The sequence below is a fragment of the Nicotiana attenuata genome, unplaced genomic scaffold (genome assembly GCF_001879085.1).
Source record: "Nicotiana attenuata strain UT unplaced genomic scaffold, NIATTr2, whole genome shotgun sequence".
Lineage (NCBI taxonomy): Eukaryota > Viridiplantae > Streptophyta > Magnoliopsida > Solanales > Solanaceae > Nicotiana > Nicotiana attenuata.
In genome coordinates this window covers 127441-199529 of record NW_017672087.1, presented here as the reverse complement: position 1 = coordinate 199529, position 72089 = coordinate 127441, and the positions used below count along the sequence as shown (strand labels likewise).

At 41.3% G+C, this 72089-nt stretch overlaps 1 protein-coding gene and 1 pseudogene across 2 annotated transcripts; one reads left to right on the top strand and one right to left on the bottom strand.

Annotated features, from left to right (window-relative positions):
• Window positions 1-42451: 42451 nt before the first annotated feature.
• LOC109211731 (UDP-glucose 4-epimerase GEPI48-like) lies at window positions 42452-47196 on the top strand. Of its 2 annotated transcripts, none has more exons than XM_019375302.1 (9): window positions 42452-43013; window positions 43525-43574; window positions 43871-44006; window positions 44100-44201; window positions 44471-44698; window positions 44868-44946; window positions 45473-45555; window positions 46102-46193; window positions 46594-47196. In XM_019375302.1, the coding sequence occupies exons 1-9, from the start codon at window positions 42831-42833 to the stop codon at window positions 46685-46687; spliced, it is 1047 nt and encodes a 348-aa protein (XP_019230847.1). In that variant the 5' UTR covers window positions 42452-42830; the 3' UTR covers window positions 46688-47196. The 2 variants fall into 2 exon arrangements, with proteins under 2 accessions (XP_019230847.1, XP_019230846.1); XM_019375301.1 differs by having other exon boundaries at window positions 45467-45555.
• An 11558-nt stretch (window positions 47197-58754) lies between these two features.
• On the bottom strand, window positions 58755-61832 carry LOC109211728 (annotated as a pseudogene).
• Between the last annotated feature and the right edge of the window lie 10257 nt (window positions 61833-72089).

Below are 72089 nucleotides of genomic sequence, written 5' to 3'. Positions count from 1 at the left end.
GAACTAATAGGTTAGATAGAATGCAGGCCATTGAAACATGAAGCAAAGATCACAGTAGAAACTTGTTGAGGACATATAAACAACACAACTAGAGTCACTCTAGGGAAATTAGATAACTCAGCAGGAGTAAGGCAGAACAGGCAAGAACTTAAATGAACATGTTAGGAAAGTATTAACAAGTGTAGGCATGCTAATTACACAAAAGCAAAGTTTAGGCATGCTAGATGAACAATAGTCAGTCAAACATACTAGTTACACATGTAAGGCATGTTAAACAAGATAGCGAACATACATGTAAAGTGGAGACATGCTAATTACATATTTGAATAAGGCAGATTTTGGCATGCTAGGTAAGAAGTAAACAGAAGCGGGAATGAACTCAGGATTGATGAACTAAGGCAGTAAGTAAACACATAGGTTTTGGATTCCAAAATTTAATCAGAAGCATACCAGTTAGAGAAAGAAAACACAAGATATAAGACATATATTGCACAATTTCCAGCCTTGGCTTGCAGCTGGCTAGAATAACAAAGATCACAAGTAGCAGAGAGAGCAGAAAGAGCTTTTTAGAGTATAAAAGTAGTGATTTTTGAACTGATGTCCGTGTCAGAAGTTAAAATAAAGAGAGTGACATTAACTAATTAAGGCAAAAGGTTCAATCAGACTGGTAAAGAGATAAGAATCAGAGGCCTTATTAAGTAAAGGAGTTCAAATCAAACTAAAAATAAAGAACTTCAGAATAAAATAGGCAAGGGTTTAGTGTAAAGAATCAGCAAGTATCGCAGACAATTCAAATAAGGCAAGAAAGGAATAGTTAGGGCTCAACAATAGGTCTTAACGAAACAAACTGACGAATCAAGAATCCAAATCAATCACTGATTTAAGGAGAAAAATATAGGTTTACCATGAATAGCCAGAATGAATATAGACATATAGAATCAGTAGGGGATTGAACCAAGAACCTTAATAGAGGCACATTAGAATAAAAAATCACAAGACATCGAATTAAGCTAAAGAAAAATCACAGGGCCAAAGCATAGAACGAAATCGGTGCACAAGTAACCTGGACAAACTCAGAATCCAAACAAAATGTCGAAAAATTAGGGTCTTTAGCATAAATGAGTTAGGGTAAAAGAAGACTTTACGAAATCGGTTAAAACACACAAGAAATAGAAGATTAAACACTCAAAATTATCAAACGTTTTGGAGAAAGAAATTTTCAGGAAACCCTACTTTAGAAAAATGGAAAACCATTCGAGAATCAGAAGGCTTTCATAAACACCGGTGAAATAAGTCCAAACCGTCTCAGATCTGTACAGATCTGAGAAGTTCAAAGGAAGAAATTAGGGTTTCGAGAAGAGAAACACAGAGATGAAGAAGTAGGCTTAGAAATTCATAGGTTTAAAGCGAAATAGGAAGGTCTTACTCGAATCGAATCGGAATAGCTTGAGACAGGCAAGAACGGGCCATAGGTGTAAGTGGATTGACCCTGGTCCCTCGAGGACATTAGAGATGGCAATACCAGCATAGGAGAGGCCATTAGAGGTCGGATGGTGGTGAGAAACCACCATGAACGGCAGCAGATGAGTGACGATGAGGGTGAGTTAGGGTAAGTTTTTTGAGGGCATTTGAGAGAAGACAGGAATAGATGACGCCGGTGAGAGGAGAGGAAATGAGGGGTCCGGGGGGAGGTCATTAGGGTTAATTAGGTAAGGGGGATCTGGACCGTTGATCAAAATGATCAACGACTAGGATTTAGCAAGAAGTGGGTCGGGTAGATAAGGGGTTTGGGCTGGGTAGATTTTGGGCCTAGTTTAATTTTAAATTGGGGTTAAAATTGGGCTAGGTATTTAGGCTTAATGTTAAAATAAGGGGGCCATTTGTTAAAACCCTATTTCATTGATAAAACAATTTTTTATAATAACTAATAGGCTGTAAAAAATAAATTTTATGCCTGGAAATACTTTAAAATAATTACTTAATATTTTAAAAATATGTAAAAGGCTATTTTTTTGGTGAAATAATGTAATAATGCATGCATAGGCTATGATTGCAAAGTAATTACAATTGCATCCAAAAAATACAAAAGTGGCTATTTGTGCAACAATTGAAACTTAGTACAAATGCAGATGATAAATTAAACCACAAAAATTATTACAAAACTATTTGTGATATAATTAGTGATATTTTTACAAATAAAATGTTGGGAGAAATTAGTTAAAAATATTTTAAAATGCAGAAGTTGTATAAAACAAATGCTAATTGATGCCAAAGCATAGTTTTTAAAATGTTATGGGAAAAATTGGATATCAACAAAGGTAGCCTGATATTTTCGACAGAAATCGAGCACAACCCTATCGAGGGGGCCCAACGTAAAGGGGTACGTGTATACGTTCAGAAACCCCTCGGCACGGTCCATAATGCTCTCTTCTGTGGAAGGAAAATTCCCCCTCGAAGGGAAATGTCCTAAGGACGGCTCGCCTGACTCCGGCGATGCGCCACCAACCAGGCAGGGATAAGAGGAGGAACTTCCTTCTCCTTGCCGAACGAATTATAGCGCAACAACCATAACTATGGCAAAATCAGAGAACTGGAGCAGAATCTGAACAAGGATTCCTAAGTTAAAGTAGTGAAGAATCTAACGCAGAGAGAAGAACTCTATGAAGAAGAATAAGATACTCAGGATAGCGGAATCCTCAAAGGAGAGAAGACAAACCTATATATAGAAGCAAGTGGTGACTGTCCGCCCACCTCAAAGGCCAGTTAAAAATACTGGCTAAACCATTGTCACTTTGGGAAGATGTACCGGCGCGATCGCCTAGGTCGTTTTATGACCATGTCATACAATTTATGCGGTCACTCAGTCCTCATAGTAACTCACTCCTCACAATCACTCAGCACTCGCACTCGCATTCGCACTCAGTAGGTACCTATGATAACCGCTGGTATATCAGACTCCAGAGGGGAGGATCCTGTCCAAGCGCTAATATAAGCCAATCATGGCATGAATTAATAAAACCTGCTGCGGCGCGCAGCCTAATCCCATAAATAACACACAAAATCAGGCCCTCGGCCTCACTCAGTCATCATCCTCTCCAGTCCCTCGGCCTCACCAAACTCATGTCAATTAGCCCAAACAAAGATAATATGATGTGAGACAAATGATAACAAAGTTTGAGATATGATATACAATGAATGAGTGTGTCTTAGTATGTAATTGCAATTTAAGCCAATAACTCAACAATAGAAATGACCTCAGTGGGTCCCAACCGGATAAGCATATAGCCTAAATATGGTTCGTAACATGGATCACAGCTCAATTACTCTAGCACGTAGAAATTTCATGGACAGAAACAAGATTAGGTCACTACACAGTACCATAGAATCAATCGAGTCATAATTCACACGCCCATCACCTATCATGTGTGTCACCTCAACAGTAAACACATAACACATATATTCAGGGGTTCATACCCTCATCACCAAGTTTAGAAGTGTTACTTACAATGAACAAGCTAAATGAAGACCGAGCAAGCCAAATGATACTAAAAAATGGAATCCCGCATGTATCGACCTCCGAACGGCTCAAAACTAGGCAAAAGCAACTCAAGAACATCAAATAATGCCAAAGGGAGCAAAACCAATCGATAAAGGTGGAATCTTTAATGAAAAGCCCAAAGTCAACCAAAAAGTCAAACTCGGACCCGCACCTCAAAACCCGAGAAAACTCACAAAATCCGATGACCCATTCAATTACGAGTCCAACCATACTAGTTTCACTCAAATCCAACTCCGAATCGATGCTCAAAACTCGAAAATTCACTTTATAAATTTTTAGACAAAAAACCCCAATTTCTCTTTTGAATCATTAACCAAACGCCAAAAATGAGGATAGATTCATGCAATATAATTAAATCAAGTAGAGTAAACATACCCCAATCCATATGGTGAAAATCATCTCAAATATCTTCTCAATCCGAGCTACATAGCTCCAAATATGCTAAAATGGCCGAAACATCCTAAATAGAGTTCTTGTAATTCACTGAACCGACATACCCTTCGTGATCGCGAGACATCCTTCGCGATCGTGAAGAACAAACTCCACCACCTCCAAAAATACTCTACGCGTTCGTGGCATAGGCCTCTCGAACGCGATGCCAGCAGCTCCCACCTTACGCGAGCATAAGGACGCGAATGCGATGCCCAACCCTCACAAGGTACGCGAACGCTATAAAATAGTCGCAAACGTGATGAAGGAAAAGGCCGGCTCCCATAATACATTACGCGATCACGACCCAATCTTCGCCATTGCAAAGAAGGTCTGAAACACAAGAAATCAACAGTGCCAAAGAACATGGAAATGATCTGTAACGCATCTGAAACTCACCCGAGCCTCTCGGGACCACGTTCGTATATACCAACCAGTCCCATAACATAACTCTGGCCTACTCGAGGCCTTAAATCACACATAACAACATCGAAATGACAAATCGCACCTTAAATCAAGCATAATGAACTTTTGAACTTTCAACTTCCGAAACTCGTGTCGAACAATAACATATCAACCCGGAATGAACTCACATTTTTCACACAAGTCCCAAATAATATAACAAAGATATTCCAATTCACGGAGCCACAATCCGAGCCCGATATTATCAAAGTCAGCTCCCGGTCAAACCTATGAACATTCCAAACCTTCAAATTTCTAACTTTTCGCCAATTAGTGCTGAAACCTTCTAGAAATATCCAAATGCAAATCCAGGCATACGCCCAAGTCCAAAATCATCATCCGGGCCTAACGGAACCTTCAAAAATCTAATCTAGGTCAAATACTCAAAAGTCAAACTTGTTCCACTCTTCTAACTTAAAGCTTCCTAGTCGAGAATCATTTTCTAAATCTATTCCGAATCACATGAAAACCAAAACCGATTATACAAACAAGTCATATTACATCATACAGAGCTACTCATGCCCTCGAACCACCGAGCGAAGTTCATATGCTCAAAGCGATCGGCCAGGGCATTACATTCTCCCCCACTTAAACATACGTTCATCTTAAAGCGTGCCTAAAGTCATTCCGAAGCCATCAATTTTTTGTGTAACCTTACCATGCACATACCCGACGGTGATCCCACATCACCCCAAACCATGTAATCCTAATAACACAATATAACTGGAGATCATTACTTCAACCTTAGTACGTAAACCTTAGAACCCAAATTTCCAACATCCGCATCCTTACAAGACCTGAATCTCGTATCTACACACTGTAAAAGTCTGATCAAACTGTATCAAGCCATAACCATAGCTAAGATGAAATCAAATGATATACCACAGAACTCGCATACTCATAGCAATAACTTTCCGACCACAATAACTACTAAAAGCAAACCTAGTATCGGTAATAAACCTCATATCAAACAAAACATCTTTGAAAACCTTTGTACACTACTGATGATGAAAGAAACACACAGAAACTCATAACCACTCATCAGATCGACAAGTCATGGAGCTCTCTCTCATTCGACAAGAACTATAGCCAATTTCTCAGCCGGTCAATGACATTATCCTTCCAAATATACCGCCATCCAATCCAATAGCATCATTCTAGGTCCAACGACCCCATGTCATCAAATACAGCCACTCTACTGACCTACCACACCAACACAACCTTAAGCCACAAACCATGCAATCCGTGCACCAACAGGCAACAATTCAAATGCACCCAAAAATGGAAAATGACTCAAATAAAAGAATCGTCCGGCAAGTGATCGTGTCCAATCTACACCACTACATAGTGGCAAGAGTGGTCGATGCAGCTTTTACCCGAGAAGGTCGGGATCGAATCCACAACGAGCTAGAATAAGTTTTGAATTGGGTTCCTATCTACACTAGCAATATGCAAAGTAATTGTTTACACCTCTAAACATGCTTTGATAGTTCACTATTCTAGATTAACACTAATGATGTAGGAAATTAGACTAAGTATGATATCTTTTTGTAGGGTTTTCTTAATTGATGGAAAGGCATTAGGGAAGTGACTTTCCCCTTGGTGAATATTTAATGTGTTCTAATACCTAAGGCAAAATTGTTATGTTTGGGTTCGTGATATAGCCAATGCACAAAACTACTCACTCTATACCTCTCGGTAGTTTGAGTGACTTTGCCCTAATTGACTTTTTCAAGACCATTTATGTGTCAAAATTGTGCAAGCAATATAGGCTCAAGTCGAGTATTACTATCTCTAGGTTTAACCCTTTAATTGGGGCTATCAATCTCTTGAATACGCCCCAATTCCTTGTTGGCCAGATTTTCCTAGACTCAAGCTCTCTTTCTCAAGAAGAGCCTAAGTCAAGTAGGCACAAATTAGTGTTTTCAACCACTAATTCAACATGGAAACCACAAATCAGGCCAAATACCAACCACCCATAAACAACTAAGCGCTAAAATATGAGACCCATCAAATATGCACACTAGGTTTGAGCCACAACCCTAGCTAATGGGTCTAGATACTCATAATAATAGAAGAAATCAAAGATTTAGATGAAGGTTGATCCATAAAATGTAATTACCAGATAACGTACTGAGATTAATTGCTAAACTAGCTATGAAATTACTCAAAAAGGTAAAAAGATGCGGTTCACGTGCTCAGCTAAAGAACAGATGACCTAAAAATATGAAAAAGAAGTATTTATACAAGGCTGAATTTTTTGGAAAAAAATGCCCCTCACGGAGTTAGCGCTGATAGCGGAAAATGGACCGCTGCAGCGGTAAGGCCACCGCGGCCGCGTAAAATCAACTGCGGACTGTGATAACTTGAAATCCCAGGAAACTCCACCTCTCTGAATCATGCCACAGCGGACCGCAGTAAAAGGACCGCAACCGCGGTAAGGGCACCGCTGCCGCATAAGAGCACCGCGGTCAGTGGTGATTGGTAACCCCAAAATCAAGCTCTCTGAACCATGCCACCGCGGACCGCGATAAAAGGACTGCGATCGCGGTGGTTCTTCTGCGTTCACGGTGGATTTTTCGTTGTAGCGGTGCTTTGACTTGGCTATACACTTGTGCAGGTTTCACTCCTTTTTGAGCTGGTTTTGACTTCCTTGTCACTTTATGACCAAACACTGCAAACAAGCACAATATGTAAGCTTTCGGGATTACTTGTATACATTTTTAATCCAAAACTCAAGCAAAAAGGAGCATAAAATAGACTAGAATCCCTAGTTATCAACTCCCCCAAACTTAAGCTTTGCTTGTCCTCAAGCAAACAATGTAAGTCCCACCTCCTTAAGATAAAAGAAAAGAAAATTCAGCTGACCTAAAGTGACCTCATCCAGCATCAATTGGGACCAACAATTTCCCTCAACTCAAATGAGTCATTAACAACATTCAACCTTTTTAAACACCATGGTTATAGTGCAACACAAAAGCATGAAGAGTTGACTCAACTCATCAAGGAAACTCTTTCTACTACTTTGGTCATTGTGGAACCCAAACTCATACTCCTCAACTCTCCACAAGCAAACCTCACTTTTAGATTGTAACACTCTGAACGAGGATTGTGGAGAACACAGTCATCTCTCTCAAAGAAGGTCTCAAGTCCGGCTTTAAGTACCATAAGCTTGCCCCTTATGTGAGTCACCACTAATGTAAGCTCACCCAACTCAAGATCATATAGGGATTTTGTGGTAATGTAATGAAGTTTTTTGGTTCAGGGTAGGATAGATTGGTCTAAGAAGGTTTCATCTTCCCTTAAGCACTTCATTTGCTTCATTTTGGCACACATTTTCTTGAATCTTTGAGTCATTTACTTCTTTAGGGGTTAGAGAGACACACTGTCACTCTTTCTTGATCAGTTGAATTCATTTTCTCCTTTCCAACCTTTCCATGCCTTTCATCCTTTTGTTTTTATTGAATCCCTTCATTTCCCTACATTGTTCACCTTCTTTTTGACTTTTTGTATTTTCTTTCTTTTTCTCTTTTTGCTTTTCCTTTTCTTCATTTTGTACATTTTTATCAATTTTGTATTCCTCATCTCTCCCCCAAACTTATGCTTTTGCCTTGTGCTAACAAAAGATAGGGTGCCAAGAGAGGGCCATTTCGGAACGGATAAAGGCTTTTATCATGGTTATTGAAAGAATAGGGGCTATGGCTCAATAGGGTTGACTAGGGATATTATCATTGGTAGGCTATGGATGTTTTCAAATCTCAATTAGGATCAAGGAGAGCCCATAATCACTTCTTAAGTCGAGCTTCACGTAGGATTTTGCTTCAACAAACATTCAGGGCAAGTTCTAGACTTATTGGCACGGGACTTGGACGTGCAAATCAATACCTCACCACACAAGCTATAGGATGGCTAAAGATCAGAGTCGGGGGCCCACAACAACCTTAGCTAAGATTTGAGCAACGCAAATGGATCCGAAAAACCACTTGATGATTGTTTAGTCAACACAAGAGTCTTAAGGTCACAACTATCACCATCCTACACACCAATTTGTTTCTAACCAATTTTCTTGAGGCACTATTACTCACTAGCTACTATTTACATGAAAACAAAAAGAAAACAGACTTAAACCCATAAGAATATTTTCATGCCATCCATCATAGGGAAGACCCACCCGGTTCACACAAACTCCACCTTTGGAAAGAACCATGGCATTAAGAAAACCAAAGACTTATTGAACAAAAACTCATAAAATAAGAAGCTACGAACAGAAAAAGAAGCTACTAAAATGAAATAAGAAGCTATGCTATTAAGGAAAATTGCGAAAGAAGTTATGAAAGAAAATACATAAAGTAAACTAAATATGTACAATAGGGGGTTTAGACGAATATACAAGAGAGGGAATGAATATATACAAGAGAGAGTAACTTTATATACAAACCAAGATTGCAAAATACGAAAAGTGAAATAACAGGTAAAATTATATACATACCAAAAGTGAGAAAAAAAGCATAAAAAAAGGAAAATAGTATCATAATTACATTCCAACTACCAATGTCATCAAAGTAGGGCTACCCCCTCAAATGAAAGATATCATTGTCCTCAATGCTAACTAACCAAAAATAAACTCAAAAAGAAGGATAGAGAGTAAAGAAAACTCCCTATGGGTCCTCCGTCTGCATGGGGTCCTGTGACTGGATGGGGTCCTGAGGCTGGGCACCTGGATCATCTGTCGCAGGGGCCTGTGGCTGGCCAGAAGTATCACCCTCCTCCTCCGCAAGCTCAATCTCTACGTCATCCACCTGGGGCATCACTCTCCTCTACTTTGGAGCCCTCTCAATCCCCTACTCTGGAACCTGCTCTGTCTGAGCTGCTGGAGGCTGATCATGCAATAGTAGATCCAAAGGAGGGTCTCCAGCTGACTTCATCTTCTCTACCTCTCCCCTCAACTGCTTCACCGACTCCTTCGAGGCCCGAGTCTTTCTCAGCTTCTTTGTCTGTTCACTCAGCTTCTGAAGTGATTTTCCTTGAACTGCTAGAGCCTACATTATAATCTTCTGGTTGTCCAGGAGCTTCTTCTAGTTATCCAGAAGCTCCTTGAGAGACTCCTCTACAGAAGCTGGCACCTGTGGCTGTGGGCGCACTGACTGGGCTCCCACTGAACTAGATAGCACAGACAGCTTAGAAGTTGCTGCCTGCATCAAGCTGTTGATATTGGAGAGTGTCTTGCTCAATCTGTGGGAAATCAATGGGTATGCTGAGGAGGATGAGATATTTGGAGGGGTAGAAGTAGATGGTCCAGAGGCAGGCTCTGGTATGGCAGTGGGAGGTTGAGAAGAAGGGACTACAACTACGGGCTCTTCAGACTGGCCAGTAGAAGTAGTGGCTTTGCCCTTGGATTCTTTGGCTTTGGGGTTGTCCTCAGCCTTGAGGCTATACCATGAAAAGGGCATCTTGGGTTTCACCTTCACGACAAATTTTCTTTTCTCCACCTCTTGATCCTCCAAATACATTGTAAGGAAGTTCGGGAAGGGGTGTGATCTATCACCCTCATTTACCACCCTGGTGATCACCCTAGACATAAAATTCCCGACATTGATCGGGAACCCTGCAATAATAGCCGCCACCAATATCGCCCTGGCGACCGGCATGGTGTTTTCATGGGAAGTGGGGTCCAACCTGCTGCATACAAAGGTCTCCCACCCCTTCGCCTCAAAGTTTAGGGTTTTCCTCAAGATAGGAACCCCTGCAGTAAACTATGCTGGGGTGGTGCCCGGGATAGCCAGGTATGATGCTAACCACGGGCGTGATTCCTCATCCATCGCCACCTTCTCCAAGTACAATGTCTCATCTTCCTCAAGGAAGCCCAAGTAGTCATTTATTGTCTTCCCATCAAACCTAACTTTCAAATTCCGCACCCTAGTCACTTTTGTGTCCCTTTTTATGTGGGAGACATTGGCGTAGAACTCCTTGACTAAGTGCTCATTTGCATCCACCACTTGGCTGGTGAAATAGTCCCATCCCAATCGCTCCCTGAATTGCCTCTTCACGTTGGGGTTATGAGGTAGAAGATCCCTCTCTATGAATTGGCGCTCAAGAATAAGTGACCTTAGAGGACACAACTCCCGAAACTTGTGGTATGCCATCTCACTGACAAACCTCCTTCGCCACACTTCAGGGTTTCTAGTTCTTTCCACACCTCCGGTTTGAGGCACACCCCCTCCCTCTTAATCTGGTACCTCATCATCGACAGGATCCTCTCCAGGTGACGAAGTTGTAGGTGAGGTGGAGGCTGCACTATCACTGCTCTCTGCTAAGCCCTCAGACGACTCAGAAGAAACATAAACTAAAGCACGAGCAGTAGGAAAGTCTGGAGGTATAGGTTCATCTCTCAAGCGGAATCTTCCCGGGAAGTCAGCAACATGAGTAGGCACAGAATCAGACTTCGAGGCCTCCCGGGAGGGCACATACTCACTTCCCGTGGATTGGGAAGCAGCTCTATCTGCAGCTTTGATATTCTTCCTTAGTTTCCCAATGGACTTCCAAAATGCTGGGGTCAGTTTGATCTGTCCTTGTCCCCTCCCCTGGGAGGACTCCCCTCTTCCTTTTTGTTTGTCACCACCTCCTCTGGATTTTACCATTGTCTGCAAGTATAATCAGTTGAACGTTGTTAGTATCAATACCACAAGAATCAGTGCAGAATATCATTTGAAATAGCTGACTGCGGACTGCGAAAAATGCATCATGGCAACGAAGACAGTACCGTGGACCGCAAAAAATGCACCGTGGCCGCGGTGGTGTGGGATTCAGACTACCCACTTCTCCAATTCAGTAGCACCATGGACCTCGGAAAAAGGAGCGCGGCCGCAGTAAGGCACCACGGACCGCGAAAAATCAACCGCGGGCGCGGACACTCAAAATGACCTCTCTAAAGTTCATTATCGCGGGCCGCGGAAAATGCACAGTGGTCGGGGAGAGGCACCGCGGGCCGCGGAAAATGCACCACAGTCGCGGTAGTTAAATTAAAGCACAGCCGACCTAGGGTTTCTAGTTTTCATGCATATTAGCATTCACATCAAAGTTATCAATCCCCCTAGGTAGTCAATTACCATTTCTAACTAATTTAAACCTAATCTAATTAACAATACGGATGTCTAAGTCTGAATTAAAAGAAAAAGGAAGAAAAAGAAGTAAAAACTAGCAATTTAAAAGAAAATAAAGAACAAATTAAAGACTAAGGATTGATTGGAATTACCAGATGTGAAGTAAGAGACAAGTGAAGATCAATTCTTGTGTTTGTGCAAATTAGGGCGTGGTGAACAGTGTTCTATAGTGTTTGAGAGTGTAAGGAGGGAAAAGTGTAATAGGGGGTCTGAGGGTCTATTTACAGAAAAACCCTAGGAGCCACACAACTTACCTACCGCGGCCACAGAAAATCAACCGTGGACCGCGGTTGTGAAGCTCAAAAGGGCTATCGTTTGGAGACCACTGCAGACCGCGAAAAATGCACCGCTGCCACCGCTGACCGTGAAAAATGCACTGTGGCTGCGATTGAAACTTCCGAGAACCTCCATTTTGGACCTTTTAGCACCGCTGACCACGGTCAATTTCCGCCTCCGCGGTAAGCCCATCGCGATCGCGAAAAATGCACCGTGGCAGCGATCCAAACTTCAAAGAGTTCCAAATTCTTCCAACTTAGTCCTGGACTGCATCAAAACATCCCTACACACATCTCACAACCAGTTAGTCCAAAAACAAATCCTACACTAAAAAGAAAATAAAAAAGAAAGGAGTAAAACACATGGTTTGCCTCCCAAGAAGCGCCTGATTTAACGTCGCGGCACGACGCAGGTTACCATCAAATCACTTTAGATGGATCATTGCCACCACGTGGCTGTCATCAATCTTTCCAAGATAGTGCTTTACTTTGTGCCCATTAACTCTGAAGATCTCTCCATTTTTGTTTGTCAAGTCAAGTACACCAAACGGAGTCACAAGCACCACCTCAAAAGGTCCACTCCATTTTGACTTAGGCTTTCCCGGAAACAGTCGTAACCGGGAATTGAACAGGAGAACCAAATCACCCACTTTGAACTCCTTGCCATGAGCATACTTGTCATGAAGGTACTTCATCTTGTCCTTATACAAAGACGCACTGGAGTAAGCATGAAATCGAAACTCATCAAGCTCATTGAGTTGCTCCATACAGAGGTTTGGTGCAACATGCCATTCAAGATTTAGCTTCCTCAAAGCCCACATTGCCTTGTGCTCTAACTCAACCGGGATATGGCAAGCTTTCCCAAACACCAACAAGTACGGAGACATACCAATCGGAGTCTTGTAAGCAGTCCTGTAAGCCCACAACGCATCATCCAGTTTCTTTGACCAGTCGGTCCTATTTGCATTCACCGTCTTTGACAATATGCTTTTGATCTCCCTGTTGGAGACTTCAACTTGCCCACTAGCTTGAGGATGGTAGGGGGGGGGGGGGTAGAAACCTTGTGATTGAAACCATACTTTGCAAGCAAAGTGTCAAATGCCTTATTGCAAAAATGAGAACCCCCATCACTGATGATAGCTCTAGGAGTGCCAAACCGAGTAAAGATACTCTTCTTGAGAAAAGCCACCACACTCCGGGCCTCGTTGTTGGGTAAAGCCACGGCCTCGACCCACTTTGAAACATAATTAACAGCCACCAGAATGTATGTGTTTCCACAAAAGCTCACAAAGGGCCCCATGAAATCAATGCCCAAACATCAAATATGTCAACCTCAAGAATAGTGTTGAGAGGCATCTCATCCTTCTTTGAAATTCCACTTGCTCTCTGACACTCATCACATATCTTCACCAGCTCACCCGTATCCTTGTACAGAGTAGGCCAATAAAAACCACAACTAAGCACCTTTGAAGCTGTTCTCGCCCCACCATGATGACCACCGTAGGGAGAGGATGACAAGCCTCCAGAATATTCATTTGCTCCTCTTCCGGAACACATCTCCGGATCACCCCATCATTACAGATTTTGAACAAGTAAGGCTTATCCCAATAGTAGTCCAAACTGTCCCGTTTAAGCTTCTTCCTTTGGTTAGAAGAGAGCTCACACGGGACAATACCGGTCACAAGAAGGTTGGCAACATCCGCAAACCAAGGCATGCCATTCACATATACCGAGAGGAGTTGCTCATCAGGGAAAGAATCATTAATTTCTAGGCCGTCAAGGGGCCTCCCTTCTTCCTCCAAGCGGGACAAGTGGTCCGCCACTTGGTTTTCACACCTTTTTCGATCCACAATCTAAAGGTCAAACTCTAGAAGCAATAAAACCCATCTCATCAACCTTGCTTTGGAATCCTTCTTTGTCATCAAGTAGTAGAGTGCTGCATGGTCTGTATGAACTATCACCTTGGCCCCCATGAGATAGGGCCTAAATTTCTCCATTGCAAACACAATTGCTAACAACTCTTTTTCAGTCACCGTGTAATTCACTTGAGCATCATTCATTGTTTTGCTTGCATAACACCGGGTGAAATGTGTTTTTCCTTTGACCTAAGACCGCTCCCATCGCAACATCACTTGCGTCACACATAAGCTCAAAAGGTAAGCTCCAATTGGGTGCAGTTATGATAGGAGTACTTGTCAATTTGTACTTGAGAAGTTCAAAAGCTTTCATGCATTCCTCATTGAACACGAACTTTGTATCCTTTTCCAATAATTTGCACAAAGGATTCACTAACCCCCTTTGGTAGAATCTTTGGTAGAAACCCGCATGTCCGAGAAAACTCCTAACCCCCTTGACTGAAGTAGGAGGGGGAAGTCTTGAAATCACTTCGATCTTAGCATTGTCCACCTCTATTCCTTTCTTTGAGATCTTATGGCCGAGGACAATGCCCTCCTCAACCATGAAGTGGCATTTTTCCCAGTTGAGCACAAGATTTGTCTCTTCACACCGAGCCAACACTTTGTCAAGATTCTTCAAACACTCATCAAAAGAATCACCCACAACACTGAAATCATCCATGAACACTTCAAAGAAATCCTCTATCATGTCGGTAATATAGCCATCATGAACCGCTAGAAAGTGGCCGGTGCATTACACAAATCGAAAGGCATCCTGGAAAATGCAAAGGTCCCGTATGGGCATGTGAATGTGGTTTTCTCCTGATCTTCCGGAGCAATCAATATCTGGTTGTAACCTGAGTACCCATCCAGAAAATAGTAGAAGGCACGCCCAACAAGTCTATCTATCATTTGGTCAAGAAAGGGCAATGGAAAATGATCCTTTCGGGTCACTTTATTCAGCTTGCGATAGTCCATGCACACCCGCCATCCGGTGAAAGGCCTATTTGGAATCAACTCGTTTTGCTCATTGGTGACCACGGTCATACCACCCTTCTTCGGCGCACATTGCACCGGAGAAGTCCAAGAACTATCCGAGATGGGGTACACAACCCCTGCATCAAGCCACTTGATCACCTCCTTTTTGACAACCTCTTGCATAGCCTCGTTCAACCTCCTTTGATGTTCCACGAAGGGTGTGGCATCATCTTCAAGTATAATCTTGTGCATGCAAAAGGCGGGGCTTATTCCCCAATTATCAGCTAGAGTCCATCCAATTGCCTTCTTCCATTTTTGGAGCATCGCCAATATGGCATCTACCTGCATGTTAGTAAGACAAGAGGAAAGAATAACTGGCAAAATTGAACTAGGGCCTAAGAATTCATACCTGAGGTGTGGAGGCAAAGGCTTCAACTCCAACATGGGAGGTTCCTCGATTGAGGGCTTTGTTGGGGGAGTTTTTCTGCTCTCAAGATCCAGAAAGAGCTTACGGGGCTCATAAGAGTTAGACCCCATACCATTTAAAGCATTGACACACTCCACTCTTCCGTCATCCTCATTGACATCAAGGTTCAACAATACCGCTTCTAGGGGATCCTCCACATAGATCATGGCACTAGTATCATCAATGATCACCTCCGTGACAAGATCCACAAAAGAGCACACTTCTTTGCTGTTTGGCTGCTTCATTGATTTGCAAACATGAAAGACCACTTTTTCATCACCCACCCGGAAGGTGAGTTCCCCTACTTCCACATTGACCAATGCCTTCCCAGTTGAAAGGAAAGGTCTTCCCAAAATTATAGGCACCTCATAATCGACCTCGCAGTCGAGAATCACAAAATCAACAGGCAAGATAAATTTGTCCACCCGGACAAGAACATCGTCAATAATACCATGCGGCCTCTTCATCGTTCTATACTCCGTTTGCAATCTCATGGAAGTCGGCCTCGGTTGACCAATACCTAAAGTCTTGAACACGGAGTAAGGCATCAAACTGATACTTGCTCCCAAATCACATAGAGCTTTTGCCAAGTTTGCACTCCCAATGGTGCATGGAATGGTGAAAGCGCCTTTGGAGCCATCGAGTGCCCAATTGCACTAACTTGGTGGGTCATCTTGATGGTCTCACAATCCATGCATCTTTTCTTTGTCACCAAGTCTTTCATGAACTTGGCATAACCCGGCATTTGTTCGAGAGCCTCCACCAAAGGCACATTAATTGATAAGTTCTTCATCATGTCAATAATTTTCTTAAACTGGTTCTCATTTTTCTGCTTCACAAGCCTTTGGGGGTAAGGTGGAGGAGGCCTTGGCAAAGGAGCCTTGGCTTTAGGCGCAACCATTTCCGGCATGTCTATTACATGTTCCCTAGACGGGTTCACGTCATTCCGAGTTTCCACCTTGTTATCTTGGATATAAATCCTCACTTCCTCATTCAAGTTCTCATCATTCACATTCTCAACAACCAAAGGGATATCATCCTTTTGCAACTCAACTTCATCACTCAAAATTTCCTTTTGTTTGGAGGCATTCACATCACCACCTCGACCGCTTCATGTAGTTACCGCCATTGTATGCCCGGTATTGTTCCCACCCTTTGTGTTGACTACCGTATCACTAGGTAGAGCCCCCTTAGGGGGAGTATTTAAGGATTGTGAGATTTGGCCTAGTTGAACCTCCAAGTTTCTGATTGAAGTATTGTGGATGCCAACTGGGCATCAGAGCTGACATTCTTTTTCATCATCTGTTCAAACATCATTTTGATCCTCCCCATTTCATTGTTTGATGAGCTAGGACCTTGGGATGGAAATGGGGATGGGTTGTTCGTTTGTTGATACATCGGGGGCCTTTGAAAACCTTACCCCCGGTTTCCTTGATTGCCATTGTTCCAACCAACCTGATTGTTGTTTTTGCACCAATTGTTGTTGTTGCCACTCCAGTTACCCTGATTGTTCTGATTGCGGTAGTTCTAATTTTGGTTGTTGTTCCCCCAGTTGCTATTCCCTTGTTGTTGTTGATTCCCCCAATTGCCTTGGGATCTCCATTGTTGTAGTTGGTTAGAAGCATTGCCCCTTTGGCCTTGATAATTGTTCACGTACTGGACTTCTTCATTCTGCTCATCATACCCATCATCTTGGAACCCACCACTATCTTGGTCATATTGATCCGGACTCCCTTGGCTTTGTTGACCTCTTTGTCTTCTTTTGTTGACTAACATGTTGACACCCTCCATAGCATTTACTTGTCGTGGTGCTTGAACCTGCTGTAATTGTGCCTTTGCTAACTGGTTCATTGTTGTTGTTAGCTCCGCTATTGCCTGACCATGGTCGTGGAGTTCTTTATGCAAGTGAATGACCGTGGGATCACCCTGTGGCACATTGGCTCGACTTTGCCAAGCTGAGGAAGTGTCCGCCATCTCATCCAATATCTCACAAGCCTGATCATACGGTGTGTTCATGAAATTGCCCCCGGCGAGTTGGTTCACTATGCACTGATTTGTTGTGTTAATGCCACGGTAGAATGTCTGTTGTTTCATTGCCTCGGTCATATCATTGTTTGGACATTCCTTTACCATAGTCCGGTATCTCTCCCATATCTCATGAAGTGGTTCATTGGGCTCGTATTTGAATGCCAAGATCTCATCCCTCAAAGTCGCCATGTGGCGCGAGAAAAACTTTGGTATGAATTTATCCGCCAACTCATCCCATGTGTGGATGGAGTGATTGGGAAGTCTCTCCTACCAATCCATTGCTTTCCCTCGAAGTGAGAAAATGAATAATCTCAACCACAAGGTATCCTCTGACACATTCGTTTGCTTACTCCCCCAACAGGTATCAACGAAGCCTTTAAGGTGCTTGTACGCTTTCTGATGGGAGCACCCATAAAATACCCTCGTTGCTCCAAGAAAAAGTCAACATCATGTTGGTAACTTAAAAATTTCCCGCCCAAATCCGGGGTGGGACAACTGCACTGGCGTAGCCCTGGTTTGGAAGCACCCGAGGTACAGCTCTTGGAGGTGGCAGGGGAGGGTCTGGAATATTATCATTGTCCTGTCGGCCTCTCCTTTGTCCTTGAGATACTAGAGGTACCTCATCCTCTCCATTGTCATCAACCTCCTCCCCCGGTGGAATATCTCCAAGAGGTGCATTGTTTGCCATTTTTGTACCTAAATTGATGATTCACCCGAGTCAGTAAACTAGAAGGAAATAAAAATAAAACACAAAACTAGATATATAGATAGCCAAAACCGTTTAGCTCCCCGGCAACGGTGCCAAAAAGTGATCGCGTCCATCCCTACACCACTATAGAGTGGAAAGAGCGGTCGATGCAGCTTTTGCCCGAGAAGGTCGAGATCGAATCCACAGGGAGCTAGAATAAGTTTGGAATTTGGTTCCTATCTACACTAGCAATGTGCAAAGTAATTATTTACACTTCTAAACATGCTTTGATAGTTCACTATTCTAGATTAACACTAATGATACATGAAATTAGACTAAGTATGATATCTTTTTGTAGGGTTTTCTTAATTGATGGAAAGGCACTAGGGAAGCGACTTTCCCCTAGGTGAATATTTAATGGGTTCTAAAACCTAAGGCAAAATTGTTATGTTTGGGTTCGTGATATAGCCAATGCACGAAACTACTCACTCTATACCTCTTGGTAGTTTGAGTGACTTTGCCCTAATTGACTTTTTCAAGACCAATTGGGTGTCAAAATTGTGCAAGCAATGTAGGCTCAAGTTGGGTATTACTATCTCTAGGTTTAACCCTTTAATTGGGGCTATCAATATCTTGAATACACCCCAATTCTTTGTTGGCCTGATTTTCCTAGACTCGAGCTCTCTTTCTCAAGAAGAGACTAAGTCAAAAAGGCACAAATTAGTGTTTGCAACCACTAATTCAACATGGAAAACACCAACCACCCATAAACAACTAAGCCCTAAAAAAGAGACCCATCAAATACCCACACTAGGGTTGAGCCACAACCCTAGCTAATGGGTCTATCTACTCATAATAATAGAAGAAATCAAAGATTTAGATGAAGATTGATCCATGAAATGTAATTACAAGATAAAGTATTGAGATTAATTGCTAAACTAGCTATGAAATTACTCAAAAAGGTAAAAAGAGGCGGTTCACGTGCTCAGCTAAACAACAGATGCCCTAAAAATCTAAAAAAGAAGTATTTATACAAAGGCTGAATTTTTCGGACAAAAATGCCCCTGACGGAGGTACCACTGACAGCGGAAAATGGACCGCTGCAGCGGTGAGACCACCGCGGCCGTATAAAATCAACCGCGGACTGCGGTCTTCTAATTTTAGCTTCAACTTTGGCTCTCTGAATCTCTTCTCCGCGGACCGTGATAAAAGGACCGTTGTAGCGGTCAGGCCACCGCGGTCGCATAAAGTCACCGCGGGCCACGATAACTTGAAATCGCAGGAAACTCCACCTCTCTGAATCATGCCACCACAGACCGCGGTAAAAGGACCGCGGCCGAGGTAGGGGCACCGCTGCCGCATAATAGCACCGCGGTCAGCGGTGATTGGTAACCCTAAAATCAAGCTCTCTGAACCATGCCACCACGGACCGTGATAAAAGGATTGCGTTTACGGTGGGTCTTCTGCGTCCGCGATGGATTTTCCGCTGTAGCGGTGCTTTGACTTGGCTTTGCACTTGTGCAGGTTTCACTCCCTTTTGAGCTGGTTTTGACTTCCTTGTCATTTTTTTACCAAACACTGGAAACAAGCACAACATGTAAGCTTTCGGGATTACTTGTATACATTTTTAATCCACAAATCAAGCAAAAAGGAGCATAAAATAGACTAGAATCCCTAGTTATCAGCCTCCTCAAAAGTCGAGCGCACATCTACTGGCCTGGCCTCATCGGCCCCAGTAGAACCGCTCCCAATAGGAATGTGATCTTTCGAGACCTCGCTTAAGTTAGGCGGCCCCTGGCCTCGAACATCCATCGAAGTACCTTCGTCGGGAAAAGAAGACGGCGGCAGAAATCCTTATCCCTCGAAGTACCTTCGACGGGAAAAAAAGACGGCGGCAAAGGAGGAACCATTTTTCTGAGGCTAGAAGCCTCGGGTGCTGCAGGCTCAGCTGATACATCTTCTCTGAGCCTCCGGGAAAGACTTTTCTCTCTATGAGCACCTTCGCCCTTCGAGGTTTCCTTCCATTTGTTATCATTCCTCGGTCCCGAAGCCGAAGGTCCTTCCTCCTCTTCGAGGGGGCACGGTCTCATCTCAGAAAATTCCCCAATGCCTACAATGACGGAGTTAGTACACATAAAAGAAAGTACCTTTCAAAGAAAAAAAACCACACAGTACGTACCGTGGTGTTTTGCTTCCCATCTACCCTTGGACAGATCTCGCCACTTATGCTCATCGTAGGTCAAGCGGGCTGCCAACTTCCAAGCCCAATCCGTCAGGTCGGGGACTTCGTATAACATCCATGGGATTGTTGCAAAAAAGAAAAGGAAAGCCTCTTTACATAATCCGCCTCCACCGTGAGCAAAAATGATAAAAACATAAGTGTACCACTTACGTCTGAAATTCCATTTCTCAGGAAATGGCAGGAACTCCACGGGGATAATATTGACAGTCCGTACTCAGACGAACTGATTCATCCACCCTCAGTCCCCATCCTCTTCATCGTCGATGACAAAGGGCATGGCGGATCGACATCGCAAAGTTATCAGGCCTTAGTGATGAAAGGGTCGGTTCAGCCTAATGAGATGGCTAAGGGTGAACTCAAGCCCGGCTTCCTACGCAAAGAACCTCATCATCAATACTAACCTCCAGAACGACGGGTGAACCTGTTCCAGGGTAGCCTGATATCTCCAACAAAAGTCGAGCACGACTCTATCGAGAGGGCCCAACGTAAAGGGGTACGTGTATACGTTCAGAAACCCCTCTACATGAGCCATGATGCTCTCTCCAGGGAAGGCACCTGCAATACCACCTCTTCTCCCTATCCGCAGTCTCTCCTCACTGCCTCGAGGTGTCCCTCTCCTATTGATGAAATGAACCTCAATGCATAATCCCAATGGCCCTGAACATTGGGAGGTCTCTCTAACGTAAAAATCCCTCCTCGAGACAAAAACCTCTCAAGGTTAGCTCACCAGACGCCGGCGGTGTACCACCAACCGAGTGGGAAGCGGAGTCGGAACTCTCCTCTTCTTGATGAACAGATTTGGGCGTGGTAGCCATAAACTGTGGTGAAACAAGAGAAGGGAAACAAGAACTTAAGCGAAAAGCTTCGGATTAAAACTGGTAAAAAAAAACGCTGACATAAGAAAAAAACGAAACTCTAATGAAAAAAGGAATAGTTAGCTCAAAAACTAAGNTGTGATAAAAGGGCAGAAGAGTTGGCATACCTGCGGTACGAGGCGAGTCGGAGCCAGAAGTACGAAAGCTACCTTGAGAAACAGGTAACCTCTTTTTTGAGGGGGTGCATGTTTCTTCTTCTACCCTCTGAGATTAATATTTTGACACTTCAGTTGCAGAGAAAGACGGAGTACCTAGAATTCCTTTGGGGCGAAGTTGGCCAGGACAAGTGCGAGTGTGATGAGCTAAAGACTCAGGCTGATGCCCAAGTTGTGGCCAAGAAGAATGCTTTGGTCAAGGCTTCTGCCCTTGAGGTGCAACTCCGAAATGCTCGTGAAAACAGCTTGGTCCAGACGAATAAAATTGCAAGGCTCGAGTTCGACCTTTTGAAGATGAAGGCCGAGGTCGTGGACGCCCGGGCTGAAGCTGAAGAGATTCGAGCTAAGGCTGATAAGAAAGTGGCCGTATATTTAAAAGACGCTGCTGACGCTCGAGCTGAGCTGAGAGGGGCTTCCGGTCAAGAGAGCAGAAGCAATGAGTATTCCCGGTGAAAATCTCAAAGGGAAACCCTTGAAGAGATCCACGCTAGGGGCTTCAATCTCTCGGAAGATATAGCGCAGGACAAGGCGGATGAATACGATGCCAAGTTCCTCGTATCCGACGCCGAAGATAATGGAGAAGAGGTCGATGGGGTCGCAGTCCACGAGGGGAAAATAGACTAGGCTTTTTTCTTTTTGATTCTTTGTACAATGTTCTTAGAGAACTTTGTAAATGGAGCTTTGTATTTTTTCACATATACGTATAAAATCAAGCCTTTTGGTTTCATCTTTCATGCATTTCCCTTTGCTTGTGTACTTCTTTCTTCGTTTTGAATTTATACGTTTGTCAATGTTTGGCCAGGTGGACTGGACTTCGAGGTAAAAACCCTTAGGTTTATAAATCGGCCCTGAGGCTTGTTGGGCTGGCTCATGGGCTCTTACGCATCTGCCCTTAGGAATTTTTTACTTAACTGTTTCGGGCTCAGTCTTCGAGTCGGAATTCGACTCGAGCTCATTGACCTTTAAGTTTTTGAGTTTTAAGCTGGCTTTTAGGCTCTTACACGTTGGGTCGGCACAACCTCTAATATAGGCTGGCGCTTAGGCTCTTATGTGTTGGGTTGGTACGACCTCTAGTATAGGTTGGTGCTTAGGCTCTTACGCGTTGGGTCGGTACGACCTCTAATATACGCTAGGCTCTTACGCGTTGGGTTGGTACGACCTATAATATAGGCTGGCGCTTAGGCTCTTACGCATTGGGTCGGTACGATCTTTTATGTAGGCTTTATTCTTACCTCGTTAAAGACCTTTTGAAGTTTTTGTGTTCGCCCGAATCTTTGACGGTTCGATAAGAACCTCAATTGTGAGTTGTTATGCAGCGATAAATGAGCACCTCGGGAGGTTTCGCTCGATGGCTGAATTGTTTCGAAGCATGTTGTTTGGAGATGATATGATCGAAGCTCTTTTGCTTATGCCGAGGGTAGCCTGATTAACTGGTTCTTTTCAAAGTATTTTCGAAGTAATTTGAAGGCCTGTGATTTTATAGCGACGGTCGAGCGTCCCCGAGTCGCGTAAGTTTGGCCGGAGCCTTGTAACCGTAGTCATTGTGTTTGGCTGTAGCCTTTCAGTCCCCGAGTGAAGTAGTTTCGGCATTTACATTGAGGGTATTCCTTTTTAGGGGTCTTACAGGTTCTAATATATAGCCTTAACTTTAAGATCGGGATTATGCCTTATGTAAGGTCTTATAATTTTTAACATGCCTTACTTGAGGTCTTACAGATTTGGTTACTTGGTACAAGTGTAACTCATGCCTTGCTTGAGGTCTTACAGTTTTGGTGCAATTCATGCCTTGCTTGAGGTCTTACAGATTTGGTGTTGCCTTAAGGAGGTCTTATACTGTTGATAATGCCTCATGGAGGTCTTACATTTTCTAGTATTGCCACATGGAGGGCTTTCGGGCTCGAGGTTGCCCGCTTGGGGTATTAAGGCCTTGAGTTTCTGATAGCTCAATGGGAACAATCGGCGATAGTCCCCGAGACATCGAAAGTTTTTTTTTGGCTCTGGAGCCGTTCTTTGTAAACTTGGTGTTGGCTCATTGAGGGCTTATGAGTTTGAAGTTTCCGACCCGGAGGTCATATGGCTTCGAGTTTTTGACGTCAGTCCCCGGGTGTTCGGGAAATTTCTAGCTCTGGAGCCGTTTCTTGTAAAAATAGCAAACTTCTTTGAAGCGCAAAGCATTTTGATGGTGGAAAAAATATTCTTTGATTACTTGTCATAAGCATACATGTTTTCGTTGTCAAGGGCTCGGTTATTCTATGCGGACACGGTTCGTTCGACCGTTTGGCCCGATACATCATTTTCCTATCGAGACCCTTTTTGGCTCAACTTGGCTTGTCCGAGAAGGTGATCTCCCGGGGGGATGCTCCCCAGTATTCGACGTTGATTGAAGAGAAGCCTTTGAATACTTGCTAAGTTCTCCTTAGGTAGCATATAGATGTTGCCTTTTTAAAAACCTTGCTGGTACCCTTCTTGGGATAAAATCCGATCGAAGGAAAAGAGTGCAACGCATGCTTTGAAACCTAAGGTTTTCAAGCTGGACAGTGCTTCGACTATTCTGATCGAACACCTGCACATAGGTTAGTGTAAGATGTAAATAAAAAGGGAGACAATTATACCTTAGTGGTGATGGCGCTTCGAGCCTCGATATGCTTCAAACGTTTGCTCTGAGGACGCGGCACGGTCCTTTGCTCGTTTTATTCGGGTGTAGCCGAGAATGTATCTCGTGATTGCTACTTCATTGTTTGCTTATCCTTTGGCTCATTCGATGTTGAAGGCGTCGATGCCGGTGCCACATCGTGCACTGCGAACATCTCCCTCGCTGCATGTTGTTCCCCATACACGGTTTTTATTCCGTCCTTCATCGAAAACTTCATCATTTTATGAAGGGTTGATGGTACTGCTCTCATGCAGTGTATCCATGGCCTTCCGAGCAAGGCGTTGTACCTCATGTCTCCTTCGATGATATGAAATTTGACATTTTGGGTCGTGCTGGCCACGTTGGCTGGGAGGGTGATTTCCCCTTTTGTTGTCTCGCTCGTCATCTTGAATCCGTTAGGACTTGAGAGGCAGGCACGACCTGGTCGAGCAGTCCGAGCTACTCCACCACCCTCGACCTGATAATGTTGGCCGAGCTACCTAGATCCACAAGCGCACGCTTAATTTGAAATGTATTCACAAGAAAAGAAATTACCAATGTGTTGTTATGAGGCTGAGACAGGGCCTCGATGTCCTCTGAATGTGAGAGCATCCTCGGGTATGTAACCTCGAGTTCGCTTTTCCCTGGTGATGGATATTTTTGTTCTTTTGACAATGGGTTTCTTCGGGATGTCGATGCCTCCTAAGATTATGTGGATGATATGATGTGGCTCGTCTCCTTCATTTTTCCTGTTCGCCTCTCTTTCCCGAAACTGATTTTTGGCTCGGTTGCTGAGGAACTCTCGGAGGTGCCCTTTGTTGAGTGGTCGAGCTACTTCTTCTCGGAGCTGTCTGAAGTCTTCGGTCCTATGACCATGTGTGCCGTGAAATTCGCACACCAAGTTAGGGTTCCTTTGCGACGGATCTGATAGTACGGGTCTTGTCCACCTGGTGTCTTTGATTTACCGATGGTAGATACGATGTCAGAAACGTCAACGTTGAAGTTGTATTCAGACAAGCGGGGTGCCTCCGTCGGTCCTGTGTGTCTGTCAAACCCGGCTCTGCTCTCGAGTCCCCGAGAATTCTGACCTCGATCTATCCTTTGGTCATTTCGGGGTATGTTACGACTTGGGGCGTTTCTTCTATCTTCAGTATATGGTTGGTACCTTTCCTTGTTTGGCCTTGGCTCCTTTTCCAAAAGCCTGCTAAGATATACTAAGTCCGAGGGGGCTCCAAGTTGGTCTTCCTCGACCCTAATCTTCGATTGATATCGGTTGTGGACATCCGACCAAGTCACGGCGGGATATTCAACCAAGTTCTGCTTCAGCTGCTTCGAAGCCACAGAGCTTTGAAGACGTCGGATTTCCTTGTATCTACCTTGATGGCACCGGCAAGTGCCTTTATGAAAGAATCTGCCAGCATGGCAAATGTGTCTATCGAATTTGGGGCTAGGTTGTGATACCACATCATGGCCCCTTTCAAAAGTGTTTCTCCAAACTTTTTTAGCAGGACGGATTCAATCTCGTCGTCCTTCAGGTCATTGCCCTTTACCGCACAATTGTAAGCAATGACGTGGTCGTTGGGGTCCCAAGTTCTGTTGTACTTCAGAAGATCGGGCATTCTGAATTTCTTCAGGATGGGCTTTGGAGTAACATTTTATGGGAATGGCTTTTGTACGAATTTCTTTGAATCTACACCCTTCAGGATCGGGGGTGCGCCTGGAATTTAATCGACCCTTGAATTATAGGTCTCCACCTTCTTGTCATTGGCTTCTATCTTCTTTTCGCCCAATTCGATCCTCTTTGTGAGGTCCTCAAGTATCTTTATGATGGCAGGATCGGCTGCTAACCCGTTGTTGCTTGATCTTTCTGGTACCTGTTCGGCTTGAGGAGCCGTTTTCGGTGCTGCTGTGCTTGGAGTTTTTTGGTGGCTTTGCAGTTGAGCAATCGCCAACTGTTGTGCCTGTAACATCTCGAATATGACGTGAAGTCTAACCTCTTGTTCCTCCCGAGCCGGGGTTTTTTGAGCTTCTTGTTGGTTTTCTTGGCGTATACTCCTGTTGGTGTGGGAGCTTATGTCGACGTGTTGGGCGTTGCATGAGACCACGTCCACGGGAATTGGTTTTGGTGCATCCTCAGGGTTTCGTGGTGATACACCAATACCTGGAACGAGTACACCATTCTCTCCATGGTCCTCAGGACCGTTGTTTTCATGTGCATTCACTGAGTTAGACATTTTGACCTGAAATCAAAGATTCTTGGACAAGAAAAAGTGTGAAAGATAACTTGCGTTATGTAGTAAATCAGCACGAAAACAATCACTATTATTTTTAGCCCCACGGTGGGCACCAAACTGTTTACCTTGAAAATGGTAATTACAATTAGATTTGATTTTGTTGTTCTAAAAATATGTGATTTGTTTTTATGCTAGTTGTTAGGCAGTAGATAATAAGTGTGAGACTAGAAAATAAGGTAAGAGCTTGAAGGTAGCGTGTCAAGCAAACCGAGTGCCTGATAATCGGGGCCTCGAGCTGGCCTATGCTGGGCCTCGAGGTCGAGCTAAGCGTTAGGCTGTGAATGGCCGAGGAAGGGCTAACAATTCTAAGAGCTTTGACGATGGCTCTTTATGATCAATGTTGATTAATAAATGAATAACAATTAATGAAACGCAAGAAATGTAAGCAATAAAATCATGGGAGAATGTGTTTAAGTTAGAGAGCAGAGAATGTTCTTGTATTGAATATTGTAATCCAAAGAAATGATAAGGGTCTCCTTTATATAGGAGGGGGAATCCCAATATAGTACATATGCATTTATTAAAAAGATTTACAGCTGGTACAACTATTTAACGCCACGATACGGACTTGTACTATTTTCGCAGACTTGGTCAATCCTAACCATTCACCTTGGGAATCCCCCGCTTACCCACGATTGTCGCCGATCTGCGCTGCCTCGAGGTCGAGCATAGGGATCCTTGGGGTCGATCCTCGAGCTGTACCTCGCCATAATGATCATAAAATCGGACTCTCCGTTTTTAGCCGTATACAATAATGCAATGACTATGTGGCTGCCGCATTGATACAAAATATTCAGATGTTAATGGTATTTCTCCTTGAAGGAGATATTTGTCACAAAGTTAGTGGTAGAAATATTAAATTTTTTAATTTTTATCATTTATTAATTTAGAATTGACTTTATATTGTTCATTTGATTATGATTTTTTCTCATGATACCAGAAGTGTCTGAGCAATATTTGATAGTACGAAATGTATCAACAACTCCTAAAGAGCTAACTGTTTGTCTAGAAGACACATGACACCAGTAGTGTCCGATAAATATTAGATTGTGGATGATAAATGAAGGCTCGAAGAGCTTATATACAAATATGTCATTCATATTATATGATTATGGTCAAAACATATGTTGTAGTAAACCCGAAATTTACTAAAACAAATGGCTATCATATTGAGTCTATACATGATCGGAAGATTGAAAATCTTCATCACAATCATAGGGGGTAAAATAATATGTATGTGAGAAGTTACCCGCCTTATTCTTAAATTTGTAAACATCATGTATCACGGTAAACCAGAAGTTTACTAATGCAAAAGCAGTCACAGTAAATCAGAAGTTTTACCGAGGCAAAAGTAGCTACAGTAAATTAGAAATTTGCTAATAAAAAAGTAGCCACAGTAAATCAGAAGTTTACTAATGCAAAAGTTTATGTCATAGTAAACCAGAAGTTTACTAAGAGATAGCACACGCCATAATAACCTTGAAGTTTCATTTGCCATTTTTAAATGAGCTATTTGAGAATTCAGACAAGCATATATTAAAGAACTAGAAGATTCTTCAAGAATTCTCCTGTGTTGCTTGTTCTCATAATAAATTGATTATACCAGCTAATGTTGGAACTAAGACCCCTGATTCTGAAATATATAAAAGGTGAATATGTGCCCATTTACCTATCATGTGAACCACTTATAGATGCATACATAAAATGGTTACATGTATGTTTATTGTCAACCTGCAGTTTGGCATTTGAAATTGTTTTTCTCACTTAAGAGCATAATTTTCAGATTTTGAAATCAAGACAGTTCATCTTGATAATGCTGGTTTATATACGAGCTAGTTTAGTAGTGAATAGCTACCATTAATGGCTAAGCTATTGTTTATGAGAATAAAGCTTCATGTGTTGGTCTAAGATTTTCTAAATTGCATGCAGCAGCACTTGTATGCATTAGATCAACAATATATGATAAGTCCTCCACTCACAATTGGTTTAGGATCAGAAACCAAATATCTTACTATCTTTTGATGTGTGGTATATGATTAATTTCTCTACCACAATGTTCAAAGATATATTTCTCAAAGAAGATTAAGGATATATGTTAGTTTTTCTGGTATTTGGGGGATGTAACAAACAATTGAAAAATATGCCATATGAATCAAATTATCATTAATATGATCCTCACTTAGAAAATAATTCAAGTCAAATGCCAGAAGCATTTGTTGATCCAAAATCAAATATCATATTTCAGCTGCAAATGCTCCTATTAAAATTTAAAGTCCGTGAAGGATAGAGTTCATTGTACGCATGAAGCGTGGTAGACGTTTTGATTCCAAAGGTAACAATCGTTGAAAAATGATAATGAGCTAATGATCAAAATGATCATAATGAGGAGGAAATGAGCTCTAGAAGAGCCCACGACATAACATTTCATGAAACTCCAGAAGAAGTTTAGGTACCTGAAAATAAAGAAAGTGACGAGATCAACAAGTTATGTCGCTTGCGAACCGATACAAAATGACCGTCGATGATATATTTGATACAATATAGTGCACAATACTGTGAAATATTGTGAGGATCGGACCAGCAGTCCAGACACCTGAAGATGTCATGCCATTTAAATGCGAGTCATAACCTATATGTCACGACCCCGATTCGCCCTCCGTGAACCATCGTGACGGTACCTAGTCCCTACGACTAGGTAAGCCTAATAATGCGGAAAAATAACCAATTTGCGGAAGAAAAACAAATAAAACCCGAAATAGTGAATAAAACAGTGTTTAATAGTGCCGATCGGCATACACAATATCAACTCTCAAACACTAATACTATTCCCAAAACCCGGAATCTCATGATCACAAGCCTTTGAATGTCTAATAATATCTAACTCCAGAATATGTAACAAAGAAGGAAAATATAGAAGGGCTAATACGTAAAGCAAGAGAAGAAAGGGACTCTTTGGTCTGAGGATGCGACAGATATACCTCGGAGTCTCTACAATGCCTCGCCTCGAGCGTGATGAGTCTGAGTCGCGGTACGTGGATCTGCACATGAAAAACTTGCGCAGGAAGGGCATGAGTACACCACAGCGATACTCAGTAAGTGCCAAGCCTAACCTCAGTCGGGTAGTGACGAGGAAGGTCAGGGCCCTACTGAGGTTAAACAAAAATATAAAGTTCGACAGTGTAGAACAGAACAATATAAATAAGAATAGCAGTAAGAGTAACACAGGATATAAAGGATAACGATAACTGAAACGGAGGCAAAACAATCACAAAGAATACCACTCTTAACAGCAATAATAACCGGGGATCTCTCAGTATCCCGAGGATCTCTTAGTATCCTCAATGTACACCAGGGATCTCTTGGTACCCCGAGGATCTCTTGGTATCCCGAGGATCTCTTGGTGTCCTCACATCAATTCAAATCAACAATACGTACAGGGGGATCTCCCGGGATGGCGTCCCGTAGTCCCGAAGTAAAGCACACAGCAATAGCACAAGGAAAATTCCCAATTAAACTCAACTTAATACCAAGGTAAAACAGGAAATTCTAACCTAACATGCTCACATAACGCAATTAAGGTAGTTAAGCAAATGAATCAAGTAAGTCAATTAAACATGCTTCTCTAGACTAACAGTAGGCTTAAACTTGCAAGCAGTAATAACAGGAGAAGAAAACACAATCTTAGTTACTTGGCGAAAACCGAATTTTTCAATAATTAGCACAAGTACGCACTCGTCACCTCACGTACAAGGCATTTCAATTAAATAAATATACCAAATCCTAAGGGGAAGGTCACCCACACAAGGTTAGGCAAGGCACTTACCTCGAACCAGCTCAAAATCAACCCGAAACCACGTTCATTGCCACGAGTATTTGACTCCAAATGGCCCAAATCTATTCTGTTCAATTGCATAATGTAAATAATACTTCAAATAACTGATTCTACAAATAAATTCTAAGCTAATACGCGAAATTAGATGAAATGACCAAGATGCCCCTCGGGCCCACGTCTCGAAATCAGGGAAAATTTGTATTTCCAGAAACCTCACGCTCTCACGAGTTCAGTCATACTAAAAGTACCAAAATCGGACCTCAATTGGTCCCTCAAATCATCAATCAAAGGTCTCTAATTAATCAAGCCCTAACCCTCACTTTTCCACTGATTTTCCTTAAATTTTCATGCTTAGGATAATAAAAATCACTATAATAACGAGTTTAGGTTCCAGGAATCTTACCTCCTCGAAGCTCTCTTGAATGCCCTCTCAAAAATCTCCCCAAAAGCTCACTTCTCGGATGAAAATGGTGAAAGAATAGCTCAAATTCGCGAAGGCAACTATTTATATGTTCTGCCCAGCTAATTCGCTTCTGCGGCTCTGGGACCGCATCTGCGGTCTCGCTTTTGCGGAAACAACGTTGCATCCGCAATAATACACTAAAGGCACTGGGCTGCATCTGCGCTTCTTCTACTGCACTTGCGGTCTCGCAGGTGCGCCCATACCACCGCACCTGCGAAAACTGGCTTTCAAGCATTTCGCCGCATCTGCGTCTCCCCAAGCGCTTCTGGGATAACGCACCTGTGGTCCCTAATCCGCAGGTGCGGTTATGATAGAAGTTCAGCAGCTGGAGCTGAACAAACCAACTCCCAAATCTTCCGGAAACCTTCTGAAACCATCCCGAGGCCCCCGGGACCTCAACTAAAAGCACAAACAAGTCTAATATCACTGTCCCAACTTATACCAATCCTTAAAACACCTAAAACAACATCGGAACACCAATTTAACATCGAATTCAAGCCTAAGAACTTCAAAAACTCAAAATTTGCGCTTTCGATCAAAAAGTCTATCAAACCTCATCCGAATGACCTGAAATTTTGCACACACGTCACATTCAACACTACAGAGCTACTCCAACTTTTGAAATTCCATTCCGACCCTCGGATCAAAATCTCACTATCGAACCGAAAACTTCAAAAATCCATCTCTCGGTATTTCAAGCCTAAATTAGCTACGGACCTCCAAAACACAATCCGAACATGCTCCTAAACCCGAAATCACTCAACGGAGCTAACGGAACCATCAGAATCTCATTCCGAGGCCGTCATCACATTGTTCTAACTACGGTCAAATTTCTAACTCTTAAGCTCTCATTTAGGGACTAAGTGTCCCAAAACTCTCCGAAACTCAAAACCGAACATCCTGGCAATTTCAAAATAGCAGAAATAAATATGGGGAAAGCAGTTAATAGAGGATCGGAGCGTAAATTCTAAAAACGACCGGCCGGGTCGTTACATCCTCTCACACTTAAACATTTGTTTGTCCTCGAACGAGCATAGAGCCATACCTGAAGCAGTGAAAAGATGAGGGTAACGGCTGCGCATATCCTGCTCGGTCTCCCAGGTCGCCTCCTCGACCGGATGACCCCGCCACTGAACCTTCACTGATGCAATGTTCTTTGACCTCAGCTTTCTAACCTGCCTATCCAATATTGCCACTGGCTCCTCAACATAAGATAGATTCTTGTCCAACTAGACTGAACTGAAATCCAACATGTGCGACGGATCACTGTGATACCTCCGGAGCATCAAAACGTGAAATACCGGATGAACTCCTACCAAGCTGGGAGGTAAGGCAAGCTCATAAGCAACCTCCCCAACAGGCCTCAATATCTCAAAAGGGCCAATAAACCTCGGACTCAACTTCCCTTTCTTCCCAAATCTCATAACGCCCTTCATAGGCGAAACCCGAAGCAGAACCCGCTCTCCAACCATATAGGAAATATCACGAACCTTCCGGTCCGCATAACTCTTCTGTTTGGACTGGGCTGTATGGAGTCTATCCTGAATCACCTTGACTTTCTCCAAAGCATCCTGAACCAAGTCTGTGCCCAATAATCTAGAACCACCCGGCTCGAACCAACCCACCGGAGATCTACACCGCCTACCATATAAAGCCTCATACGGTGCCATCTGAATGCTTGACTGATAGCTTTTGTTGTAGGCAAACTCCGCCAATGGCAAGAACCGATCCCAAGACCCTCCAAACTCAATCACACACGCACGGAGCATATCCTCAAGAATCTGAATAGTGCGCTCGGACTGTCCGTCCGTCTGAGGGTGAAATGTTGTGCTCAACTCCACCCGAGTACCCAACTCATGCTGTGCGGCTCTCCAGAATCGCGATGTGAACTGAGTAACTCTGTCTGAAATGATGGAAACTGGAATACCATGCAGACGAATAACCTCCCGGATATAAATCTCCGCCAACCGCTTCGAAGAATAGGTAGTACACACAAGAATGAAATGCGCGGACTTGGTCAGCCAATCCACAATAACCCAAATGGCATCGAACCTCCTCAAAGTCCGTATGAGCCCAGATACGAAGTCCATGGTGATTCGCTCCCACTTTCACTCCGGAATCTCTATCTGCTGAAGCAATCTACCCGACCTTTGGTGCTCATTCTTCACTTGCTGATAATTAAGGCACCGACCTATAAACCCGACTATATCTTTCTTCATCCGCCTCCACTAGAGTGCTGTCTCAAATCCTGATACATCTTCGCGGCACCCGGATGAATGGAATATCGCGAACTGTGGGCCTCCTCTAGAATCAACTCCCGAAGCCCATCAACATTGGGTACACAAATCCGACCCTGCATCCTCAATATCCCATCATCACTAATGGTCACATCTCGAGCATCACCATGCAACACCTTGTCCTTGAGGACAAGCAAATGAGGGTTATCAAACTGACGCTCCCGGATACGATCCAACAAGGAAGACCGAGAGACCACGCAAGCTAGAACCCGACTAGGCTCCGAAAGGTCCAACCTCACAAAATGGCTGGCTAAGGCCTGAACATCCATCTCCATGGGCCTCTCTGCTACTGGTAAGTAAGCCAAACTCCCCAAACTCTTTGCCCGGCAGCTCAAAGCATCGGCCACCACATTGGCCTTGCCTGGGTGATACAAAATAGTGATAGCATAATCCTTCAGCAGCTCTAGCCATCTCCTCTGATGCAAATTAAGGTCCTTCTGCTTGAACAGATGCTGCAAACTCTAGTGATCAGTATAAATCTCACAAGGCACATCGTACAAATAATGACGCCAGATCTTCAAGGCGTGAACATTAGTAGCTAACTCAAGATCATGGACAGGATAATTCTTCTCATGTATCTTCAACTGTCTGGACGCGTAGGCAATCACCCTAGCGTCCTGCATCAATACCGCTCCAAGGCCAACTCTCGAGGCATCACAATAGACAGTATAAGACCCTGAATTGGTAGGCAATATCAAAACTGGGGTTGTAGTCAAAGTTGTCTTGAGCTTCTGAAAGCTCTCCTCGCACTCTTCCGTCCACTGGAACGGAGCACCCTTCTGGGTCAGTCTGGTCATAGGTGCTGCAATAGATGAAAACCCCTGAAAAAATTGACGGTAATAACCCGCCAAGCCAAGAAAACTGCGGATCTCTGTAGCTAAGGATGGTCTGGGCCAACTCTGAACTGCCTCCACTTTCTTCGGATCCACCTAAATACCCTCACTCGAGACCACGTGGCCCAAGAATGCCACGAAATCCAACCAAAACTCACATTTCGAGAACATAGCATATAGTTTCTTTTCTCTCAAGGTCTGGAGTACTGTCCTCAGGTGCTGCTCATGATCTTCTCGACTTCGGGAATATACCAGAATGTCATCAATAAAAACAATCACGAATGAGTCAAGATATGGCCGGAAAACACTGTGCATCAGATGCATGAAGGCTGTTTGGGCATTAGTCAGCCCAAATGACATAACAAGGAACTCGTAGTGACCATACCGAGTCCTGAAGGCAGTATTCAGGATATCTGGCTCCCGAATCTTCAACTAATGATAGCCTGAATGCAAGTCAATCTTAGAAAACACACAAGCACCCTGTAACTGGTCAAACAGGTCATCAATACGAGGCAAAAGATAAAGGTTCTTCACTGTCACCTTGTTCAACTGGCGATAACCAATGCACATACGCATGGAACCATCCTTCTTCTTCACGAATAAGATAAGAGCACCCCAAGGTGATACACTGGGCCGAATGAAACCCTTATCAAGTAATTCTTGCAACTGCTCCTTCAACTCCTTCAACCTAGGATGAGCCATACGGTACGGAGGGATAGAAATGGGTTGAGTGCCCGGCAGCAGATCAATGCCAAAATCAATATCTCTATCGGGCACCATGCCCAGAAGATCAGCTGGAAACACATCAGAGAAATCCCGTACTACTGGGACTGAATCAACAGAAAGGGTATCCATACTGACATCTCTCACATAAGCCAGATACGCATCACACCCTTTCTCAACCATACGCTGAGACTTAAGGAAAGAAATAACTCTACTGGGAGTGTGATCTAAAGCACCCCTCTACTCAACACGCGGTACACCTGGCATAGCTAGCATCACGGTTTTGGCGTGACAATCAAGAATAGCATAATGGGGCGACAACCACTCCATGCCCAAGATAATATCAAAATCAACCATGCTGAGTAACAATAAATTGGCTCTGGTCTCAAAACCACTAAGAGCAACCAAACACGACCGAAAAATGCGGTCCACAACAAGGAAATCTCCGACCGGAGTAGAAACATAAATAGGGGAACTCAAAGAATCCCGAGATACACCCAAATGCAGAGAAAAATAAGAAGACACATAAGAATAAGTGGAGCCTGGATCGAATAGAACCGATGCTTCTCTATGACAAACCAAGATAGTACCTGTGATGACAGAATCGGAGGCGACAACCTCAATACGGCAGGAAGAGCATAGTGCCTGGCCTGGCCTCCCCCTTGAGGGCGACCTCTACCTCCCCGACCTCCACCTCTAGCTGGGTTAGCAGGTGGGGTAGCAACTGGTGCAGTTATCATGGCCTGAGAACTCTGCGGGGCGCACTGTGGCTGAGAAGTCTGTGGAGGTGCAGCCCTCCCAAGTCTAGGGCAATCCCTCACCACATGGCGAGTGTCACCACACTCAAAACAAGCTCTGGGAGGACGCGACGGTTGTGACTGACTCGGGCCAGGTCTGCTGGACAGGCCACTGGAAGCACCCCGTGCAGGAGGCACACTAGATACTGGAGGTGCATAATAAGGCTCCTGAGGTCTGGGAGGAGTTGGAATACCACTGGCTGCTGGAAGAGCTGAATGAACCGGGCGACTCGTATAATCCCTACCATAACGACCTGCAGCAGGGGCACGAGCACCAAAATAATGGCCCGACTCTTGAGACCTCTTGGCCTCCCTCTCCTCTCTATCCCTAGCATGTATACCCTCAATCCTCCTAGCAATGCTCACCACCTGCTGGTAAGAAATATCCATCTCCAACTCATGAGCCATGCTAGACCGAATGCTGGGAATAAGCCCCTCAATAAACCGGCGAACCGTAGGAACCAAGGCTGGTGCATGTCTAGCCAAGCTGGTGAAACGGACAGCATACTCCGAAACAGTCATAGTACCCTGGCACAAACGCTCAAACTCTGCGCGCCAGGCGTCCTTGAGACTCTAGGGGACATACTCCCTCGTGAACATATCTGAAAACTGAGCCCAAGTCAGGGAAGCTGCCTCATCCAGACTGTCTAACTCATAAGCACGCCACCACTGATAGGCGACTCCTCGAAGCTGGAAGGTAGTGAAGGAAACCCCGCTCGATCCTGATATGCCTATAGTACGGAGGATACAGTAGCACTCCTCAAGAAATCCAAGGGCATCGTCTGAGGCTAGCCCGCTAAATGTCGGAGGCTGATACTTCTTGAACCTCTCAAGCCTCTTTTGCTCCTCCTCTGAAACTACTGCCCTCTCCTCGGGCAAAGCCGGGGCTACCGACTGTACAGGAATAACCTCTGAAACCTGATCAACATGCACTCGCTGCTCAGGAGTGCGGGCGGCGGGAGTCTGTGCTCCTCTCCCGGCCTGGGATGTAGCTGCAGCAAGGGGAAGCAACCCTGCCTGAGCTAGAGTGGTGTACATAGTCATGAACTGCGCCAGAGTCTCCTGGAGTGCTGGAGTAATAGTAGCAGACGTACCAGGTGTCTGGACTCCAGCTGGTACTGCTGGTGGAACCTCGGCGGCAGCTCGCGCGGGTGCTCTGCCTGCACCACGAGCGCGTCCTCGGCCTCTACCCCGGCCTCGGCCTCTGACGGCTCCAGTAGGGGGCGCGGGTGCCTGATCATCTCGGGTAGCACGTGTCCTCACCATCTGTGAGAGAATAGAAGACAAAAGTTTAGAATTGTGATATTAAAAATCTCGCACGACAAGGAAATCAAATGAAGTGAAACTTTCCTAACAGTTACATAGCCTCTCGTAGATAAGTACAAACGTCTCTGTACCGATCCGCGAGACTCTAATAAACCGGCTTGTGATTCATGACTCCTATGAACCTAGAGCTCTGATACCAACTTGTCACGACCCCAGTTCGCCCTCCGTGAACCATCATGACGGCACCTAGTCCCTACGACTAGGTAAGCCTAATAATGCGGAAAAATAAACCAATTTGCGGAAGAAAAACAAATAAAACCCGAAATAGTGAATAAAACAGTGTTTAATAGTGGCGCTCGTCATACATAATATCAACTCTCAAACACTAATACTTTTCCCAAAATCCGGAATCTCTTAATCACAAGCCTTTGAATGTCTAATAATATCTAACTCCAGAATATCTAACAAAGAAGGAAAATACAGAAGGGCTAATACTTAAAGCAACAGTAGAAAGGGACCCTTAGGTCTGCAAACGCGGTATACCTCGGAGTCTCTACAACGCCTCGCCTCGAGCGTGATGAGTCTGAGTCGCGGTACCTGGATCTGCACATGAAAAACATGCGCAGGAAGGGCATGAGTACATCACATCGGTACTCAGTAAGTGCCAAGCCTAACCTCGGTCGGGTAGTGACGAGGAAGGTCATGGCCCTACTAAGGTTGAACAAAAATATAAAGTTCGACAGTGTAGAACAGAACAGTATATATAAGTACAACATTAAGAGTAACACAGGATATATAGGATAACGATAACTGAAACAGAGGCAAAACAATCACAAAGAATACCACTCTTAACAACAATAATAACCGAGGTTCTCTCAGTATCCCGAGATCTCATAGTATCCTCAATGTACACCAGGGATCTCTTGGTACCCCGAGGATCTCTTGGTATCCTCTATTTTATGCCAGGGATCTCTTGGTATTCCAAGGATCTCTTGGTATCCTCACTTCAGTTCAAATCAACAATACGTACAGGGGGATCTCCCGGGATGTCGTCCCGTAGTCCCAAAGCAAAGCACACAACAATAGCACAAGGAAAATTCTCAATTAAACTCAACTTAATACCAAGGTAAAATAGGAAATTCTAACCTAACATGCTTCACATAACGCAATTAAGGCAGTTAAGCAAATAAAACAAGTAAGTCAATTAATCATGCTTCTCTAGACTAACAGTAGGCTTAAACTTGCAAGCAGTAATAACAGGAGAAGAAAACACTATCTTAGTTACTTGGCGAAAACCGGATTTTTCAATTATTAGCACAAGTACGCACTCGTCACCTCACGTACAAGGCATTTCAATTAAACAAATATACCAAATCCTAAGGGGAAGGTCCCCCACACAAGGTTAGGCAAGCCACTTACCTCGAACCAGCTCAAAATCAACCCGAAACCACATTCTTGCCACGAGTATTCGACTCCAAATGGCCCAAATCTATTCAATTCAATTGCATAATGTAAATAATACTTCAAGTAACCGATTCTACAAATAAATTCTAAGCTAATACGCAAAATTAGGTGAAATGACCAAACGCCCCTCGGGCCCACGTCTCGGAATCGGGTAAAATTTGCATTTCTAGAAACCTCACGCTCTCAGGAGTTCATACCAAAAGTACCAAAGTCGGACCTCAATTGGTCCCTCAAATCATCAATCAAAGGTCTCTAATTAATCAAGCCCCAATCCTCAATTTGCCACTAATTTTCCTTAAATTTTCATGCTTAGGATGATAAAAATCACTATAATAACGAGTTAAGGTTCCAAGAATCTTACCTCCTCGAAGCTCTCTTGAATCCTCTCTCAAAAATCTCCCTAAAAGCTCACTTCTCGGATGAAAATGGTGAAAGAATAGCTCAAATTCGCGAAGACAACTATTTTTATGTTCTGCCCAGCTAATCCGCTTCTGCGGCTCTAGGACCGCATCTGCAGTCTCGCTTCTGTGGAAAGAACGTCGCATATGTGATAATTCACTAAAGGCACTAGGTCGCATCTGCGCTTCTTCTACCGCACTTGCGGTCTCGCAGGTGCGCCCATACCACCGCACCTGCGGAAACTGGCTTCCAAGCATTTCGCCGCATCTGCGTCTCCCCAAGCGCTGCTGCGATCATGCACCTGTGGTCCCCAATCCGCAGGTGTGGCTATGACAGAAGTTCAGCAGTTGGAGCTGAACAAACCAACTCCCAAATCTTCCGGAAACCTTCCGAAACCATCCCGAGGCCCCTGGGACCTCAACCAAAAGCACAAACAAGTCTAATATCACTGTCCTAACTTATACCAATCCTTAAAACACCTAAAACAACATCGAAACCCCAATTTAACATCGAATTCAAGCCTAAGAACTTTAAAAACTCAAAATTTACGCTTTCGATCAAAAAGTCTATCAAACCTCGTCCGAATGACCTAAAATTATGCACACATGTCACATTCAACACTACGGAGCTACTCCAACTTCCGGAATTCCATTTCGACCCTCGGATCAAAATCTCACCATCGAATCAGAAACTTTAAAAATCCATCTTTCGGCATTTCAAGCCTAAATTAGCTACGGACCTCCAAAACACAATCCGAACACGCTCTTTCACCTGAAATCACCCAATGTAGCTAACGGAACCATTGAAATCCCATTACAAGGCCGTCTTCACACTGTTCCGACTATGGTCAAATTTCCAACACTTAAGCTCTCATTTAGGGACTAAGTGTCCCAAAACTCTCCGAAACTCAAAACCGAACATCCCGGCAATTTCAAAATAGCAGAAATAAACACGGGGAAAGTAGTTAATAGGGGATCGGGGCGTAAATTCTAAAAACGATCGGCCGGGTTGTTACAGTGTATGACTCATTTGATTAATCTCTATAAAGATCCCTGAAGGATTCAAAATGCCTGAAGCATATAGTTCAAAGTCTCGTGAAATATACTCGATCAGATTAAAAAGGTCTTTGTACGGTTTAAAGGAATCTGGGCGCATGTGGTGTAATCGCCTTAGTGAATATTTGCTGAAAGAGGGTTACGTAAGTGATGTTATTTGTCCATGTATTTTTTATAATGAAAATATCATCAGAATTTGTTATACTTTCTGTTTATGTTTATGACATAAATCTTGTTGGAACTCCAGAAGAGCTTAAAAGGCAATTGAATATCTTAAGAAAGAATTTGAGATGAAAGATCTTGGAAACACAAAACTTTTTTTTAGTTTGAAAATTGAACATTTAGCATATGGGATTTTTATCCATCAGTCTGCCTATACAAAAATGGTCTTAAAATGCTTTTACATGGACAAAGCACGCTCATTGAGTACATCAATATTTTTTTTGATCACTTAAAGTGAATAAGGGTCCGTTCTTACCTCCAGAAGAGGATGATGAACTCCTTGGTCCTGATATACCTAAGTCTCTGCACGGTACTCTTTTTCCCTTGCTTAGGTTTTTCCCACTAGGTTTTTCCTGGTAAGGTTTTTAATGAGACAGCTTGCAGTGTATATTATAAGTGTTCTCTTTTTCCTTGACTAGGATTTTTTCCCACGGGGTTTTTCCTAGTAAGGTTTTAACGAGGCACATAATAATGAACATCCAAGGGGGAGTGTTATGAAAATATTATTGTGGATGTCCATTTATTACTCCACTGTAGATAATCTTCCTGAAGAAGATTATCCATTTAGTACTCCATTGAAGTTTTCTACAAGCAGCTGATGCAGGCAGGTTGTAAGCAACTCAATGAAATGACTTGCATCAGCTTTTTGGTTTGATGAGATTAATTTAAATCGATCTGAAATAGTGGTGGATAATATTCTCTACAAATTCAACTTTTGAGAAGATGGTATACAAGATTGGAATGCAGAGGCTTGAATATTTGAAACAAAGTTTTCATCAGGGGGAGTAAAATACGCGATGCACTCTTTTTTCCTTACTAAGGTTTTTCCCCACGGGGTTTTCCTTACAGGTTTTTAATGAGGCACCTAGCAATGTGTATTACTAAATATGTGTACTCTTTTCCTTCACTAGGATTTTTCCACGGGGTTTTTTCTAGTAAGGTTTTAATAAGGCACATTATCTTTTTAATAAAAATCAAAGGGGGAGTGTTATAAATATATATTATATTATGAATGTTTATTTAGTACTCCGTTGTAAATAAGCTTCCTGAAGAAGCGTATCCATATGGGACTCTGCCGTAAATATGTTTATCTGTTTAGTTCTCTATTGGAAATAAGACTCCTGAAGAAGCTTATCTTTTTGGTACTCCGTTATGGATAAATATTACCCCCGGTAGAAGGTTATCTATATCTGGTACAGTAGCAGCTTACAAGCAACTTACAAGTAGCTTACACAGCAGCCTGCAGTAGCAATATAGTAGTTTACAGTAGCATCTTACACAACAACTTCCTTTCTTCTATAAATAAAGGAGATTTCAGTTCATTATGTAAATCAGTTTGAAGTTGAACAATATATCAATCTCTCTCTATACATGTCTTTAGTTTATCTGCTTTGCAGTCTTTAGTTTTATAACACGTTAGCTATTTTTATTCTTCTCCTATATAAATAGTACAAGATTAAATTATAAGAAATATAGATTATATTTATGCGTGATAAAATATGACATAAAATATAATTATTAGTAATACATAAATTTAAAATATTAAACCGAGAAAACTATTTCTCCAACATCTTATTTGGATGGTTGTTATGTATCATTTCATAATTTATTGTACATTATTGTATTACTTATACTGTATTATTTTGATGTATAAAATATTTGAATAGATTGTATTGTTTGTCGTTATTTCATGATTAAACTTGCAATACTATTTAAAAAAAAGAAGTAGAATACGACGTAAAATTATTATATAAAAAGGTAGGGTAAAAGATAAAATAAGATTATTTAATAATAGGAAAGGGTAAGATGAGGAGAAAAAAAAAGGAAACGATGCGACCACACAAAATCGGTCGTTCCATAAAGTGGCACTTTTCGTTGTTATGTAACGAGGAATTTAACGATACGATACAATAAAATTTAAGTAACAAATCAAAACAAATATTATATTTAAAGTAACAATTCGATACTATACAAAAGGTAACAACCATCCAACCAAGTTGTAATGGTAAACAAACTTTATTTGAAAAGTAAAGACATTTCAAATTATACAAAATATACTAATAATTTTTAATATATCAAATAAAATATTCAACAAAAATAAATCTATTTATTATAATCATTACATCTTCATTCGCCCTAAAAAGTATTGGGGAGATGTGATTAGACAGGATATGATACATATTTAGTTTAGCGAGGATATGACCCTTGATTGGAGGGCGTAGATGTTGAGAACTAAAGTTGTGGGTTAGTGGGTACTTGATTGTTTTTCTTCTCCATACCTGTAGTATTAGTATTACGCCTGTTTTCTCTTATTCTTAGATTTATTATTATTGCCTATTGTTGCTTATTTTTCTTGCTACTATTACTGTTTCCTTTGTGGCTTCTATACTATCGTATTTTTTTCATTACTGTTGGATTATGCTTTTCTTGAGTCAAGGATCAATCAGAAATACTATATCTATCTTCAAAAGGTAGGGTAAGGTCTCCGTATACACCAGAGGCGGACCCATGATTTGAGTATCACGGAGGCACCACCTTAAAAATAAAATACTAAAAAATATAAGTTGTAGAAGCCCACATTCAAACCTAGGTCATCGAGAGAGTGTAGGTACTTAAACACTCCTATAAACTAGCGTCTCTGTCCAATTTTTGTATTTTAGGGGGCCGCGTAAAATATATTAGGGGTCATGAGTGTATATATAGATATATATGAAATATATATACAGTCTTTTTGCCGAGGCTAACGGTTCCTGTGACCCCCTTCCCCCAATGTAGGCCCGCCCCCGGTACACACTACCTTCTCCAAATCCACTTGTAAGATTACACTGAGTATGTTATTATTGTTATTATATTATTACTAATTCATGCGTAACTTATTTCTAATCCAAACGGATCCTAACAACATCATCAAAGTTTCCCACGTAATATATGTGTTGTGCTCATTTCCATATTCCATATTCCATTTTCCATTTTCCATTACCCCTTTACCCTTCCACTTCCCCGATCCCCTTTTAGTAAAAGAAAAGTGTAATATTGAGGAGTGAAATTACAACAGAGTAACTGAGGAGTGTAAACAGCCGCCGATACAAAGCTACCGACGTGATGAAACCTCCTCTCCACATGGCCCTTCCTTTGCTTTATTTTTCTTCTTCTTAAAACTATATTCTGCCACCCAATGACAGTGCAGAGGTGACCAAATTCCCTATTCATTCTTCTTCCTCTCACAAATCACCATTATAAAAATTGGACTTTGGAATCTCTTCCCCAGTCTCATTCTTTTCACAAACCATAACATCGTATTCTCTTCTCCAAACCCAAATCGAAACCATAAATTTGGATCAATGTCGAAGAATATATTAGTGACAGGTGGAGCTGGGTACATTGGGAGTCACACGGTGTTACAATTACTGCTTGGTGGTTACAAGACAGTGGTGGTTGATAATTTGGATAATTCTTCTGCTATTGCTATCAAAAGGGTTCAGGAACTTGCGGGTCAATTAGGCCCTAACCTCTCCTTTTACAATGTACGTTCCCTTTTCCTCATCTATAATCGTGGGTTTTCTTGATAATGTGGAGTCACGTATATCTGGGTATAATGGTTGGATTCCTATTATAGAGATTGGATTTTTGTTTTGAATTTGTTTGATTTGATTTAATGTTGCATCTGTGTTTTTATCAAGTGTTATGATTTATGGTTTATCATGTTTTTTGCTTCTTCCTGTGTTAGATGTGTACATTTGTGTACTTGGATTAGACAAATAGCTAACGATGCAAAAGCTTAAAGTAGTATATTCAGATAACCTACGCTAGTGGGAGGTAGCAGATACCCGGTGAAATAGTCAATGTGCTTGCAAACTGGCCCGAAAATCACTGTCATAGCTAAAATAAAAACAAAGTTTGTAATCTTTGCTTCAATTTTTGTTTCAAACACTGTTACACAGTATTATAGGATGTTTTCAAGCCTCAGGCACTTGAATGTTTCTTCATTTCTTGCATTTATGTTCCTGATTTGTATAGTTTTGTCTTAAACTGCAGATAGATCTGCGCGACAAGCCTGCAGTTGAAAAGCTTTTCGAGTCTAACAAGTAAGTTATACCATGTTAGTTGCAAGGGTAATTATACTTTTAATTCTGAACTTCTCTTGTCAATCTTCCTCTTTGTTGATCACCATTCCGTTGTTATTCTAGCCAATGTTGTTTTTATCTATGACACATTAAGCTGAAAATTTGATAAACATTTTCATGAATTATATGCTGTTGACCGGAAATATGCTCTTGTCTAACACTTTCCAACATGATGGTTGTAGTGTTTATATTTGTCTATCAGCTCCCTTGCTTTACTTTATTTCTTTAGTTCAACATCAGTTTCATATCTAATGCAGGTTCGATGCTGTTATCCATTTTGCTGGACTAAAAGCAGTGGGTGAAAGTTGCCAGAAACCTTTGATGTACTACAACAACAATATTACAGGTACAATTACCCTGCTGGAAGTCATGGCAACGCGTGGATGCAAAAATGTATTTCTCTATACTCTTTTGATTATCTTAATAACACATCTTTTCTCTCTTGCAAATTATTGTATTGACTGGTTTCTATCTTCAATTATTCAGCTAGTGTTCTCATCATCATCTACTGTCTATGGCTGGCCAAAAGAGGTTCCTTGTACTGAGGAATCTCCCATAAGTGCTGCAAATCCTTATGGAAGGACAAAGGTAGATTTTGAGTTGTCTCATCTGGTCATTTCAGTGCCCAGCTGATTTTATGAAGTGAATATTTGTGATACTAAACTGCAAGCGCATTTCGTTGGCTGCCTCTCCACTGAGGCTGCTGAGCAGCCAAGTTTTATACCTTCACTTGTCCAATTCTTTTAAAGGAGGGAGGGGTGTGAGGATTCTTTGTTCTTTCTTTTCCTGAATATCAGAATTCTGGTTATGTGTATGCCCTGTGTTTATACTCAAAGCTAAGTAGACTTAATTTTCAGCTCTTCACTGAAGAAATTTGCCGTGATGTCTACCATTCTGACCATGAATGGAAAGTCATATTGTTGCGGTACTTCAATCCCATTGGTGCACATCCAAGTGGTTATATTGGTGATGATCCACGTGGAATTCCAAACAACCTTATGCCCTTTGTTCAACAAGTTGCTGTTGGCAGGAGACCAGCACTGACAGTTTATGGAACTGATTATCCAACAAAGGATGGTACAGCGGTATGGTCTACTTCTGATAGTACTATTATGTGATGATTTTTGTCTAGATTACCAGAAATTGTTTGACATGTGTTCCAGATTATCAGAAATCAGCTCACTCAAATTTGGAAATCCTTGTTTAGCTACATGTAACTTGAACATGTGATTGATCATGTGCCGATATTTTCAGGTGCGTGATTACATTCATGTTGTTGATTTAGCAGATGGCCATATTGCTGCCTTGCAGAAGCTGTTTGATCCTTCGACAGGTGAATACTTGCTATTTCTTATGATTGTTACTTCTCTGTTTAAGTTATCTGGTGCTAATTATTCCAGCAGCCTCAGAGTCCACTACCACAAAGCTCTCTTACCTTTCTTTCTTGAAGACTGTTTGCCCTGAAACATATTTTCCAGTTCTGCTATTGGATTCTTGTTCTTTCAGTGGTAAAGCTGTACTTTTCTATATCGTTTTTCCTCCTTGTGTTTCTCGTGACATGGTTGAACATGACAGTGTCACCAATATCCCAGGCAAATAGTATTATGTGAGAAGCATCAACTTTTGTTCATGGTGTGATCATATTATTCTGCTATGCTGTTTCTGTTTAACTAAATCATAACAGTTCTAGCTTGGCTTGTCTTTGCATTTCTAAAGCAATATCATTTGGATATTTTTGGTGACACATTTATTCTTGTTGGATGATAAAGCATTAGTGACCTATCTAATAAAGTGCCTAGAGGGCAAAGGTCTCTCTGCTTGGTGTTGATTCTAACTTTGATTTTGCTAAAAAGTTTCAGGCTGTGAAGTTTACAACCTGGGAACTGGGAAAGGATCATCAGTCTTGGAAGTGGTGTCAGCATTTGAGAAGGCATCAGGAAAGGTAGTGTACTTTTGGAATCAGTCGGTTAATCCTTGGGCATCTCTGTTGGAATACCCAGTTCAGTGAGTTAAACTTTTATAAATGGAAAAAGAGACATAAATCACACATTTGAGGAAGAAGAGCATTTGCCTTATTTGCTTTTGTAAATAAAGGGCCTTGTATTTTTCTTCTTAATTCGTATTAGAATGAAATAGACTGGTTGAGTGCATATTGATAATTATTTAAAGTTAAAGCCTCTATAGTGAAATGCCTTTTGTTTAAATTTCTGATCTGAGACGTATTCCTGTACATTTGAATGAGTTCTAGAGTTGCTTCCGGTTCTTCTCATCTGGGAGGAAATTGAACACATCTCTTATAATTTGAAACGCTCTATTTGGGCCGCACATAATTCCAGCTTTACTTAAGCTGCTCACTTATTGATAGTTATGTTTCTGACCTTACACTTTGTGTGGAAATGCTTTGCTAACTGTGGAACATCCTAGTAGTAATGGTAGCACTGATTAAGTGTTCCTGGTACACTAATTACCTCTTATTCTGCTTTTCTAGAAAATTCCACTGGTGATGTCTGGTCGACGGCCTGGGGATGCTGAAATAGTATATGCAGCAACAGAGAAAGCAGAACGAGAGTTGAATTGGAGGTAACTGATATTTACAAATATATCAATCTGTTTACCTGGCTGCATACTTCAATTGTCTGGTCGCTGATTAATCTAATTAATTACTTAACTGCTAGTTGACGGCAGTGGCGGAGCCACATTCAACCAATCGACACCCCTTAGCCGAAAAATTACATTGTATTGCTAGATAAATTTTTCTGTTTTATGTATATTTACTATACGTCGACTCCCCTTAACTTTTCGGTGTATCTATTTTTTTTTTATTTTTTGACATGCCTTAGTGAAAATTCTGGCTCCGCCACTAGTTGACGGGGTAACGCTTGATAGTGCCCCTCAGCTAGAACTTCTGTTCACCCCTTTCTCTGTACCATATAATCTACTTTTGATTTGTGTTGTACTAAATGTCTGGCTTATTTTTCAGGGCAAAGTATGGCATTGATGAGATGTGCCGCGATCAGTGGAACTGGGCCAGTAAAAACCCCTATGGCTATGAAGGATCTGAAGAGTCAAACTAACAGTGCAGTATACTCCTTTAACTGCAATTCTTTTTCATGGTCGCACACCTGTTCGTTTGTTTATCCATACTGCTAATCACCGACGTGTAGACCATCAATCCTTTTATTTCGGGCAAGGATTCCACGTATATTACTAGGATTACAGAATGGTCGGAATTTTTTCTAACTGGAGTACCGAAGCGAGTAGTGGAACTTTTTCCGCCGTGAAGAAACAGGGATAGTTGAATAATAGCTCGTTTAGCTGAAACCTATAGTGGTATTTTATTCGTTCTTTTATTCTTTTGTAACTAGCAGCATTACAATCATATTGTTTAAAGAAACTATTTATTTTTCTTGCTTCAATTATTATGCTGGTCCACTGTGTAAGCCTGTTAAGTTAAGCAATTTGCTGGCGGTATGTCTTTTATTTAGTAGTTGGAAAGTGTATTATGCTCAAGGCTGAACATGCCTACAACTCACAGTTGATTGTCAGCTGACTGGTTTAGAGTATCCATTATAATATCTTGTAACCCCATGTGCAGTTGTACTTTATCTGTCACCAGTAAGTACAACATTCGACCACCCATTTCATAATCATTGTCGGTGCCAATGTTTGGTTTTGTTCAACTTAAGGAAAAGGAGTTGTATCAGGCCCCATGTATCAAAACGGGCTGCCCTCCTAGGCGTGCAACACGAAGTAATTCGAGTCAATTCACATTAGACTAACGATGATTAATTATATTCTTAGAGGTATAAAATGCAACTCCATGAGTGAGCAAACTAAAGGCCGCATTCATTGTAAAGATCTTTGGAGAAACGCTAAAAAAGATTGAACATGTGGGAGGATTTGAACAAATTTTGCTTTAATTTTCCCTTATGGAGCACCGACTTACTCGGGTTAGGGTCTCAGTAGGCAGGGTTTATTGGCAAAAGAAACTCGAGAATTAAAGATTTTGTACTGCTGTCACTACTTTTTGTTAATTTAAATTGCATAAAAGCTCTCGTTCAAACTTTATATGCGAATATTCTAACAACTCGAGACAGCACCTTAGGCTAGGAAAGCTCGTCAGACCATCAATAAATAATCAAATGTAGAAAGGGGATCCTAAATGTATTTGATGGCTGAATGTATCACTTGCATGGTTTAAGGATTCCATGGATCACAATTGTTACATGAGGAACAAATGAAGAGTCTAAGGATGATTTCGATCACTTTGTTGATTCAGAAGGCAAAATAATAGCCGCACTGGGATGGGTTGTTGGAAGCAGATCAGGCCTCTTGCCCTTATCTAGTTGTCACGTGCTGATTTTCTGTCCGCCAAAACCAGCCTGCGCGGCAGCTCGGCCTCACACCCAACTTCAACCTTTTCAACACTTAAATCAAAATTTCAGCAACTTTGGACTTAGAATATTTTTAAGCAGCTTTCAACGTAGTAAGATTTAGAGCCCGTTTGGATTGGCTTAAAAAAAATGGCTTTTAAGCACAAGTGCTTAAAAGTAACTTTTAAGTGCTGGAGCTTGTTTTATAAATAAGCAGTTACCTGTTTGGATAAAAGTGCTGAAACTTAAAAAAAGTTATTGAAGTGTTTGGTAAATAAGTGTTGGTAAGCACTTTTTTCTGTTAAAAAGACAAAAATATCGCATAAAAACAAATCAAAAACCTACATCTTCCTCTTGCTTACCAAACAAAGACGAAATCAAAGGACATGGTCATATATTTGAAAAATGGAAATAGACTACTGCCAATTACGATATGGACAAATTACAGAAGCAGATTCCTCCTCCAAATGTTGAGGAAAAGGGTATTTGTATTTTAATGTTATGTTAAAAAAAAGGAGCATTTATAATAGGAAAATAGAAGTGTAGAAAAGCATGAATATCACATAGGAAAGGTGAACGTGTGGGTGAGAATAGAAGATAAAGGAGAAGAAGAGGAAAGAAGATGAACAGAAAGTGAGTAGTTGGATGTTTTAGGATTTATTTGATGAGGGTAGTTTTGGGATTAGAAAAAGTTATAAGGGACAAGTAAGTAATTTCATTGGTCAAAATAAGATGGCTTTTAAGCCAAAAACGGAGAAGTTAGGATATCCTAACTTGTGGCTTTTAGCTTTTTTTAAGCCATTTTTAACTTTTTTTAAGCTGTTTTTTATTTTGCCAACCAGTTACCTAAAAATGGCTTAAAAGCTGGTTTGACCAGCTTTTAAGCCAATCCAAACAGGCTCTTAAGTTAAGGCAACGGGAATTAAATAAGAACACAAGGCACAATATACAAGGAACTCTTTTTTCAACTTTGTATTTAGCTCGAGCATACAAAGAAACTCAAACTCGAAGCACAATGACGTGTACAAAAGATCACTCTTTGTTGGGGTTGAAGTGGTAGTGTGAATGGGAAATGAGGAAAGAAGATGGAAAGGCAACTTTGGCTTTTGCACTTTGTCCCTCATTGGTTAAAGACACGTATTTTGTTGGGTTTAAATATAGAAGCACTTCCTTAAGCTCTTAAAAGGAGCTAAGAGGAAGGGGCCTCGCGCCGTCTTCGGCTTCGGCTTCGGCTTTGAATTCAGATTCGGTCAATTGATATGATTGATTGACTTAATTTTGTGGACCAATAAAATGAAATTAATTAAATAAATATTAATATTTTATATTAATATTTTGAATGACCGTTATTAGTAACGTTAAATTAATTAATTTCCGTCTTTAATTTTCCCGCGTTAATTAAACAGCCACCAAAGAGAGGCTGTTTCACGAATAGCCACCAAAGAGAGGGCTGCATTTCACGAATAGCCATCTGAAGTGTGAACAGCCACTTTCACACCCTTTCAATCCAGAATTCGTTGGCTATAAATAAGCAGCCATTCCTTCAGAATTTTTCATCCTGAAATCTTCTGCTTCATCTCCTTCTTCTTTCTGCATCATTACTTTCAAAACAAAGTAAGTCAAAGTCGTGTGATTTCCACCATTATTTTGAGTTCGCTGATAACTTAGTGATTTGAAGTGCCGCTACCGCTAAGTTGGAAAGTTCCGTTCTATCCTGGGAAGAATTTATCCGTTAACCTTGGGCAACAGTGAGGGGATAAGATTCTTTAAGGACACACAAGGAATTTGTGGGCTCGGAACATAATTCTGCCCTTTCTGTTCATTTATTTTTCCTGGTTTTAGTCACTTAAATTTCAGATTATCTAACAAGCTTAAAGAATCTTATTGTTTATACATATCTTTACTGTTCTGATTTTCGAAGTGACTCTCCTAATAAGTTTGAAGAATAATCTCTTCACTTTGTTAAAATCAGTTTGAAGAATAATCTCTTCGCTGTGTTGTTTTGGGTTGAAGGATTAAATACTTCACCATTTACTGAACCTGTTTGTGTCATATTGACAGAAACGACTAACGGAGAGGAACAAATTGAACCTGCTGTGACTGTTACTGCTAACACAGTTTCAGGGATGCCAGGTCCTAGCCGTCCTACTGCACCTGCAACGGCGATGCCACCAGCGGAAAAGCCGGGGAAATTTTCTGGTGTTGACTTTAAGAGATGGCAGCAAAAGATGTTCTTTTATCTAACCACTCTAAGTCTGCAAAGGTTCATTCAAGAGGATGTTCCAGTCGTTCCTGAAGGAACCCCTGACAACGAGCGCTTCCTTGTTACTGAGGCTTGGAAGCACTCTGATTTTCTGTGCAAAAATTACATTTTAAGTGGGCTGGAAGATGGCTTGTACAACGTTTATAGCGTCATGAAAACATCAAGAGAATTATGGAATGCTCTTGAAAAGAAGTACAAGACTGAAGATGCTAGACTTAAGAAGTTTGTGGCCGCCAAATTTCTGGATTTCAAAATGATTGACGGTAAATCTGTCATAACGCAAGTCCAAGAATTGCAAGTTATTGTTCATGACCTCCTTGCTGAAGGTATAAAACGAGTTAATATTTTTATTCAAAATATTAATTATTGTACTAATTATAAATTTATGATTGAAGGTATGGTCATAAATAAAGCGTTTCAAGTTGCGGCATTTATTGAAAAGCTGCCTCCGTTGTGGAAGGACTTTAAGAATTACTTGAAACATAAGCGCAAGGAGATGACGCTTGAAGACCTTATTGTTCGTCTACGGATTGAAGAGGACAACAAGGCTGCTGAGAAGAAATCTCGTGGAAATTCAACATTAATGGGTGCAAATATTGTTGAGGAAGCTTCAACGAGTAAAAAGAGATAGAAGCCATCTGGATCAACGAATTATCCAAGCAAGAAGAGGTTCAAAGGTAATTGCCACAACTGTGGAAAGGTTGGACACAAGGCTACTGAATGTCGTGCACCAAAGAAGGACAAGAAGAAAAGACAAGCAAACATGATTGAGAAGAATGATGAAATAGACGACCTATGTGCCATTTTTTCAGAATGCCAACCTAGTCGGAAATCCTAGAGAATGGTGGATTGATTCAGGAGCAACTCGACATGTTTGTGCTAACAAGGAGTTGTTTTACTTCATATGCTCCCGCTGGACCCGATTAGATAATGTTTATGGCAAACTCCGCCTACTGCAAAACTGAAGGAACGGGCAAGGTGGCTTTGAAGATGACTTCGGGAAAGATTGTGACTCTAAAAGATTCTTCATGTTCCTGAATTGCGGAAGAATTCAGTCTCAACATCACTTCTAGTCAAGAATGGCTTTAAGTGTGTTTTTGTTTCCGACAAGGTTGTATTAGTAAGAACGAAATAGTATGTAGGAAAGGTTACCTGACTGAGGCCTTTTTAAGCTCAATGTAATTGCCATTGATATGAATAAAATTTCAGCTTCTTCTTACTTGCTTGAGTCAAATAATTTATGGCATGAACGTTTAGGCCACGTCAACTTCAAAACTTTGCGAAAAATGATTAATTTGGAAGTATTACCTAAGTTTGAATGCAATAACTCGAAATGTCAAATATGTGTGGAATCAAAGTATGTTAAGCATCCTTATAAGTCAGTTGAAAGGAATTCAAATCCTTTAGACTTAATTCACATGGGTATTTTCGACATGAAGTCAATACCATCTCGCGGTGGGAAAAAGTATTTCATAACTTTTATTGACGACAGTACTAGATATTGCTATATTTACTTATTTAATAGTAAAGATGAAGCAATAGACGCATTCAAGCAATACAAAAATAAAGTTGAAACGCAATTAAACAAAAAGATTAAAATGATAAGAAGTGATAGAGGCGGGGAATATGAATCTCCTTTTGAAGAAATATTTTTGGAAAATGGCATTATTCACCAAACAACTGCCCCTTACTCACCGCAATCAAATGGAATTGCAGAAAGAAAGAATAGAACATTAAAGGAGATGATGAACACCTTATTAATAAGTTCTGGTTTACCTCAGAACTTGTGGGGGGAAGCTATTCTTACAGCTAATCAAATACTGAATCGAGTTCCCCATAGCAAAAGACAATCCATTCCATATGAAAATGGAAAGGAAGGAAACCTAACTTAAAATATTTTAAAGTGTGGGGATGTTTGGCTAAAGTGCAAGTTCCTAAACCCAAAAGGGTAAAAATTGGACCAAAAACCGTTGATTGTGTTTTCGTAGGATAAGCAACAAATAGTAGGGAATATCGGTTTCTGGTTCATAAATCAGAAAATCCCGACATTCACATTAATACGGTAATTGAATCGGATAATGCTGAATTTTTTGAGAATATTTATCCGTATAAAATGGAATGTGATTCGTCTAATGAAAAATCTAAGCGACCTCGGGAAGAAGCAAAGGGAAGTGCGTTTGATGAAGAAAATCCAAGACGTAGTAAACGTCAAAGGATAGCTACTTCCTTTGGATCAGATTTTCTGGCATTCTTATTGGAAAATGAGCCTCAAACGTTCAAAGAAGCAATGTCTTCCTCGGAAGCACAATATTGGAAAGAGGCAGTCAATAGTGAGATAGAATCCATATTAAGTAATCATACCTGGGAATTGGTTGATCTTCCTCCGGGAAATAAACCTTTGGGTTCTAAATGGATTTTCAAAAGGAAAATGAAAGCTGATGGTACTATTGACAAATATAAGGCAAGATTAGTTGTTATAGGGTTTAGACAACGAGAAGGTCTTGATTACTTTGACACATACTCGCCGGTAACAAGGATTACATCTATCCGGGTGTTAATAGCGTTAGCCGCCGTGTATGGCCTTCAAATCCATCAGATGGATGTAAAGACGGCCTTCTTAAATGGGGATTTAGAGGAAGAAATCTATATGGAACAACCTGAAGGGTTTGTAGTCTCCGGAAAAGAAAAGAAGGTGTGTCGACTTGTTAAGTCACTTTACGGACTAAAACAAGCACCAAAACAATGGCATGCGAAATTTGACCAAACAATGTTGTCAAATGGTTTCAAGATCAATGAGTGTGACAAATGTGTTTACATTAAGAATACTCCAAATCAAATAGTCATTGTTTGTTTATATGTGGATGATATGTTGATAATGAGTAACGATATTGCTAACATAAATGCTACTAAGCGCATGCTTACTAGTAAATTTGATATGAAAGACTTAGGAGTTGCAGATTTAATTTTGGGAATCAAGATCCTACAGACTCCTCAAGGTCTAGCTTTGTCTCAATCTCATTATATTAAAATGGTTCTTGAAAAGTTCAAATATTTGGAATTTAAAGAAGCAAAAATGCCAATTGATTTAAACCATATTCTTGCAAAAAATAAAGGTGAAAGCAAATCTCAATTGGAATATGCTCGAGTGTTGGGAAGTTTGATGTACATTATGAATTGTACACGACCTGATATAGCTTGTGCAATAAGCAAGCTTAGTCGATACACAAGTAATCCCAACCAAGCTCATTGGATAGCAATGAAACGAGTCTTGGGATATTTGAAATATACTCAAGACTATGCAGTGCATTACAATAATTATCCCGCAGTTATTGAGGGATATAGTGATGCAAATTGGATCACCGGATCAACGGAAACAAAATCCACAAGTGGATACGTATTTACTATTGGTGGGGGAACAGTGTCTTGGAAGTCGTCCAAACAGACATGCATCGCTCGCTCTACAATGGAGTCTGAGTTTATAGCTTTAGACAAGGCCGGTGAAGAAGCTGAATGGCTCCGGAATTTCTTAGAAGACATTCCCTTTTGGCCCAAACCTTTGGCACCTGTATGCATACATTGCGACAGTCAAGCAGCAATAGGAAGGGCTGGGAGCGTTATGTATAACGACAAATCTCGTCACATTCGACGAAGGCATAATACCGTTAGACAACTACTTTCTAGTGGAATTATCACTATTGATTATGTAAGATCAAAGGATAATGAGGCGGATCCGCTTACAAAAGGCCTAACTAGAGAGGGAGTTGAAAAGTCCACAAAGGGAATGGGACTATGGCCGAGGACAAGTCACTATGGCGGTAACTCTACCTAGAAGACTGGAGATCCCAAGATCTAGGTTCAAGAAGATCAAACAAAGTCATTAGTGACGGTTCAACATTGTCAAATAAAATTTTGGTCCATTCTCGTGATGCAGACAATGTTCAGTACCAAGGATAAAGTGTTAGGTCTTTTTAATGATTTCTAAGCTTGATATGGGGTATATCAAATAGGGTATTTATGGGATAACATGTTTAGGAATCACCTATATAAGTGTGAAGTGTAAGCCGCTTCAAAGAGAATGTTGTAAGGCCAATTCTCTATGCACTTATGAAACCAGGCGGTGTTCATGGCTAAAACGAACACAACAATGAGAACCAAAAGATGGATAAGGATTAATTGTCTGACATATGTTGTCTAGGTATATACTAAAGCTCGACGGTTCAAAGATATCAAATCTACCGATTGACCGAGTATATCCGATATATGCTCACTACGGAAAGTTCAAAGGGAAACCTACTTATCCCGATGCAATTAGTCCTTAGTTGCGAATCACACAAAATTTTTCATGCATGTTCATCATTCCCCATTCATGTGGGGGATTGTTGGTGTTGAAGTGGTAGTGTGAATGGGAAATGAGGAAAGAAGGTGGAAAGGCAACTTTGGCTTTTGCACTTTGTCCCCTCATTGGTTAAAGACAAGTATTTTGTTGGGTTTAAATATAGAAGCACTTCCTTAAGCTCTTAAAAGGAGCTAAGAGGAAGGGGCCTCGCGCCGTCGTCGTCGTCGCTCGTTCGGCTCGGCTTCGCATTCGGTCAATTGATATGATTGATTGACTTAATTTTTTGGACCAATAAAATGGAATTAATTAAATAAATATTAATATTTTATATTAATATTTTGAATGACCGTTATTAGTAACGTTAAATTAATTAATTTCCGTCTTTAATTTTCCCGCGTTAATTAAACAACCACCAAAGAGAGGCTGTTTCACGAATAGCCACCAAAGAGAGGGTTGCATTTCACGAATAGCCATCTGAAGTGTGAACAACCACTTTCACACCCTTTCAATCCAGAATTCGTTGGCTATAAATAAGCAGCCATTCCTTCAGAATTTTTTATCCTGACATCTTCTGCTTCATCTCATTCTTCTTTCTACATCATTACTTTCAAAATAAAGTAAGTCAAAGTCGTGTGATCCCACCATTATTTTGAGTTCGCTGATAACTTAGTGGTTTGAAGTGCCGCTACCGCTAAGTTGGAAAGTTCCGTTCTATCCTGGGAAGAATTTATCCGTTAACCTTGGGCAACAGTGAGGGGATAAGATTCTTTAAGGACACACAAGGAATTTGTGGGCTCGGAACATAATTCTGCCATTTCTGTTCATTTATTTTTTCTAGTTTTAGTCACTTAAATTTCAGATTATCTAACACTCTTGACCTTCAGATTTTCTCACAAAGACTATTCTTATCCTTAGGCGTTTTCACTCGTGAAAACAGACTTAGGAAAATAGACCACGCGTTTTTACAAGCATAAGGGTGCTGCACAGCTATAGATCACGTGACAGCCCTTTGCCTTTACACTTGTCACTCTTAGGCTGAGAGACTTGTCCTACACAGCCCACTATTTTAGCATAATGTAGTTGACATCCCCCTAAGATAATGGAAATAAGGCTCCAAAAATGTTCTGGTAACCATCTGCCAGATTTGAACAAAAGCCAACTGCTGCCCATGTGCACAATATGTACCTTGTAACCGCCATTGACTTTGTCAAAGCTAAAGCATGCTGTCCATGTGCGTGCCTTGTCTTGAATCAGGCGCCAATGCTTTGCTCTCAGGTGTATTGCAGCCACATTAAGCCTTAGCCAATGCCTACACACACTGCCCTTTGCCACGCCCCAATGCCATGACCAGCGGCAGACGCACGTGGTGGCAAACGGGTTCAACTAAACCCACTTCACTAAAAAATAATACTGTGTATATGTATAAATTACGATTAAAGCATCGTAAATTTTGTATAAATATTTTATTTGAACCCACTTAACAATTACTATTTTACGAGTAAAGTTATGTACTTCTAAGATTGAACCCGCTTGCGCAAAATCCTGGGTCCGTCACTGGCCATGACAAGTTTGCCTTGCGCGCATGCCTTTAGTGCACTTAGCCTGCCCTTACCCGCTTTGTTTTTTCCTTGCCTTAGTATCACTGCCTCATGCCTTGATGTCTTTGCCATGCCATAGCGTCAATCTCAGCCTGTATCTCGATTGTCAAGCCTTGCGAAGCTGCCTTGCCACTCTCAAGACCTTGACCATCACTTGCCCATTTTTCCTTTTTGCCTTGGTGTTAGCTCCCACACCTTAGCTTTGCAGCACTCTTGCTGCCTTATGACAATGCTCTTGTAGTCAAGTCAAGCTCAAAGAGGCGGACCCCTAACAAACCACCCGCACCCTTTGAAACTCGACCTCGTCGAGGCCTACTCAATTTATGAGTCCTAAAGGGTTGACAAGCAACGATCCTTGGCCTCTCTCTTGTTCAGCCACAATTGCATTGACCCCACCACTTGATTTTCACTGGTCATTGCCTCCAAATGCAGCCCTATCATCTGCTGCAGTCCTTGCATTTAACACTGCCTTCGTTGGACAGTCTCTTGCTCGATGTGGCCCATCACAAATCAAACAACCACTAAATTTGCTGCCCTTTTCATTGCTCTTCGGAGTTCCTCTCTTGCTTTCCCTTCCCCTTGTAATCATTAGCATGGTTATTCTCACATTTGTTTCACTATTTAGCCTTGTCTTTCTTTCCGTCATTGGACCTTGAAGCAGAAGTCTCTTCACCTAAGTGAAAATCACCCAACACGTCATTGGACCTTCAGGAATTTTTACATTGAGACGATTAACACCACGTTAAGGAACATCCTCGCCCACAACACGTCGCAGTACCACTGTCTCATTCTTCAGATCTGCATTCTGACTTAGCTTGCCAATTCTGCCTCAAGGTAGGCAAGTCTTGTCACGAGGGTCTGAATTTAGCCACCTTTAGGGACATTCCCAATAAATGCCTCCAATTTCGCTAGCCTTTCCCGCGGTTCATTGTTCCCACCGGCCATGTTCTCAAACAAGACCATGAAATCTGCCACTACTCGTCGTATCTCCGTTACGAACCTGCTCCGCTCTGATCCCAGTTATCACAGGCTGATTTCTGTCCGCCAAAACCAGCCTGCGCAGCAGCGAGGCCTCACACCCAACTTCAGTCCCAACACTTAGCCAAAATTTTAGCAACTTTGGACTTAGAATATTTTTAGGCAACTTTCAACTTAGTAAGATTTAAGAAAAAGGCAACTGGAAATAAACAAGAACACAAGGAACAATATACAAGGAACTCTTTCCCCAACTTTGTATTTAGCTCGAGCATACAAAGAAACTCAAACTCGAAGTATAATGCCGTGTACAAAAGATCACTCTTGACCTTCAGATTTTCTCACAAAGACTTCTCTTATCCTTAGGCGTTTTCACTCGTGAAAACAGACTTAGGAACTCTTTCCTAACTCTAACATGTACTCCCACAGGTTTTTACAAGCATAAGGGTGCTGCACAGCTATAGATCATGTGACATCCCTTTGCCTTTACACTTGTCGCTCTTAGGCTGAGACACTTGTCCCAAACAGTCCACTATTTTAACATAAATGTAATTGACATTCCCCGACAACTAGGATCATGCTAAGATAATGGAAATAAGGCTCCAAAAACGTTCTGGTAACCACCTGCCAGATTTGAACAAAAGCCAACTACTGCCCATGTGCACAACATGTACCTTGCAACCGCCATTGACTTTGTCAAAGCAGAAGCTTGTTGCCTATATGCGTGCCTTGGCTTGAATCAGGCGCCAATGCTTGCTCTCACGTGCATTGCAACCACATTAAGCCTTAGCCTATGTCCACGTACACCGCCCTTTGCCACGCCCCAATGTCATGACAAGTCTGCCTTGCGCGCATGCGTTCGTTGCACTTAGCTTGTCCTTGCCCACTTGGTTTTTTGGCTTGCCTTAGCATCACTACCTCATGCTTTGATGCCTTTGCCATGCCGTAGTGTCACCGTCAGCCCGCACCTCGATTGCCAAGTCTTGCCAAGCTGCCTTGCCACTCTCAAGACCTTGGCCATGACTTGCCCGTTTTCCCGTTTTGTCTTGGTGTTAGCTCGCAGACCTTAGCTTTGCAGCACTCTTGCTGTCTCATGACAACGCTCTTGTAGCAAAGTCAAGCTCAAAGAGGCAGACCTCTAATACTAGTCCAGGCTCGGCCTGATCCCTGTTTGTGCGGACTCCATTTCTAGAGTAAAGTCACCTTTGCTGAGTGAAGTTATCCATTAACCACAACAATTTGTAACTATTCTGCATTTTAATCCATTAAGTATCGCAAACTGGGGTTGCTACCACTACATTACCATTTATTTATTGTGGAGTTTTGTATCTCCTTGATCCATTAAGTATTCTGAACCAGAACAGTGTCGCTACCACGAGCCAAACCACTAGACCGCTATAATTCATTGTGGGATATTCGTTCACGTTTTGACTTATTAGGTTCTTAAACTAGAGCAGAGAGATAGTGTCTGCAGTTGCATCAAAAAGTCCTTGTTACTTTGAAGGGAAGGATCAGAGCAGAACAAAAAACATACAGCAAAGAACTAGCATTCAAATCAAGAAACTCCATTTATTTAATTAGTTATTATAACTTGTGTCTCATATTAGAGAAACCATCAAACTGATAATGAGCAAAGGTTTAAGGAAACAGGTTTTCTTGACGATAGACGACATAGTCAGTCATCCACCTTGGGTACTGCCTTCAGTTCCATCTACATATTATGGACTGGTCACTGTATACATACAACAAATACATACTTACAATTCTTGAGAAGATTTATTTCTTTAGCTTCTCAAGCCTGATATCGATAAGTTTGGAGACTGTTTCAAGAAATGCAGATTTACTCATGCCAGGAAGCATGGAATCTTGAGCTTCATTAACAATCTCCTCAATAACAGATTCCTTGTTCAAAGTTTCTCTGCACATAATGCTTCCTATGGCAAAAGGAGTAAGTCCTCTCTCTACCTCTTTCTTCAGAAGCATGGTCGAGATACGGAGATTACGAGCACATTCAACAGATAATTCCCATCCACATAACCTAAGAAGTGCAATGTCTTCTTCAGCATCAATGATTTTATGTAGTCAATAGTTTCAGGTGAGTAAGAAAGCCGGGCTTGTGGCCAATAAAGCCAATCGAATGTGCAATCTTCAAACTGCAACACACATTTATTTGTGCAAAGTCAAGATTCTTACAACAACGTACGCAGTATAATCCCACAGGCAGAGAGGCTGTTTTCAATAGACCCTTGGCTCAAAGCAAGCTTGCATAATCAAGCACAACAGAATAGAGAGAAACACAGTAGTGAAAAAGCCAAAGAAGCAGTAATACCAACAAGATAATAGAATAACCAGAACAATCATCCAGGTAGTAATGGAAATCTAGGAAAAAGTCAAGATTCTTAAGAGAATAAATTTCACTCTATAGCACTAATATAGATGGTATTAATAACCTATGGAAGTGCAAGTTAACACTTCAGAAATTAACATCAATTCTTATCTTTAGAGACCTCTAAGTAACTCGAGTGGTGAAACTTTGATCTAACAACAAGAGAGGAAACATCCGATTAAACCATTTCCTATTTCAGGCACATCATACAGGGTAAATATTTAGCTCTTATACAGAGTAAGCATACTTTTGTAAGCATCTAAATTCATCGCATGTAACGTTAATGCAGAGAACAAACTACTTCAAACTTTAAGTACTTTCATATACCTAAACAATCAATTCACCAGGTATAGAATTGGAATTCTGCAATTTTTCTCTTTGCATTCCAACCACTTTCTAAATCGCTAATCATCAATTTCATGAAAGTTGAAAGATAGCAATCAAAAGACTGTTCAAACAACAACAACAACAGCCCTGTACAATCCCACAAGTGGGGTCTATGGAGGGTAGTGTGTACGCAGACCTTACCCCAACCCTGATGAAGTAAAGAGGCTGTTTCCGATAGACTGTTCAAACAACGTTTAAAAAGAAAACAAATAAGCTCTTACATGTTCAGGCAAGCAGTAGCCGTGGTCTATTGGAGTAAGCACGATTCGCCCTTCTTCTCCATCCCTGCTGATTAGATATTTCCAGCATGCCTATCTGCATTAGCTGTTCTTATGTCGAAGACAGTGATCTTATGAACCTCCTCCACAGGAAAATCTCTAGGACCTATATCCTCACAATTCCCTTCATTCTTCACAAATAACTGCAGCGAGCCAACCTTAGTGTACTTAGCCCACCACTCAAATCCATCCGGATGGTGAAACCCTTCGTGCAAGCACTGAACCATAACCGTGGGGGAGACACCAGAAAAGCCGATCTCACCTTTGTACAACAAGCGACTCCTCCCGCCCTTTGGATGATCCAGTAAGAAAGCTGCAACCTCTCTTAGTGCACCTTCTCCTACTTTAGTTCCCCTCTTTAATCCTTCACCATCGGATCATAAAGGTAATCCTTGAGGATTATTCACAGCTAATGGTTCCTCATCTATAGGCTTAAATACAGCAACATACTTGTTGGACGATCTGATGGGCGTTTTTCCATTTGCCAAAGCATTAAATGCACAAGTGATCACATCCCTAATGAATGAAGGCAGTTCAATATTATTCGGATTGAGAATGATAGGTTCGACGAAAAAATCATGTTTAGATATTGCACTATTTCTATTTCCATCACAATGTACAACACCCCCTCCTCCTCCACCTCCTCGTGCTTCATTCCTATTAGCTGCAACGACGGAGAGTTCAACATCCCTCTCGAGATGCTTAGCCCGAACTTCAGCAGATTTTTTCTGAACTAGCAAATGAATCACAGCATCAGTAGTACTAGTAATATCATGAATGAGCCTCTGATCCTCAAGCTTCTCTCCATCACAGAAAAACTCATGAACCTCAAGCTCCTCGCCAACAAAATCTTTCCCTTTTTTTCAAAATACTACGCTTTAAATACCCAACATTCTGATGCCTACCAACATTTCCTTCCCACAAGTGGCCCTAACATTAATAACAAGCAAATCAGAGAGCTTCAGAACTAAATGCAAAACATTCCCATCAGTGACACCATAGTCCTTAACAAGAGAATCATTTCTTGACAACTCTCTTCCTCCAAATACTAACTTCTGTCTCTTCACTACAAATCCTTTACTTGTTTGGATCCTAAGCTTCACTGACGCGATGGAATCGGATTCCAATACACGCATGGGAATCACTGAACCCGCGACAGTAATGTATATCACAATTGATTCATTACTGCAATGGTCTAATGGGCCATTGCTGATATGCCTGTTTGCCTGAATAGGACTCAAAGCCACATCAACAGCTGACATTTTTTGAATATTAGGACCCCCTTTTCTTCAATAGATCAAACAGGGTATTTAAAAGCTGTGCAAAATGCAGCAGAAAATGCTATTGCTCTAATTATCAAACACCTCTAGCAACACACCACACACAAACTAGGTGATACTACATGTATATACTTGTCCCCACATGCACAAATTTACGATTATAGCTTTAAACATCTTTTTCTTTTTAACAAATACTTGAAAAGTGTATGCTCTTAGAAAAGGAAGAAGATAATGAAATGATGTCTCCAAGGTCTTTTATCTCCTTCCTTTTGCAATCTTTAAGAGCCAGTATTGTAAAGTAAAAGGAAGAAGATGAAAGTGAATACCTACGGTGAACCTTGTAGCTTAATGTCCCCACTGCCCTTTTCTGAGACAGATTTTAAGACTTAACTTGATGAGTTTGATCTTTTAAAACTATAACACTAAATTTAGTGTACTTTTAGATATCATAGGCTCCTATTTGATATTTGTTATTTTTGAGTTTTTAAATAAAAATCTATACCTCGTATTTAAAATATTGGGTTTGAATGAACCTGATGGCTAAGCACGGGATCCGCCCTTGCCCTACTAAATCAACGGAAAAGATTGTAACTTAAAAGTATGCGTTCTTTTTTTGTTTCACTAAAGTTAGTCGTATCTCCATTATGAAGATGGAAAAATGATAGGTTATGCATCCTGTTATATTTTGATGATCTAACAAACTTACAGTTAAGAACCAGCTGGGGAACCTGTTCCACATCCTCAAGTACTCAAGAACAACAAATCTCAGGTATGGGACATGGTTTAACATTTCAGTGTCAAAGAAACAACAGAGGGAACAAATGGACATCACTTCCCTTGCTGACTGTACCAGTCAATCCCCACAGCTATAAAGTCGCTGCAACTATTTCTCTGCACACGCCACAGTGCATACAGTGCAACAGTCACTTTATGGGGAATAGGTACCAAACATGCTTGCATCATTCAAGTGATGTCACTTATGTAATATTAACATGAAGCAAATGAAAAACATCACACTTGCATATCCTAGAATTCATCAAGCTTTCTCTCAAGTGTGTGTCAATCTGGCAAGTGACTTTCAAGGGCATCAAGAACAAAGAACAACATAACGAAGGACCAGTTTCCTGTATTGAGTCATTATATGTCCTTAGTTGTGTTGCACCTTTGTTAAAGTGATTTACTTGTAATTTCTACTTAGCTTAGTCAGAAGCATTATGTAGGAAACCTTTTGCAAAACCATAAATCTTGAGTTTGTGTCTTGGCTAGAGTTAGTCAAGTTGTAAGCTTTGTAATAGAGTTATTACAAAGGGGCTTGTAATAGAGTTGTTACAAGTTAGTGAGAGATTAAGAGGTTAATTTCTAGGTTACAGTAGGTTGCAATATGAAGTTTGCTCAATACTGAAGTTGAAATCCTACGAGGTTAGGTCATGGCTTTTAATCCCGTGAGCTGGGAGTTTTTCATGTAAAATTCCATTGTGTCATTTACTTACTACTGTGTGTGTGCGTTTTTGTGGGAACTAATAGAGAACCTGGTTCTCTATATAGTTTGGTGGACCCTTAATTTCTATCAATTGGCAATAGAGCAGCTTTTTTCTATCAGGCTAACACCTAGAAAGGATCCTCATGGATGCTCCACCAAACTTTGAAGAAGGTCAATCTACCTACAGACCACCAAGATTCAACGGCCAATACTACGGGTGGTGGAAGACAAGGATGCATGATTTTATCATGGCCGAAGATTCAGCTCTAGGATGTTATTTGCGATGGACCCTTCGTTCCTATGAAGACCATTGGTGAACCAGCAGTGACAGTTCCCAAAACAAGAAAGGAGTACAACGATGCTGATCCCAAGGCTATAGAGAAGAACTCTCGATCAAAAAAGATTCTCGTCTGTGGTATTGGACCAGATGAATACAACAGGATTTCAGCTTGTCAAGCTGCTAAGGAGAACTGGGAAGCTATCCAAATAGCACAAGAAGGGACAACTCAAGTCAAGCAGTCAAAGATTGATATGCTAACCACCGAGTATGAGCTCTTCGGGATGAAGGATGATAAGTCCATTCAGGACATGCACACTCGCTTCACTTCTATCATCAATGAGCTTCACTCTCTAGGAGAAATCATTCCCAGGAACAACCTTGTCAGGAAAATACTTAGTGTATTACTTGGTTCCTGGGAAATTAAAGTAACTACTATCACAGAGGTAAAGGATTTGCAGAAGCTGACCATTGATGAACTCATTGATAATCTGAAAACTTATCAAAATGAAGAAGAAGAAGGATAATGAGAGAAGAGAGCCCAAAAGGGAGAAGAACCTGGTCCTCAAGACAGACAACAATGACTCAAGTGGTGAGGATGCTGATATGGCTTACCTGACAAAGAGATTTCAGAAAATGGTTCGTAGAAATGGAGGTATTCCAAGGAGGGGCAGTTCCAGCAAGCCAAGAGGGTATGACCTATGTCATAAATGCGGGAAGCCAGGACATTTCATCAAGGATTTTCCTCTCTACAAGCAAGACCAGTACAAGCACAATACAGACAAAAGAGCTAAAAGGAACCCGATTCGTGACAAAAGATTCAAGAGAAAAGATGCAGCTGACAATGTTGTGAAACAAGCTCTTACTGCATGGGGAGACTCTTCTAGCGAATATGGAGAAGATGATGAACAAGGTGACAGTTCCATGATGGCAGTAGAAAGTGAAGCAGCTGAATATGACTCTATCTTTGCCCTGATGGCAAAATCTGACGATGGTGATGAAGATGAGGTAAACTTTCTAGACGTTCAAAGAAATTTGAAGTATTACTCTTAGAAAAAGCTTATATCTTTGGCAAATGTTCTAATTGACGCTTATCATAGTCTTATAAATGATAGAAATGGACTAACTGTGGAACCAGGAGAGGTAGAACATGAGAGAGATGATCTAGTAGTTGATCTCAAAGAAACCATCGAGGATTTAAAGAAAGAAAAAGATGTTCTGATTGAAAAAATTACAAGTGTAGAACTTGAGAGAGATGACCTATTAGTAGTAGTTATGGACCTAAAGGAAATAATTAAGGAATTAAAAAAGGAAAGCAGGCATGGAAACACAAAAAAAGGAAAGGAATTTGCAAGTGAAGCACACCTTAAGCTTGAAAATGAGTTAAAATCAATGAAATCTAGTCTGTGTATTGAACTTGAGAGAAACCGACAACTTCAGGAAGATCTAGGCAGAATTAGAAATGACCTAGAGAAATCCTTTAAGTGGACCTGGTCCTCTGATGGAGTCACTGCTATGTATAAGAACGATGGGGGGAACAGGCAGTGAATCGGGATCCAAAAGGAAAGGACTCCTTACAATCCTCATAACAAGTATGTTACCATCCCTGACAATTGGCTTTGCACTCACTGTGGTAACACCGGGAATTTTAAAGAAACCTGTAAAGCTAGATTTCAGTTCCAGTAGAAAACAAACTTTTTGTTGAAAAGATAACTACTACTAAAGAACTCGATTCCTCATATAAAAAACGTATGATGCCTGCTTGGACAAGAAGAGCCTTGATTCACCCGTTTCCTCATTACAAGGACCTAAACTCATTTGAGTTCCTAAGTCTAATCCTTGATTTCCTTGTGCAGGGAGCAGTGAAATAAAGCAGCCAAAAATGGTATATGGATAGTGGGTTTTCTAAGCACATGACTGGAAGCACTGATGATTTCCTTTCACTCAAAGCCCTACAAAGGGGGAGTGTGTCCTTTGGAAATGGCAAAAAGGGATACATTCTGGGAGTTAGAAGGATTGGGAACTCTCTCACTCACTCAATCGAAAATGTGTATTATGTGAATGGCTTAAAGTACAGCATACTGAGTGTTTCCCAAATCTGCAACAAGGGAAACAAAGTGGAATTTGTGTCAAAAATATGCACAGTCACAAATCTTGTGACTGGTGAAGTGGTTCTGGTGGCTAAAAGATACAAAAAAATTTATGTTGTTGGTTTTGAGTCCTTGCAAAATAGGGATCTCACTTGTCTGAGCGTTGTTGATGATGATGCTGAACTATGGCACAGAAGATTGGGTCATGCAAGTTTTACGTTGCTGAACAAATTGGTCAAGAAGGACCTGGTTCGTGGCCTGCCCAAGTCAAGTTTCAAGGATCACAAGGTGTGTGATGTATGTCTAAAAGGAAAGCAAGTCAAATCCTCCTTCAAGCCCAAAAAGGAAGTTAGTACCTCAAGGCTACTTGATCTCCTCCATATGGATCTGTGTGGACCCATGAGGGTACCAAGTAGAGGAGGAAAGAAGTACATGTTTGTTATAGTGGACGACTATTCCAGATTCACCTAGACCCTATTTCTCAGAACCAAGGATGAATATTTTCAAGTATTTGCTGCATTTATGAAGAAGAACCAGGTGAAGATGAGCCATAATGTAGTGTGTATAAGCTCCAAGAACACCTCAACAAAATAGTGTCGTGGAGAGGAAGAATAGGACTCTTGAAGACATGGAAAGAACAATGTAGATTAACAGCGAGATTGCAAAAAGTTTCTGGGCAGAAGCAGTCAACACTGCATGCTACTTGGTGAACATGTGCATGATCAGGTCCCTCCTGAACAAAACCCCCTATGAACTACTGAACGGGAGGAAACCCAAGCTGACATATTTAAGGACATTTGGCTACAAATGTTTTTTCCTCAACAACGGTAAGGAAACACTTGGAAAATTCGATGCCAAAAGTGATGAAGGAATCTTCCTAGGCTATTCATCACAAAGCAAAGCCTACAAAGTATACAACAAAAGAACTCAATGTGTTGAGGAAAGCATACATGCGATCTTTGATGAATCTCACCACCTATGTGGAAAGAATCACATGATAAGATTGATCAAGATGGAGATCAGTCAATTGTTCCTGGTGAAGTCATTGACAGGGCAAATGGAAAGGCTGACATGATGAGTCACATCAAGGAATCAAATGATGATGGTTCATCTATGTCTCCAACTGATATGGAGGAACCCGGTTCCTTAATCACAACAACTAAAGCTGAGAGCAGAGTTGTTGATGCTATCCAAGGAACCCCACATGCTGAGATGAGAAGCGGAACTCACGTCAACTAAGGATCACATTCAGAAGTACCTGAACCCCCTCACAATGAGATTCAAGTGTCTAACTGGAAGCACAAAAGTTCACACCCTCTTGAAAATATGATCACTCCTCTTGACTCAGGGGTTCAAACTAGATCAAAGTCAAGAAACTCATTTTCTTTCTCAACCTTTCTCTCTCAAATTGAGCCCAAAAATATCAAGGAAGCATTGAAAGATGCTGACTGGATTACGGCTATGCAAGATGAAGTCCATCAATTTGAGAGGAACAACGTATAACACCTGGTTCCACGACCTGCCGACAGAACAATTTTAGGAACCAGGTGGGTATTTAGAAACAAACTTGATGTGTTTGGAAACACAACAAGGAACAAGGCAACGCTAGTAGTTCAAGGCTATAGTCAAGAAGAAGGAATTGACTATGATAAATTTTTTGCTCTAGTTGCTCGAATGGAGGCTACCATAATCCTCGTTTTGCATCTCATATGGAATTTAAATTGTTTCAAATGGATGTCAAAAGTGCATTTCTGAATGGTTTTCTAAAAGAAGAAGTCTTCGTCAAGAAACCGCCTGGCGTCGAGTGTCATGAGCATCCTGAGTATGTCATTAAACTTGACAAGGAGTTATATGGGTTAAAGCAAGCTCCTCGTGCATGGTATGAAATGTTGTCCAAATTTCTCCTAGAAAATGGCTTTACAAGAGGAAAAATTGACAACACCTTATTTCTAAAGAAATCGGAGGAACCTGCTCATTGTGCAAGTCTATGTTGACGACATCATCTTCGGAGCAAAAAATAATTCTCTGTGTGAGGAATTCGCAAAACTCATGGGAAGTGAGTTTGAAATGAGCATCATAGGGGAATTGAATTTCTTCTTAGGTCTACAAGTCAAGCAAACTCCTAAGGGCACAATGATAAGTCAGCAGAAGTACATTAAAGAGCTTCTGAAGAGATTTGAGATGGAAAGCTCAAAAATCATTGATACTCCCATTGCCACTACCACTCGTCTGGACATGGAGGAACCTAGTTCTCCTATAAATGAGACCATGTATAGAGGTATCATTTGGTCACTCCTGTATCTCACAGCAAGCAGACCGGATATCGTTTTCAGTGCAGGACTTTGTGCCAGGTTTCAATCAATTCAAAGGAATATCATCTGAAGGCTGCTAAGAGAATCCTGAGGTATCTCAAAGGAACGCAGGACCTGGTCCTCTACTATCCCTCAGGAGAATATTTTGATTTAATCGGGTATGCTAACGCTGATTATGCTGGTTATCTGGTGGATAGGAAAAGCACTTCTGGCATGGCACATTTTCTGGGTTCGTGTCTAATTTTATGGGGTACAAGAAAACAATACTCAGTGGCTCTTTCAATTGCAGAAGCTGAGTATGTGGTGGTTGCCTCTTGCTGTTGTGCTCAACTGTTGTGAATCAAGCAGCAGCTAGAAGATTTTTGTGTGTTTTTTGATTGTGTGCTCTTACTATGTGACAACACCAGTGCTCTCAACATGGCAAAGAATCCAGTTCAACATAAGAGAACAAAGCACATTGATGTGCAACATCATTTCCTCAGAGACAATTTTGAAAAAAGGCTTATCTACATGAAGTTTTGTAGTACTGAAGATCAAATTGTAGATATCTTCACCAAAGGACTGAGCAGAGAGCACTTTGAAAAGAATCGCTTGGCACTAGGGCTGCTAAAATTAAGCTGAATCCTGGTTCCTCGATGATTGGCTATGAAAGAAATGAACAGGTAAAATAACTAAAAAGTGTTTTCTGGAAAAGTCTAACTCATTTCTATACCGTTGCATGTAGACACGCATGGCGATTAAAGAGCAAACAAGTAGCTAATGGCATTGCACTTTGGTAAAAGGATAAGGCTTGCATTTACAAAATCTGTCAGGGAACCTAGTTCCTTTGACACAGGTTAGTAGTTCCTTTGTACCCTCATGCACAACTTTTTAACGGCTAAAAAGGTGCCACGTCATTAAAATATCAGTTTCTCCTTTTTTCCTTTTTAGAACCCAAGTGTCCTACCTGTTATGAAACGACCCGTCTACCCAGAAGAATTGATACCCGTTCCTAACAGGTCTCTCTCATCTGTTAAATAAATCCAAACACTGTCACTCCCATAACTGTTCACATCAAAAGCAAAAATTCCCTTTTTCCTCAACAACCAAACACTCTTTTCTTCCATAAACTCTCACTACACTCCACCATGTCTGAGAATCTCGAAACCAAAAATGTTCCAAGCATCATCCCCACTGTGTCTTCACCTATTGAAGTACCAGTGACAGAGTCTACGACCTCTATGACACCCAGTCCAAACCCTAAGCAAGAGTCCCAACCACCCACTGCCTCTTCTCTAACCCAATCAAGTACTGGTTCTCATCGAAGTCGCAAAACTTCGAATCCCAAGAAGTTGTAACTAAGACCTCTCCTTCTACCTCGTCGGAAAAAATGGTTGAGGAAGAAACAGTGGAGGGAGAAGAAATCAGGAAAATTTCTAGTCTGCAAGTGGAAGAAAGTTATGAGTTACAACAGGGTGTGGTTGGTGACGGTTATGAATCAGCGATAACTACCCCAGGCCTTGATTTGAATGTTGTCGATTCTATAGCTAATAATCTTCCTATATATTCTGAGTTTACGTTTGGGTTGCAAGAACTAGAGGCTATCGAGAATTTCTTGTTACACCCCATGTTTTCGTACGTAAGAGTACGTCGTATGTCAATTGATGTAAGCTCATAAATGAAATCATCTTTGAAAAGTTTATAAAGTAATTTAATCATGTTACCGTGGAAGTTACAAATATTTAAGACCATGAATAACGATTACCAAGATGGTTGGAAGGCTTAGAAGTTAAACAAATTGAAGAAGATAAGTTTTGTCGAAAGTCGACAAGTTTGGTGTTACACCCTGTGCATCCTATGGTGACGTATAACAAATATGAGACTTGTCAATCATGATTTGAATGATTTTAAAGTCATAATATGACCATATATGATGTTTGGATATAAAATATAAAGTTTGGGAAAAATTTCATTTAACTTACGGAAAAATCGAATTAAGATTTGCCTTGTAACGAGCCGTTTTGGGAAATTAAATTCGTAAGCTTTATGATGTCATTTTGGGACATATCTCATACCAAAATGAAGGTCTTGGAACCTAATTTCCAATGGTCCAAACCATTTATTCATACGATACTGGGGTAGAGAAATATGGATTTCTAAGTTTTTTAGATAAGACGGTTCACACAATTCACCATAGTAGAGCAGGCAGAGGTTTTTAAAGTAGGGTCGCCAAGTCACGTTGCCGCACTTCGGAGAAACTGGCAGGTTGCGACGCAGTTTTCTCCCAATATGTTGAGAGTTACCAGATATCTTAATATGGAATTAAATATCCATGTGTCTAGTTTCTAACTCTGAAAACCATTTGTCAACACGATATCAGAGTAGAGAGATACAAGTGTCCGAAGTTGCACTGCTCAAGCTGCCAAGCAGGCAACTTATCCACCTGCTTGGAGAATTGAGGCGGTGGGCTTATAAGTTGTCTTTATCCATTACATTTCGTCAATACCCACAGATTACTTACACCAAAACACTCTCAAATTCTCCAAGAACTGATCCAGGATCCCGATAACCAAACTCAAGAGAAATCAACAAAAATCATCATCAAAGGTGTTAAAGACTACAAGAGAATACTTCTATGATATTGTGGTGTGATTGAGGGCTATTGTGAGCTAAGTTGAGATAGGGTTTCGAGTTGTAGCTGATGTACAAGGTATGTATAACATCTTTTTGATTGTTCCTAAGGTTAATCTTGTGTTGGTTGTGTTGTTTAGTGAAAAAACATAAGATAGCACTTGAAAGAACATGGGATATGGTTGTCTTTTTGGTTGGATTGTTTTGTGGCTAAATATATGGTTGTGGTGGTTGAAAATAGTGAGAGATAATTTGAAAATGTTGTGGCTTCTATTGTTAAGCTTTTTTAGGTGTTAATTAAGTTGATTGAAGAAGAAAAGATGCAAAACAAGTGATTGACGATAAAAATTAAGGTGCTAGACGTATGGGCCTGTTTTGGAAGGCATTTTGTGGATGTTTTAAACTAAAAATAATATGGTACATATAAGTATGATGTTATGAAGTTTTTAAACTAATTTATGGAATAAGAGTTGGATTCAATTTATATCTTGTTATGAGTAAAAACGAGCTTGCTGCTCAATTTGACTGTTAAGATAATCGGAGAAACTCATATTGGATTATATTGTTGTTGTTGCTATTGTTGGTTAGAGTTGTTTTTGTTTGGCTGTTGATGACCCTTAGTGGTCTTTGAGATGTATTAAAAAATAGGGGAGTTGCTGCCCGATTTTCCTTAAGTCATACGACTAGCCAAATACGATGGTACAACATTTTAACAACAATATCATTTCACTTGTTGTAGATGCAAGAAATTGGGTTGAGCTTGGTTGAGTAATAAGGAAGAGATCATACATGTATGTTATGGCTAATCCTTCATTTGTTTGGCATGATCCAAGTAACGAAACGTAAACGTAATGCTGTTCTATAAGTGGTTTTGTTCTTAGTAGTTAAGGATGTCTATGTTATTCATTCCTGCAAAATAATATTCAAGCATGTATAAGTATGTTTCTAATTCCCTATTGAGGCATACGATAAAGATGTTATTGTTCATAATGGTATTATATGCATCATCATTTACCACCGAGCTACGACCGGTCGGGCAGTCATGCATTTACCATCAAGCTACAGCCGGTTAGGCAGTTACACATTTACCATCGAGCTACGGTAGGTCGGGCAGTAATGCATTTACCACCGAGCTATGATCGGTTGGGCAGTTACACATTTACTACCGAGCTACGGCCGGTTGGGCAGTCATGTATTTATTAACGCGCTACGGCCGGTCGGGCAGTTACCACTGATCAGTTGGGCAGTCATGCATCGATATGGATAAAGTTACAAAGAGGTGATATATATATATATATATATATATAAGTATAATAAGTATGCATATACGGTAGTACTTCAGAGGTTCAGGTGATTCTTGTATCTTTTTCATTAATGTTGACTTATTATTATATTTTAGTTCTGCCTTACGTACTCGGTACATTATTCGTACTGACGTCCTTTTTATTGTGGACGCTGCATTCACGCCATCAGGTTTAGGTAATCAGTTTGACGAGCCCTCATAGTGGACGAGGTTAGCATTCTACGAAGGATTGGCAAGACTCCACTTCATTCGGAGTGCAGCCAAGTCTATAAGTCATCGTGTCAGAGTTATGNGATGGGGTGGTAACCTAAATAAATTTGAGTAGTAAATGTGAACTTCTTTTCTAAGCCATACGCGTTAACTGTGCACTAGATTGACGTTGCTAGACCATTTGGTGAATTAGAAATAGAGGTTAAAAAGGGAACTCGGCTCCAGGTATGTATGGCTAACTTTGAACTTGTAAAATCGCCTTGTTTGGGTGTTTGAGTGCTTGGTATGTGATTTCTACGTGATTTGTTTGTGAAATTC

Coding starts and splice junctions, on each gene's coding strand:
- LOC109211731 (XM_019375301.1), top strand. CDS start 42,831: ATGTCGAAGAATATATTAGTGACAGGTGGAGCTGGGTACATTGGGAGT. Junction 44,202..44,470: donor ATCCTTATGGAAGGACAAAG/GTAGATTTTGAG, acceptor CTTAATTTTCAG/CTCTTCACTGAAGAAATTTG. Junction 45,556..46,101: donor TTGAGAAGGCATCAGGAAAG/GTAGTGTACTTT, acceptor CTGCTTTTCTAG/AAAATTCCACTGGTGATGTC.